General features: G+C 42.3%; 1 protein-coding gene and 1 long non-coding RNA gene across 4 annotated transcripts in view; one reads left to right on the top strand and one right to left on the bottom strand.

Annotated features, from left to right (window-relative positions):
• Positions 1 to 392, top strand: part of LOC119910633 — a 3,784-nt gene extending 3,392 nt beyond the window's left edge. The window contains exons 2-3 of the long non-coding RNA XR_005445663.1: positions 49 to 154; positions 269 to 392. This is a non-coding gene — a long non-coding RNA (uncharacterized LOC119910633). The remainder of the gene's footprint in view (positions 1 to 48; positions 155 to 268) is intronic.
• A 23,014-nt stretch (positions 393 to 23,406) lies between these two features.
• bcl11ba (BAF chromatin remodeling complex subunit BCL11B a) lies at positions 23,407 to 70,282 on the bottom strand. Of its 3 annotated transcripts, none has more exons than XM_038729440.1 (3): positions 69,359 to 70,282; positions 58,629 to 59,081; positions 23,407 to 28,828 (listed from the first exon to the last, which is right to left on the bottom strand). In XM_038729440.1, the coding sequence occupies exons 1-3, from the start codon at positions 69,411 to 69,413 to the stop codon at positions 26,826 to 26,828; spliced, it is 2,511 nt and encodes an 836-aa protein (XP_038585368.1). In that variant the 5' UTR covers positions 69,414 to 70,282; the 3' UTR covers positions 23,407 to 26,825. The 3 variants fall into 3 exon arrangements, with proteins under 3 accessions (XP_038585368.1, XP_038585369.1, XP_038585370.1); XM_038729441.1 differs by having other exon boundaries at positions 58,629 to 59,078; XM_038729442.1 differs by lacking the exon at positions 69,359 to 70,282 and adding an exon at positions 63,531 to 63,685.
• Positions 70,283 to 72,089: the final 1,807 nt, after the last annotated feature.

Genomic DNA, 72,089 nt, shown 5'->3' with positions numbered 1-72,089 from the left:
AATATCTACCTAATAACTGTTTTGTTGCCTTCATCTGTGTTGTCTCAGACTGCCATTTCCACCAGAATCAATCAACACCTCTCTGAAGTGGCAGAAAGCCACACAATAAGGTCTGCTTTGTGAGTTTGATAACTTTGTCACCATCAGCAATCCGGTGAGTAAAAGAATCTGCAAAAAACTACTGGAGATTTTAACAATGTGAAGTGCCAGGCATAGCAGTAGATAATACATTAGGGTTTAGAGTGTAAAAAAGCTGTCTTCCTTTCAGGTCAGCTTTAATGCCTCCAGAGCTGGTTGGGTTCCCTCTGCTATAAACCATTTCAGGTGTTGCCAGCTTCAAGGGGCATGGCCTATTTTGTGTGTGTGTGTGTTACAACAAAATGTTCTAAATAAGCAACAATATATACTAAATAAATAACAATGTTTGAATTCAGAAGTCTGAACTTCATCGTTCCTTTTATTGTTTATTAAGGTGAGACACTGCAGGTGAATGTGTAAACTAAATTTACAAAGTAAAAATATTATGTTTAAATATGCAAATGTGGCTGTAAAGATATTGTACAATTATACACATTTTCATTAAAATCAATATTCACAGATCCAATATCCAATCAAATTCTTAACAACATCACTATATAACATCTCAGACACATCAAAACTGATAAATGAGGAACAGCATGTCTGAACAGACACAAATGCCTGCCATTTCTCGCCTTGAGTTTATACAGTTAGGTGAACCCAGGACACTTGATTGCCTACCATTTCACTATTCTGTGCATCTTAAAGAAATCTCAGATTATACTATACAAAAAAAGTTCTCTCCTTCCACAACTCTCATGGATACACACTTGGCAGAGATCTGGGCCGGTATTTATCAAGCTTCTCAAAGTGCAATTTTAGTCTTAATGCTGAGAATTCATGAAATTTACTCCTACTTTTAAATTTAAGAATAAAAGCAAGTTATCACGTTTCTTAATGCTAAGAATCACTCTTACTCTCAAGTGGTTAGGAGCTGCCAGTAGGGCTCGTGATGGCACTGTGGAGACAGAGACATGAGCAAATCTTTCAGGAGAGGAATATTGTTTCTGAATCATTTGGCGACGCACAGTTAATAAGACGCAGGCATAATCCTTGTCAGCGAGTTGGTGAGGGACGTCATCTCACCACTGACTTTACGCAGTAATACGTTTTCAGTTAAACTGAAGGTGGTGATGACGCTTCGTTTCTTTACGTCAGGACAAACGCAGCAATGCTGATGATTTTGGCTTGTCACAACCATCAATAAGCCGAATAGTCATGGAAACAATTATAGCACTTAGGCTACAGCTCCGCACGTTGTCACGTCACATGGAGTAGTAGGTGCAATTGATGGCGCTCATATAAAGAAAATCTTTTTTATCTCTCTTAATGTGTAGGTCTATATCATAATGTATTCTCTTGAATATTCTTTATTGTTAAACGTGTGTTGAATATAAACTCCTCTCAGGAATTTCACCATTCAATGTGAATTTATCTGAGAATATTCTTAAATAAGGAAATCTATTCAGTGATTGCTCCTTGGCAACAAAGTCCTTGGCAACAAAGTCATCCAAAATCCTGTTTGCTGCACAGCAAAGTGTCGTAAATCAGCACTAAGACTGACACTTAAGATTTAGTCCTACACTTCACTCAAATTAGGACTATGATGCTTGATAACTAACTTTTAAGCACAGCTTTGAGACAAGAATTTTTTTACTCTTAACTCAGTTCTTAGCAGTGTTCTTCTGAGTAATTCTGAGAAGCTTGATAAATACGGGCCCTGCACTCTACTCTACTAATTTTGCAGCAATGCATTTTCAGCAAATAAACCTAGGTCTTATGGGGTAAGAAACATGAGTCAGTGACTGCATAATAAAGGCAATCAGAATATATTTGTCAGTTGTTTTCACTCATTACATTAGATAATTTTCAGCCCAGGGAGGAGATACTGTGGGTAGGTCGACAAAAATCTAGTAATAACTGATTGTCTGTTTGCAATTTCTTTGAAATAATAAGTTGGAGTTGGCATCCTAACTACATAAGCTTGAATTTGAACATAAAGGAAATGGAGGAAGTTATCCTTATTTAATCCATGCTATGTGACTGACAGGCGTTTTCTGGAAGTGAAATGTTTAAAGAAAACTGCAATGAGTAAGTATTAGATGGAGACTCCTGTAAATACCACATTTAGGATTACCACAATATCCCCACTCTTGCCCCTGGTAACAAGCCCCACGAGAGGCTCTTTTCATCTAATAACTTTGAACAAGAGAGTCCCTCGAAAGGACAGTTGTTCTAAGCTCTGCCGCTATCAGTGTAATCTTTTGCCAGACGAACACGATGCTTATCTTAATAATGACCATCAAAATTATATTTTAATGCTGAGATCGGCACTGGCAGTTGTACCCCGGGGAAGGACTTCTTAGAGACGAGTGCGGCTAGATTTTATCCAGTATGCCAGTTATCAGATCTGCTGCAGAGGATGCAAGGCTTCCTGGATTTGAGGGAGCCGATAGAGAAGGGAAACCATCCTGTTGCCCAGTACGTGGATGGCGGACGCACAATGCAACACACACACACACACACACACACACACACACTGACACATAGCTGCTGAATGTGGGCTCTCACCATCTTATACACGCTCTGTCTGAACACATGCATCAATATTAAAGCTTCTCTCTCTTGGTCCGTCTCTCTGGCATGCAGATAACCCTTGGGACAGGCATGGATTTTACAATGATGAATGCAAATGAAACCTCTTCTTCTGCATGTCTGACACGGTAGCTTCAACCCTCTGGGGCAATGATACTCCTCAACAACCCCCCACCTCTCCATTACACACATCTTCCAACAACAACACTGCAACAGAGATTTGGAGAGCTGATCAAACCAGTTTGCACTGGATGAAAAACTGATTCCATCAAACTGTGACAGCATCGGATAATCTCATAAAAACAGTGGAAGAGTCCAAGTTCACAAGCCGATGAAAAACGATTTAAGCAGCTGCAGCTAAGGGCCCCTTAGCCAAACTTGCAAATTGTAAGTGTAAAGTCTTCTGCTACAGCTGCAGTTGAGACACTTGGACATTTTGTATGCTAACTTAATCTCCTCTTAGACAAAGGCAAGACGAGTATTAAGTTTGGATTTCAAGGCCTCAACACTAACACTGACCCTGTGGATGATAATCTTGCTGGTTTTGACTGGTTTAGCCCATAAACCACATGAACTGAAAACAGCCATTTTGCCTTTTAATGGTCAATCAAGTATATGTGTATTGTAGCTGATGGTCTAAGATATGTAGAATCTCTTGGCTGCTCAGGTCTGATGCGGCTCACTCACCAGAAATGTGGCCCATAATAGAAAGGACCTTCCTACCACAGTCAAGGCTATTTTAAAGTAAAGTCGATGCATCAGGTGTGAAACCAACTGAACAGTTCCACCCCAGGAACTATACCCCAGAACTAGGAACCTTTGGAGTTTCCACTGCAGGGACCAGGGTCTAAATTAAGTTCCGGAGTCTTTATTTTACAGTTCAAAAAGTCTCTGCTCATGGGGTAGTACTTTCCGAAAGTACCGGTACTTTGAGGGGGGTGGGGCTTGCCTTGCATTTAATTTCTGAATGGACAAGTAGAGGCTACTGGCTGTTTTGCTACTACTGATCCTCTCTTTTCCACCGTCAAACCAATAAATCACAATCAACAGTCAGAAAGCACAAACAGGTCTCGCCAATGTCCGCCTCAGATCGTACGTCTGCATTAATGGGCCTATTGCTCAGAAATAGTACTGGGTCCAGAGTTATTGTTTTAAGTTTTCATCATTCAGAAGCTTTGTACAAGGAGCCGAAGTCGGTCTCCTTTCCAATTAAAACGGACAAGCCAATTTCAACAGGTAATAAACCTCGCTAAAAATCTTGTTGCTCGGACACTCAGGCGGACACAGAGTAAGTCCTGCAGATGAGCCGAAAATGTTTTAATGACCTTTCCAAACTGCTGGGATTTTATGTTTGTGTTTCTTTCTCTGTGCTGTACTTCTTTTAAGAACTTGATGACTTTATCCAGTTTGTTATAAAATTTGTAACAAACTTTAATCGCATGTCTCTTCATTTTACTCCCACACAAAAAAAATGCTTTTTTAAGTGGTCAAGCAAAGCCTACTTTTTCATTATATTCCAATCAAATCTGATGTGCAAATATAAATACATTTTGCTCATCAGTTGCTTTGTATGGCGTAGGCTATGTCAGCTGGTTAATTGGCCTAATCTTCGCAGGTCTTTAGACTGCGGTGGAAACGCACACAACAATGGGCTGAAGGAATGTTTTAGTTCCTTAAAAGTACACCCTGAGACTAAAACTCCATGGTACTTTTGGTGGAATCACGGCACTTGCCCATTCATACCTGTCTTCTTAAACCTTTTATCCCATACCGTGCTCTCTGCTCTCAGAATACAGGCTTTTAAGTTAAAAAGAAGTCAGCAGGCGGTAGGGCCTTTTCCTCCCGTGCCCCCTTCCTCTGGAATAAACGGACAGTCTCTCTCTCTGGTGGGGTCTTTAAATCTAAACTTAAAACTAATCTTTATGCTTTAACTTTCAATTAGTACTAATTAGTACTTTCATACTTCAGGGCTTGTAGCTGCTACCACTTTGCTTCTGGTGTGTCGGTCTCAATCTCAATGAATCTATTAACATTCGTACCTGTGGGCCATGTTTGTCCTGCCAACAAGAACCCAGTCAGACTGCAAACATTTAGATATCGAGTGCATTTCTCAAACCCTCTGCTGTTTTTGCGCCACCAAAGTTGACTTTACTTTACTACATGTACCCTTAAACCCCTGATACATGGATACAAATGGTAGAGGTATCTGTTGGTCCATCTATTCCTCCTACATCCTTGTCAAGATTAGCCTATCTCAAACAGAACCTGCCAGGTGGCCATCAAATTCACTATGGATGTTCTCCAAAGAATGATTCCTAATTATTTTGATGACTTGAAAAACATCAGGTTAAGATTTCCTCAACCAACACTTTGGTGCACATTACACCTTGAAAACAATAACAATCTTTCCATGTAATATTCTGTAGATAATAATGAGATGCACTGAATACTCCCATGGAGATTAACAATTTTGATTTTAATGACCCATTGGCCTTTTCTCTAGCACCATCCTCAAGACAAACTTCACATTATTAGACCCACATCTGGCACGGCTCTGAGAATAGCTTAATCATTAGTAGGCATACGTATGTTCCTTGATTCATCTAACTTGCCTACATTGTACAGTGATCTGCTGGTCTGTCTAAAAGTGTGGGCTGTTAGTTCAAGTAATGCGCATTAACAAAACCTGTAATGCATATCTGATGCTCTCAGGTTTACCAGGCAGCTACACGTGTCTTCAGGCGAACGACTCCGGACCTCAACGTGCTGACGACCCCAAGAAGGATCTCACTTCTTCAGAAGTGAGTGAATAAGGAAAGAAAATGTACAAGAAGAGGAAGAGAAAAGAAAGAATATGTAGAGGAAGAGAGAAAGAAGAGGAAAAAAAGATGAGAGGAGGAGGAAGAGGCCTATTTATCAGTCTAATTATATGAGACAGATCAGAGGCCCCAGTGCATAGTGGGATGGTCTGAGTCAGGGAAAAGACTCCGGCCGGTCGCGCTGAATATTAATAGAAAAGGGGGGAAGCATTTTATTAGAGAGACTAATGGTGGGTGCGAGTAAACCTCTTTTCCAATATCTGGGTTGCTCAGACCTTTCTCATCTCCGTGGCCTCTTTTGAATAGAGCAGCTCTCAGATAAGCTGGACCACTGCAGGGCGACCTTCACAGATTTCAATATCAGACACCAGATTTTAACCCACTGTGCACCAGGGAGGAGGACATGAAGAAGATGGGTGCTGGGTGCAGTTTGAAAATGATTCCTGTGGTTTCGCACTAGGATCCTTTGCTGTCCAAACATGAAACAACAACAGCCATATGTAGTAGTTTTGGTTCACTTTGCATGAAGCTACTCAATTTTATTCAAGTTCACACACTCACACTGAAACTCTGTGAATCTTTCTGCATTGCAAAAATTCTAATAAGACTGTTATAGTCATTTTAGTTAGAGCTTAGTTTGTTTTGTTGACTTTAAAAGCAGTCTCCACTCCACTCTCAGAAGGATGCCTGTGCCTTCCAAGGCTGTTACAAGTCACTGTTGAAAAGTAAATAATATTATGTTACAGTGCTGTTTTGGTTACGTTTAGGCACAAAATGACTTGGTTAGGTTCAGGAAAGATCAGGGTGTGGGTCAAAATAAGTTCTATGTCAAAGTTGGGGAAACATTGTGGTTTGAGTTAAAATGGCTAGTTTGCTAATGTTAAGGGAATTTTGACTTTGTGTTTACTATAATAAGCTACCAAATAGGTGAGAAAAAGGTGGGTCTTATGAGGTTAACCCCTTAACGGCTGAATTTTTTTACGATCAAAAAATAAAAAACATTATTTGTGTTTTCATTTGCTTTCAAGCTGATGTTAAATTAAGTGAAGATTGTTAATTTGTCTTTAGAACATAGAAAAGATATAAATTCAGGTATGTGTAGGTATGATGCAAATTAGCGACAATAGGCATAAACGAGAAACCAGGGCTTGCAAAAGCTTCCTAGGTACGTATCTAATATGCACAAACGGGCATTGGGGGAATCCATGTGCTATCTTGGCTTGCAGTCTGCAAGGAAGAGGTGTGATGCGAATTCGCGACAATCTGCGTCAACTGACGGTATGTTAAAATGTAAACTTGCCATTTTTTCATGTTCAACTGATCTACTGTGCACTGAATAACAGACTCTTAGTTAAGCTTTCTTAGTAATTCATTCGTTACTTCGTTAATAATTACAGGAAACTTCTATGAAACGTCCAGTGTATTCTTTAGGAAATTATTAGGTCCTTTTACAGAAACTGCCACTGAAAAACATTTCCTCCATCAGAGAATGACCCAATCCAACATTCAAAAACCAAAGTAGAGGAATTGTGTGTATTTTATTGGTGCATTTCAGAAAATCAGAAGATACAGTATACCCCGGCCAGTGATTTCAATGGCTGACTTTGACAAACTGCAGACACAGGCCCGGGAAGTACACAGCCATTGTGAAAATGACCATGAAAAATCATTTTATTTCCATTACAAATAATATAAAATCAGTACATAATTCAAATTTAAAAGTCAATTTCATTCTCAAGTTTAAATTGTACATTGTTCACTAATTTACACTGAAAATGATTTAGTTATCAGTTTTTAATTTGATTTTCATTTGGCCACAATTGTTAATTTCAAGCACAACATTTAATTAGATTTTTTATTTTCAAATTGCATTTTCAAGTTGATTAAACTATTTTGTTTTTATTTTGGTATCCCTGGACTTCTATATAGGATTTGTGAAACACAGAAAAAAAAAGAAGGAGATGATTCTGGCAAATTGGTCAGAGCTGTCATCAAACTATTTCTTCTTCTGAAAAAAAAAGCTGGCCTTAAATCAATTTGAGAACTGTCTGGTCTTGTTGGACTGGAATGTGGCGGTTACAACCAGACCTGATGGCATGCAGTACTCTCAGAGAGAGAGAGAGAGAGAGTAAGGGGGTCAGTATCAGAGAGAGGCATGAGGGAACTTTCCCTCTGATAGCATGTTCAACGTGAACAAGGACCACAAAGCAAAAACTGCCCTTTTTAGTCTAATCTCACTACACAGGAATATTACAATAACAGCTACATCTGATCACTTTCCTAAAGGTCAACTCATCTTCAAGTGAAGGAGAGGAGAGGGAGAGAGGTACAGGGACAGTGGAAAATATATTATGATCATTTACTGGTCAGAAAATAAAAACACAAAACATGCATACTTGTACTACACACACACACACACACACATATATACTACACTGCCAAAAGTATTGGGACGCCTTTACATCCACATGAAGGTTGATGACATCCCATTCTTAATCCGTAGGGTTTAATATGGAGTTGGCCGACAATTTGCAGCTATAACAGCTTCAACTCTGAAGGCTGTCCACAAGTTTAGGAGTGTGTTCATGGGAATTTTTGACCATTCTTCTAGAAGCGCATTTGTGAGGTCAGGCACAGATCTTGGACGAGAAGGCCTGGCTCAGAGTCTCCTCTGTAGTTCATCGCAAAGGTGTTCTGTCGGGTTGAGGTCAGTACTCTGTGCAGAAAGTTGGCAACTTCTGCTCACTTCTGTTGTTCCCGATCGCTTCCACTTTGTTATAATACCACTAACAGTTGACTGTGGAATATTTAGTTGTGAGGAAATTTCACAAATGGACTTATTGCAGAGGTGGCAACCTACCACGCTTGAATTCACTGAGCTCCTGAGAGCTCCTGAACAGAGAGCTCCGTAACTGTAGTGCATGAATATGGTTCATAAATAGCATCATAAAAAATATACTCCAAATGGACCTATGTTTTCAGGGCATTTGTGCAATTGTGCATTACAGGGTATCTGTGTGTCCTCTTGGAGTCTGAATGTCTATTCATGTTTTTTAGTAATTCAGTTCCTGGTGTCCTTATTCTTATTCTGTCCATCTACTGTCATTAGTTGTACTCACTCAGCTAAGTTGGTATCCTTTCTTTGGAAACCTCCACTGTTCCAGTGGTCTCACTGAAATGAATGATAAGGCTGCACATTTTGACACAGTGCTATTGTTATTCTGAAAACAACACCTGAGTGTGGCACAGCAGTGTTCCTCTGCACCTCCTCATGAAATAGGTGATAATAGAATCACCGTGACGTAGTGCTAGTTGGCTATTTATAACTGAAGTTAGCAAGCTAATTGATTGCGTGCTAGCCAGCCGGGAACATGCTTACGCTCTTCGGTCAAAATAACTCTCAAAGCTATCAAACTCACTAATCAGAAAATGAAGAGCTGTGTTTGGATTATCTCTCCTGTCTCCTAAAGTTGGCCGTGGTGCACTAGTGCAACACAGCTGATAGCTTCCTCAATTTTGGACTCTATGACTCTTGGTTCCCTCAAAGAACAGCTCTGTCAAAAGGGTTTGCCATAGTACACTGTGCAGCTTTGCATGTCAAAGGTTGCCAAGGTTGAACTTGACGCCAAATATTAAGACAGACTTCCTACCCAGCAAGAGTCTCTGCTGATCACAGCAATTCCATTAAGCTGATTTGATTTTGCAGCAAAATTAAAATTGTTTTAAAGACTGTTAAAAAGTATTTTTAAAGCTTTTGATGACCATATGATGGTTGGGAGTATGCTTATAGCAAAAAGCCTTATGATACTTTATCAATCTATCAAGTTTAAGTTGTTATAGTTTCTTATGTTATCAAGCCTTTGCACAATGTTTAGACAGTGGCTTTGGAATGTGCTTCCTGCTACCTGCAGGCCACTGACTGTACACCATTACATTTGTTACTATGTATTCTGGTCCTGGCTGGTTGCGAGTGAGAGGCTGTTTCGTAGCCAGATGTAGTTCTAGTTGTTACAGGATGAAGCAGCGCAGCACTGTGTGGAAGGCCTCCCTGCTTTTATACAAGCCTGTCATTTTGGTCTACCACCATGAATACAGTGCCCTAAGGAGTAAACTATTGATTGCAGTTTTCTGCGGCGGATGAGTGGGGGTTTTTTCTCTTCATATTTTGATGGAAGAGGGTTTTTTTGCACTGGAGAGTGGTAGGTGTTAGCAGGCTGGACTGGCAGGAAGATGTTTGTTGTTAGCTGTATTGTCTTGGATTTAGATTGGTTTGCATGGAGTGTTTGAGGCTTGTCAACAGCAGGCAGTCAACCTTGAAGCAATAGGAGTCATGGAGCTGGATTTCTCATGTGCATGTTCTGTCTTTCCCATCAGGCCAAGCGATCCTGTCACCTGTCTCCAACCCACGGGCCTCCTCTAGATAATTGCAACAGTTTCACCACAACATTACAAATAAATTCAAGATTACAAACAGAGACAGAGGGAGAGCTTGAAATGCAATATTTTAATTGAGGACATTTACCCTGCGCAACTGAATTTTCAACAATAAAACTCCCTCTAACCAGTGGTGTACACCTTGCAGCGTTTCTCTCTCTCCGTCTGACCTCAATTTGTGGACTTCATAAAAAGGTGGACAGATATCTGGCCCTGTGGTACGGGAGGTAATTACTAATGTTACCGCTTCTCCTTGGGGAGGGAAGATGCGATGCCTCGGCCGGCACTCCTGTTTGGAACCGGGCCAGCTATTTCCTGTGGAATCAGGCAGCATTAACCTCCTGGATGCAGATCCATTCGGTTGTAAATTAGTAACTAATTAGAAGGCGCTCGTCATCTTCCAGAGACACTGCAGATGAAAAACACATCAACGAATGACAGTGAGGAGAAAGAGCCACAATGGAGGTACAATATGTGTTTGTATGTGTAATATGTGGTTGTGTTGTTGTGTTGCATTGTAGCATTAAAAAATATATAATTCTTTTTTCTGTTTTTTTTATTAAATCCTTCTTAGGTGAGACACTAAGTAAACGGTCATCACCTTGCAAATGAAATAAGCTCAAACTAAGCATCAGAATGGGGAAGAAAGGGGATATAAGCGACTTTGAAAGTGGCACGGTTGTTGGTGCCAGACGAGCTGGTCTGAGTATTTCAGAAACCACTGATCAACTGGGATTTACATGCACAACCATGTCTAGGGTTTAGAAAAAGTGAAAATATCCTGCGAGCGGCAGTTGTGTGGATGAAAATGCCTCGTTGATGTCAGAGGTCAGAGGAGAATCAGCAGACTGGTTCCAGATGACAGAAAGGCAAAAGTAACTCTAATAACCACTCGTTACGACCAAGGTATGCAGAATACCATCTCTGAACGCACAACACGTGGAACCTTGAAGCAGATGGGCTACAGCAGCAGAAGACCACACCGGGGGCCACTGCGGTCAGCTAAGAACAGGAAGCTGAGGCTACAATTCACACAGGCTCACCAAAACTGGACAATAGATGACTGAAAAGTGTTGCCTGGTCTGATGAGTCTCGATTTCAGCTGCGACGTTCAGATGGTGGGGTCAGAATTTGGTGTACTCAAGATGAAAGCATGGATCCATCCTGCCTGGTATCAACGGCTCAGGCTGCTGGTGGTGGTGTAATGGTGTGGGGGATATTTTCACTTGAGCATCGTTTAAATGTGACAGCCTACCTGAGTATTGTTGCTGATCATGTCCATCCCTTCATGACCGCAGTGTACCATCTTCTGATGGCTACTTCCACCAGGATAATGCACCATGTCAAGGCTCAAATAATCTCAAACTGGTTTCTTGAACATGACAATGAGTTCACTGTACTCCAGCGGCCTCCACAGTCACCAGATCTCAATCCAATAGAGCACCTTTGGGATGTGGTGGAACGGGAGAATCTCATCATGGATGTGCAGCCGACAAATCTGCAGCAACTGCGTGACACTGTCATGTCAATATGGACCAAAGTCTCTGAGGAATGTTTCCAATAGCTCGTTGAAAGTATGCCACGAAGAATTAAGGCAATTCTGAAGGCAAAAGGGGGTCCAACCCAGTACTATCAAGGTGTACCTAATAAAGTGGCCAGTGAGTGTGTGTGTATATATACCCATATATAGATTTTGTTTTTACACAGGCTGTAAAACCCTGATGAAGGTCGTGTGTTCAAATGTGTTGGTTGACTTTTAAATAATGAGAAATATTAAAGTTCTCCTTCTCCCTGAGAAAGACTTTAAAGATTTATAGTGAGACTATGTTACTTTGGAAAGAAGAAATAACAGATTTCTCCTCTCACAAATGAAAAGGTAAATTCATAGGCAGCAAAACACATCGTTACTGAAATAACTCAGAGGTTTCGCTGATACAGTCTTACTTGACTGATGTAGGATGTATGAACAGTAGCTAATTGTGACTTTTGTTATCAAACTTTGGATTGTTATTGTTGCATGACAGAGTGACTGACTTTAATACTATCTTCTACTTCTACTACATTTGAGCATTTACCATTCCGTGGTAATTGTCACATGTTGCCGCAGTGGCAAAAGCTACATACTGCTACCACTAATGCTTACCAGCTGATATTATGGAATCACAAAACAGATCATATAACATATCAGTGGTAAAATGAACATACAGAGATGAGTGTTTATAGAAGCTAATGCAATGAGGGCCTTCAGAATGGCTGCTTATGGTGTGATAACTCACATGAAAGTCTGAATTTGGTGCTTACATCTGAGTGTTTAGTCCACCTGGTGGACTGTAGTAATCAGTTGATCAGACCATTTGCTTTCACATTCCCTAATGTTTGAGTTCAAGTCAAGTCCCAATACATGACATACTTCACATGATTTCTATTCATATCATCTATCTTCATGCGTGTACATTAGGTAGGATGCAAAGACAGGAACTTCTCACACTCTCTCAGCCAAGTGAGATGCAATGGATATCTGCTTTTAGGGATTACCCAGTGATAGTGGTACTGAAAACCTCTCTGCAGTGTGTGTGTGTGTGTGTGTGTGTGTGTGTGTGTGTGTGTGTGTGTGTGTGTGTGTGTGTGTGTGTGTGTGTGTGTGTGTTTGTGGACAAGCAGGTGAAGTGGATTATGAACAGGTTGTGTAATCCACAGGTTCTCTTATCTCTCCAAGGGAATAACCATCACTCTGTGCCTTGTAGGTCAACAGTGCTGTGTTCCTGTAGTGTCGTGAAGTTAGTGGGATTTTACTGCTGCTTTGCACAAAATGACCAAAGGACAGACATTTTCTAGAGAGGTGCATCACTGTAAAATTAAATTACTTGTCATTAGAATGTTGAATGCTTTGTGAAAATGACTAAGTACATTGACAATGCCTGGTATTAAACACCTTTATTTATTATAATTTGTATTAAAGTTTGTATACTTTGGAAGCACCCATTAGGGTATATCCGGAGTTTAAAGACCCTCATTTCCCCAGATGATGCAGGCACCCCCGTGTGACAATCAAGATGTGTCAAGTTTCTACAAATCGGACTGGTGGCATAGCATTTCTTGTTTTACAGAAGTTTGAAATTTTGACCTTTCAATTAAGGCACCTCCTGCCAGGCCAATCAGCGGAATGTTTGAAACGTCAGAGCCCTGCGCCAATATATACCATCAGTCCTGGTTCTGTCAATATCTAAGCAGCAGCCTGAGATGACTTTTATGTAAAAAATTGTGACATTTAATCAGAGCGCCCTCATTAGGTCAATCAGTGCAGCTTTAAAGTAGGAGAGTACAGCCAGTTTTATGTCTACCGCTCATTAGACTAATGAGTGTTTTTATTCATTGATTGTTTGACATCTGAAACAAAAAGGTAAAGACACATAAAAAACATATCTAAAGTCAGTGGTCCAAACATGCATATATGTTTTTGATAAGTATTTATAATATTGAAAATATATATACTTTGTATAGACATGGGCATTTAAGTTTATTCATTTTAACACATTTCTTTACAAAAATAGGAATGTTACAGAAGAAAACAAAACAATACACAGCAATACAATAAAAAAAAAACCTTCAAACTTCAAAAGCAGCCACAAGAATCCACCCTGGCACCCCGAATTCTTTGTATGTGTAAGCCTACAAGGAAATTAAGCTGAATATGATTCTGTAATTCCCACCTATACACACGCATATCTATGGATATACACACATATAGATATATATCTTGTGCATTATACATATAAAGTACATAGGAAAAGTCACAAGTTCATGAAAATGTAAAAGGTTCATCCTCTTAATTAATTCATAATTATCCTCAGTAAATTTCACTGAAGTCACCCTGTTAGCTTTACTTTGTATGCAAGTGAAGGTTTTGGCCTGATGGTGTCACTAGGAATCAAGAGGTCATCAAAAAATAACATTCGTCTTCTGGGGATCATGAATATTCACAGCAAAGTTCCTAAAAATCTGGCCAGTAGTTGTGGAAGTATTGGACCAAAGTGGTAGGGGGACAGACAGACTCTGTCTGAAAAATATGTTGTTGGTGAATGCCTTCCAAAATGACCAAATACCTGCAAAACAAATGACAGTCTCAGCTGTACTATGCTGCTAGTTAGAAACTGTTTGCATGCTAATAGGCTAAGCTGGTGGTAAACATGGTAAACATTACCTGATAATCAGCACTTTTGCATGATGATGTCAGACTTGTAGTCCTGTAGGCACTGTATTTGAACAAATGACTGATGCTGTTTTTCTTGGGAGGACAGCGTCAACTGACAGGACAATCAATAACACCATCAGGAGTAGGGGTTAAAGAAAAAAAAAAACATGACAGGCTACAGTAGACAAGTTGCTGCCTTAACAAGACAGTAGAGATGTGAGGCAACGTCCAGAGTTTAGAAAGATATCACAAGTCAGACTGAAGATGGGGAAATCCATCCATCATCCGTCCATTAAAATTATGCACAAAACTGTCTGCCTGCCTGTCTGTCTGTACTGAATACAAAACACAATGTCAACAAGGGCACAATAATCCATTCACCGTAAACACAGAACATACGCACGCACATTGTGCACGTCTGTGATGTATGTGTGTGTGTGTGTCTGTTTTGCCACGGGGGCTTGGCTGACACTAAAGATGGGAATTGGGTAGACAGCAGCATGTATTGTGTGTGTGTGTGTGTGTGTGTGTGTGTGTGCGCATATTGTATGTGTCCAGCTGGCGGGCTAAGGCCTTTGTGCAGCCTTTCATATTGTCTTATCAGTTCACAAATAAACATGGCTGCAGATGAAGCCCACGAGGAAAAAATGATGTCTGCGTCTACTGGGCTGCCTGCACCAATTGCTTTCACTTTGCACATTCATATCTATAGACATACATAAAATGTGATACTTAGACCCAATCGGACACGCAAACACATTCTAAAATGCTTTACTTTGATTGATTGACTATAATTCTGTTCTATAAATATCTGTTAGACCAGCATAAGAAACCACTTTCTACACTCCCTCTGCTGCTTCTGTATTAACCTGGTGTGTGTGTGTGTGTGTGTGTGTGTGTGTGTGTGTGTGTGTGTGTGTGTGTGTGTGTGAGATGAACATGGTGTTTTCTGCAAAGCTCAGCTCTAGTAGCTCAAAGGTCTAGACCCTGAGAAAAAACATGGCAAAAGAACTTCTGAAACCCTTGCTCTCATTTTTGAAGTGATCCATACACTATGTTCTTTTTCTCTAGCTTTCTCACTCCACCTTTGTCTTCCCAACACAGACTCATACACACACATTTTTCCGGTCTAAAGCACCACAAAGGAGTGTGTTTAGGATTTCCAGCCAAATATTCAAAATGACCATTACCATTCCAAATTGAAAATGTAGATTATTTCTGGTGTGATGGCGAAGTAAAGTGAAATGTGTCCCTGGGTGGAAGATGAATCACATTTGTGAGACTCTTCTCCCTCCGTGTGTTGTGTGTTTTATTGTTGAGAGGAGCACCATGGGTAAATCCCTCCTGGGTGAAGCTAGGAGCTACTTTGTCTTAATTAATGGAGGAGAAACAAGTTGCCCTGAAAGCAATCATCTCTGTAGTGGACATGTTACAGTTCCATGGCCTTTAGTTAGATGAGAGGAGATGAAAGCAAATGAAAGGAAAGGAAAGAAGAAGAGGTGATGGAAACCCCCCACCCCTGATGTAAATAACCTATCCTCTGGTTCAAGGTGGGACGTCAGTCCAACTCCATTAGTTTATTTTATTACTGCAGAAAGGCTGGAGCAGAGTGAATGTAGAGGGGGTGTGGGGCTCCAAGAGGGGGGAGAAGATGTCTCTTTTAGTGGGACGGAGGCAGGAAGGATGGAGATGGGTGAGAGAGATTAGCCGAGGCAGAGCAAGAGCGAGAGAGGAATGGTGCAGAATGATAGAAAGAAGCAATCTAAAAGAGACAGACAAGTCTGAAAAAAGAAAGGAGGGTGACCGTTGTTGGCATGAGAAGGTGTGTGTATGTCTGTATGTGCTGTTGGTGTGGGCTTGATATACCTGCACTACATATAAACACCAAAGATTCATTCGGACTGTCAAAGACTGGCTGCAGACACAGAGAGCAGAGCTGATAAATGAAGAGAGAGGCCTGTATTCAATTTAATGTCAAATTTAAAACGTGCACTTATTGAATTTACAGAATTTAGCCAGTTGCAAGAATATGTGATACAATGTTCAAAACTAAACGTTCACTTACTATCTTTGTACAGACCTTCAGACTATATCCCACTTCTTCAGTGAATAGAGCTTTCTCAGGTGTGACCTAAGTAAGTAGCAAGTGGTCGTATGTGTTTTTTTTCCGATGCAGTGGTCGCGCCAACACATTCTAACTCCCAAATCGTCACATATGGCCGCTTAGTCAAGACCGCTTGGTGTTGCTTTTTATCTCCCTGGGTAGCCCTTTAGTGTAGTTTTTGCAGGTGTAGGGCGCTGTAGTCAAGATAGCAATAATATGCAACATCCAGTTACACTCAAAATAAAACTGATGGTTAAAGTTGTGAAACGTCAGTTTGGTTGGATTTAGGAAAATATGGTTTGGGTTAAAAAACTACGCTAATACTACATAATGAGCCGTTATATTTGTATTACCTTAGAATGAGCCATTTCAATCTCTTACATAGAAGTTGCCGTGTTGCACCGCCATAATTCTACAGTAGCCCAAACGGACTAACTGCCTTTATTTGGGACAGGCATCCATATGGGACAGGCCTTTAATTCCCTTTGCACAAAACTGAAATAGGCTACTATGAAATAGTTTATTTATTTCAAACAGAATATAACTTGTATAAAAATTATCCAATAATATCAAATACACGTCATTCTTTGATCTAGCTCTGACAGATGGCTAATGCGCTTTTATTTTGAAGGCAGCAACGTAACGAAAACAACAACAGGGTTCAGGATATGAGAAGCGTGGCAGAAGTTAGTAGACAGAGTGATGGACTTCACATGACAGGATTCACAACTTGGATTAATTTTTATGAAAAGCTGTTTTGATTCTTTTGAGGTTTTATACATGCAAAGAACTTTTATAAAAACCAGACCAGGCGTTTAATCGAGACCTGTGTTTTATTTGTCAAAAGGTGTTCCCACACCAGGCCAGTAAATGGAGTAGGCGGCTATTTGGGACTCTGCCATTAACTGAAGTTTTATGGTAGTAGTTGTCTGGTTTGTTGGAAGTAAGAAGAGAAGTGAAATTAATGGATAAATGAAGGACCACACGTACTGTGGTCAGCAGAGCGTGTCGGCCACCACAGTTTCTCCGACTCACATGCAAAGGGAGGGGTGAGCGGTGACTGAGCCATTAGTTACTATTCGCAGCCCTCCCCACTAGATGCAACTAAAACTTACAAACTGAACCTTTAAGTAATGTAACTTACTAAATCGTGATTTACTTCGAAGTACGGAGCACTTCCTGTCAGCTTGGAGTTATGGCGAGGCTACCCAGCTGACAAGGTACAGTGCTTACGGTCTGCGTTGCCCTGACGTGTAGTTACATTTCTGAGGAGGTGCACATCAGGCTACAGCGTAGGGTACTGGGCTACCCATAGGCTACGCCGTCGATTCACACTTTAGGAGGGTGATGGGAGACTGGGGTTCGATTCCCACAGCAACACATCCACCAATGTGTCCCTGAGAAAGACACTTAACCCCTAGTTGCTCCAGAGTTGTGCAACCTCTGACATATAGCAATGGTGAGCCGCTTTGAATAAAAAAGTGTTACTTACATAGTATAACTACAAAACTATCAATGGTGAGTTAACACCGGTCTCCAGGGTGAAAGTCCAGTTTTTGACCCATCCACCCACCCAACCACCTCCTTACTCATACTTGTCTGTTGTTTATATACTCCACCTACTTTTAGCATTGAAAAGGTACGCTAAAGGGCTTCTCAGCGCGTTAAAAACTGACGGCAAGGGGTCTTGACCATGCGTCCATATGTGACGACTTGCATGTGAGGACGGGTTGCGCAGATGTGATGTGAGACACCACTCCATGGGCACTGGTTTTGTGGGTTTTCGGGAGCTTGAGGAGCACTGGGCAAACCATGACCAACAGTGACCATATCGGGAAAACAGAAGTGTTTTCATTTAACATAAAATATAGGGTCATTTTAGCCTCTAAAAGATTAAGGGAACATGTCAGATAGTTTGTTAAGAGAGGAAAGGGACCCCCAAGACGGGTCACAGGCCACAGAGGTGGGGAACCACTCTGTGTTTCATCTTTAACAAAGATGAACTTGCTTTATGGGCTAATCACATGTCTTCTATTGTCAGATCTTGGTAGCATAAATTGGAAATAAGTACAATTTTAAGGGTTACTTGGTAAAATGTGTCTAACAACTGAAACGATTATTATGTGATCATTATTATTATTAGATATCTGATGTTTAGGTTCTGTGTTACTTTCAATCAGACACAGGGACATATGACGTCATGGTTTGACGCCATGCTTGCTCTTTGCTGGAAGGCTTCATCTCTAGAATCGTGGCCAGTGTGTGAAATACAGGCTGGGGCAGAGTGATACTGGCGCTGATAGTGTCACTCACGCCTCACCTCTCCCTCACTGTCTCTCTTGGCCTATAATCTCCTTTCCTCCCCTGTAACCTCCTTTCTATTTCAAAGCAAAAAAAAATCGCCTTCAGTGGTCAGATCTATCTGATGCTATCTTTCCTCTCGCTGCCTTTAATGTAAGCAGATTCCCAATCAGCCTGGATGAATCCAATCAAGGCGAAGGGGGAGGCGCAACAATCTAGGGCACTTTCCCAATGACTGCTGCAGGCCAGGAGATTAGAGGACAGAGAGGGAGAGAAGGGGGGGGCGGGGGGTAGAAAGCCAGAGTTTGTATGATGAAGACGAAGCCTTTCATTCAACACTAAATCACACATGCATTCATCACCTTCACCTCCATTTGTCTAACCCCCCGCCCTTCAGCACAACTCCTGTTAGATACAGAAATGCAAATTTTTCCTCCTCCTTCCCTATTCACCTGTTTTTTTTAATTATTTCTACCATATGGATGCCAGCAAGGACGGGAGGGGGCACAGTGTCTCTTCAAATCAGCATGACTACTGGTTGATTTATCCTCAAACTTTTCTCTCTCCCCCTTCCATCTCTTCATCCCTCCGCCACCAACGCCCGGTGACGGCTCTCCTTCCTCTCTTCTCTCTCCTATTTCCAAAGCTTAACTTCATTGTCTCAAGCCCCACTCCGCTTTCATCTTAAGACAAAGATTTATGTAAATCTTTGGGCCGGGCGTTAATGCGGAGCGCCGTGTGAGAAATAGCATCCCTAAATCGTGGCATTGTTGTTGAAAATGACAAGGCAGGCCCGTTAATCCTACAATGCGATCATCCAAATGTGTCATAATGCCGTGTGTAGGCAGGCGAATCTGAATATCAAAAAGACGCCACGCACCTCTTATACGGCGCCTTCAGTACTTCCACCACTAACGCACTACTTCCTTCTATCTCCTCCTATTTCTCTTTCTCTCTGTCTCCTTTTAAAGAACTCACCCTGCTTGTCACTTTGCTCACATTAAAAAAGGGAATAAGATGCCAGAATCTCAAGTTTGTTGCAGAGCAGAAATCACTGTCGCATTTAGCTTTCTCTTTATTGTTTTGCTTGTTTTCTCCCACATATGAAAGCTTTGATTCATTCAGATAATAACAAACTACATCTGTGTAATTGTCTAAATGGCTGCGATTGTGAAATAAATCGATGGCTTCTGCTTTGTCGCCGAGATGTTTTTATTTGAGGAACGGCAATACGAGGCTTTGTGGGGGGAACAATGTGCAGATCCAAAGGGAAACAAAGGGTTGAGTCAAGTCACTACATGTATGGAGCATTTAGCTAACAATCATCTACCTTGTATTCCTTTATTTAGGATCTGAAGAGGAGGCAGTGTCAGTTCTTCCTCTTGTTTGTGTGCAGCGCTGCACTCGGGGATCAAATTGAGCCCAGTAAAAGTCTGATGAGGATTCATTTGCTGGGGGAAATTGACAAGTGAGGCAGAGACCGAGGAGCGTGATAGCTGCGTTTTTGGAAAGAGCCATGAAACAGGCATGCCAATCAATTGGACAGGGACGAGGCTGGTGAATGATAATGTTAATAATTACCAGCCACGTCGAGGGACTCCTCCCGGATTGGCCGTGAAACCTCTGCCATAATTAAATGCCCAGCCCTTCTGTCCCTCCCCTCCTAGCTTTACCTCCTGACATTGTGACACCTCCTCATCTGACCCCTTCTCTCTTTCTCCTCCAAACCCCCTCCGCCTCCCTCCTTCATTCCTCTGCCATGCAGTCGGGGAGGAGCCCCGCAGGGGGATTTTGTCAGTGAGAATAGCTGCGTTGATCTTGAAGGCTTAAGACCCTACTGTACCTGTCAACAGTGTGGCTTTGGCGCTGACGACCAGCGGCTTAAGTCATTTGAAGTTGCTTCTTTTTTTAATGAGGAGGGGAGGAGGCGCAGCGAGCGCTGACAGCCAGTCAGGGTCTTGAAATAATTCCATACCTCTGAATAACCAGAGGTGTCTGTCTGACTTAATCCAACCCACACGCGCGCACACACACACACCACACGTTTAAGGTAGTGGAAAGAAACCCAGGTTGCAGGGCTAATAATGAGGAAGCGGTGGCAGGGAGGAGGACACTGTCGTCCTTGTCACGATGCAGTCTGCAGTTCTGCTGCAGCAGTGTGGAGTGACTCTAGGAATCAAATGAACAAAGACGCATCCTTAATTAAAATTAAATGATTGCAACTCTGTCATCACAAAGGGTGATCTTTTATGATAACATAATACTGAGCATTAGTGCGATCCAAAGGAAATGAACTGGGGCTGCACCCAACCAATACTTTTGTCATTAATTAATTTGCTGATTATTATCTTGATTAATCGTTCAGTCTAAAAAATTTTAGAAAATAGTAAAGAAATGTCCATCTCAGCGTCCAAGGTGACATCTTCTAATGTCCTGTTTTGTCCGACCAACAGCCCAAAAACCCAAAGAGATGTATTATTATGGAAGACTAAGAAAACCAGCAAACACTGGAACCAAATCTGAAGCTGTTCGCAGGGAATTTTTGGGAAAAATAAATGACTTCATCAATACATTATCAAAATAGTGTTTGTCAATTGACTAATATTAACATCTCTGCTTTATTATGTATTTCAAACCTCTGAGATTTGTTTTGGGGTGTTGTTTTACCCTCCATACACATCTGTACATGATTCATCATTTTAGCTATTTTAAATCTCTTTAAAATCTATCTCTTATTTTTTTTGCAGCGAGCCTTCACTCCTTGCTTTCTCTCTTATTGGGTCTCATTACTTTGCTCTCACTTTCTTTCTCTTGGCTGGGATAATCCCCCCTGTAGGGGACTTCAAAGTGCAGGCCGGCCGGGGAAAAGCCTTAATTACCCATTTGCCTTGAAACTCGAGCCAAATCACAACTCGCCCCGGTCCGTCCTACTCCGCACTCCTGCCTCCCTCGGACTAATTGTGGGTCTGGATTTCTTTTTTTCCCCCTCCTCCACTGTGGAAATGGAAAGATGAAATTAAATCAAAATGAGAGAGAAAAATGTGAGATGTTGAAGCAGGTGATGAGAGAGGTAGTGACCTCATTTTAGCCGTTTTGCCTCAGTGTGTCTTAGAAGAAGACAGTGAAATTCAATGATGCGAAGAATCATTATCTAAGAGACTGAGCTGCCTTCAGTGTTGATTTTTGTATTTTCACTGTAAATGCTGTGAGTCAAAGTCATAGAACCGCAGAGCTTGTGAGATAATTTGATATCTTCTTGTCTGTGTTGTCTTGCTTTTACATTACATTTACTCATTTAGCTGACGCTTTTATGCAAAGCGACTTACAATTGCTGTATATGTCGGAGGTCGCAAGCCTCCGGAGCAACTATAGGGGTCTAAGTGAGTATAGGGGAAAGTGTCTTGCTCAGTGGTGGATGTGTCACAGTGGGGAATTGAACCCGGATCTCTCACATCAAAGGCATGTGCCACTGCCCCATCACCACCCCTTTTAATTGAAAAGTCATACGATGGCTGAATATGGCAAAATAATCGTGATAACTATGTAGTTATTACTAGTTACCGATTCATTGTTGTCATTGAAAAATATTAATCCCCTCTGATTGAGGGAGAGATTCAACATTTTACACTGGTCAAGATAAACTGGAAGATAACACGACTGTCAGTGAGGTTTCAGATTTAATTATAGAGGCTCAAATGGAATTAAAATATACTGATAGTGATACAAATATGTAAACAAAAGTATCTTGTTAAAGAGGCTAACAGTAAGTTGTGATGTGTTGAAGAACACTTTGCCTGGTTTAAACAAGTCAAAAGCATCTGGCAAATGAGCTGGAGTGTAAGGGTTTCCTTATGAGACTTATAGAGGAATTCAGTCACTTTTTGTGTTTTTTTTTCTCAGTGATGGCTAAAAATTATTATTAATTGTTATTAACAGGATAATGGTAACTTGTGATGTGTTGAGTTATTCAGTGGACTCTTTTGCTGTGGACTTCAGTGTTTATTTCATATGTGCTTTCCATGTGCTGCTACTGCACCATCATTTTGTCACAAAAAAAAAAAAACTAGACAGCAGGAGTCTGAATGCCATGTTTACTGTAACCAGCCAATGGCGCCCACTGGCCACATCTCAGTGACATCACAGAGAACACAAGCCACAGCCTAGATGATTCAGGCCATATATGTAAATATAATGACATAACAAACAGCATCACATCCCTACTCCAAAAAAAGCCCCGCTCCCAGCGCCAGCCCCGGCCCCTACCCTCTGCATTACATTATGACATATAAAATATGACATTATCTCCATGTCATCCCAAAGCTGATTTTGATTTTGATTTTGATTTTTGAATACAAACTGCTGTCAATATGGAAGATAGAATTTATTACTTTTGAGTGGAAGAACCTGTTAGGACAGCCAATGAAAATAGAAAAGTATCAGGAAGTGGCTGACCATAAATAAATAAAAGTCTGTTGTCATACGAAAATGATGAAATGCAACTTCAGACGTTCAGAGAGGTGCAGCTGATGGGAAACTTTCATGGTTTAATCTAAGCACCAACCATTTGCTGTAGGTTTTAAAAAGCATTGATGGAATGCCATTTAGAGTACTGCTGGGTAAAAGTCAGGTTGTTTTCTTCTTCCTCATCTCAGCACTTCTTTGATTGGTTTTGATATGGTTGTGGGTTGTGTGTTCAGTGTCAGCAGCAGTAAGTGTGTGTGTAGTCAATATGTAGCCAATGTCTGCAGGACTCCGAAACCCTTAGCAGAATTTAAGATAGGATAAGATAATATCTTTATGGTTTATGTTGATCAGTGTGTTTCCGGGGTCTCTATCTGTCAGACCAGCTCAAAGAACAAAATGAGACAAACAAGCAGAGGATGTAGAATTGTAACAGCTTGTATTTGTGCTCTGTTCTCATGCCGAGAAATATCAACGGGGGAGGCATGTGCCTGAAAACTGACATGGAGGTCACAAAGGTCAAACAAAATAACCCCCCAACCCCACCCCCAGACACAGGAAGTCACTGCCAGTGCCAGTTAGAAATCACAGACAAATAAAAGGAAAAAACAAAGTCAAAGAAAATGAAAACAGCGTAGTCATAGAAAACTATGTACAACCAATAGAGCGATAAACAAAGCATCGACTTGTGTTTTTGTCACTAAAAGGCCGTCATACAACCTTTTGATCACCTTCTGTACAGCATGGTTCATTACAACAGTACAAATTCATCAGGTTAGTTATCCTGCCTCATGAGAGGAAAAATAGATTGTGGCAGCCTGTGAGTTGTGTCTTGTCATTGGATATGAAGTCACCCTCCCCCTGCACCCGATGTAAGAGCAAGACGTCCCGAGGTACTCAGAGTACCCTATTCACAAAAGGATGCACATAGCCTACAAGTTAAAAAAGACAAGCTCCTTAGGAAAGACAGCAAGTGCCTACACATGTATTTCACACCATCCATGAAGAATAATCCATTCCAGAAGAAGAAAAATAGATACAAGTCAGGATTCTCAGTGTGTTTTTCCTGAAAAGCAGTACCAATGTTCCGTCATTTCTAAGGGAGAAAACCTCCATCTGCTAATGGAGCACCCATTCACCTACCCCCACCCCAGCAGCCACCCCACCACCAAATCCAAGTTTGTTACAGCTCAGTCATTTTTTAATTTGTTTATTTTTTATTTCATTACACCCAAGGCAGAATAAAAGTTACTAAAACTTAAGACTTTTACAGTTACAGTGACAAAAACAGTTTAAGAGACCCACAATTTAAATTGGACTGCAAAATAAAAAATAAAAAACAACCTTTTTTCTATTTTTGTAAAATGCCCAGGCATTCTCCAATATTACAAATACTGGTATACTTTTACAGTAAACAAGAAAAATGTAATATATTCATATGTATTTATATATATTAAAACCCCGTCACCAAAAATAAGAAAAAAGAAAAAGAAAAGAAACAATATACACATCGCCACTACGGCATTCAGAGAAACTTTAGAAGCAAACCTGGAAAAGAAAATACTTGTTTAAAACACACATACACACAAATTATTATTATTTTACCCTTGTACTTGTTTCAATACTGTAAACTTGTTTTAAGACAGAGTGCACTAAATTCTTTTTTTAGTTTCTGCATTTCCTGATTTTTGTCGAGTCTCTTCCTTGACTTTTTGTGTGGCTTTTGTCCACTCCTGGAATTTTCTGTTGAGGGACAGACTCTTGTCCTTATGGGTGAGGAATTTGATATATATCTATATATATGTTCGTGCCTTTATATGTACATATGCATACATATATACACACACAGACACACTGATATTGTGCTGGGTACTCCTAAACCTAAACTCAGCATTGGTTCATTTGTATTAATTTAAATTATTCTGTTGAAATGTCAAATTACACGTTCATTTTAACACAATTTTACTTATTTTTTTCTTGTTCAATTCGATGCTTCATAAAAAGTGTTGCATTTTTCTGAGACAATAAACAGGAAGATCATTATTCAAGGCACACTCATGTCAAATTGTATGGCAGTACAAAAACTGTCCCAAATAAATTATATGTTTGTTTTTTTTGTTTTTTTTTATTTTATAGTGCCAGCATTGTGAAAGTCTCGCTTAACAAGCCTGGGCACTTCAGCGTCAGGAGATCCCAAGCTCTAGACCCTTCAGTACTTTTTCTGTCCAGCTCTATGTGTGTATTTAAAAATAACAAAGTGCTACAATGAAGGTGGATGAGGACTAACAAAAGCTGGGGTTATGATATTTAAAAAAACAAAGGGGCATGGAGCAAACTGATGCTGCTTCTCTTACTATTAGTCTGACTATTTCAACACACACTCATATATTTTTCCTCTCCTACAAAAAACACACAGTGAAACTTGATTCCTATTCCTGGAAAGGTGCCTTCATTGATCAGATTATACAATTATAGAATCACTCTAACAATACAAGCCAAAATTCACTATACATTTTGTAAGATAATTTAGCACAAAAAAATGCATAGGGATGTTGGTTTTTATAAATTTCGACAATAAGATCAGAGAATTTAATTTTTCTGAAGAAATCTAGTTAAAGTAGTGGCATCTGCCATGTATGCACATACATGTAACCCGCTCTAAACTAATTAATTGGAAGCAGTGACAGATGTAAATGTGAATAATCACTTTGAAATAAGGATAACGTTTTGACATTAGCCTGGTAGAGGGGCAGTGAGTGGACACAAGTGTCCCTAAGTATTTCAACATAGGAATGAATGGGTAAATAAAGAAAAGTAGTATAGCTCACCCTGAGATGTCCCTGTGCTCACTCTCTTGTCTTCGTTCTTCTGTGTATCTCTATGCATACTCATCTTGCATGGCTTCATGCTCACTTTACTGCTAATAAATAATATAGCCTAGATCATATGGTGTCATGCAAAATATAATACGTGGATGCACTAACGTAGGAAAGATGGTAGTAAGTGATGCTGGGGGTGGGGTGGGGGGGCAGAAGGAATGAGGGGTGGTTGTCATAGCGTTGTCAGGGCTTGGTACTATGTACCGGTCAGCAGCTGCCTTATCTAGAATCTGTTTCTTCTGGCTGGTAAAGATGTTCTCAGGAGGAGACAGGGTTTATGAACCTTGGGATCCTCTTTGATTTTAGATTTACTGTCAAATATGACACTCAGTGCTACATATCCAATTATATTGACATGTTTTAGAGTCCGTTCATGCTACAATGCCAAAGGATTGTTGTCCGCGTATCGTCATCACACAAAATAGACTAATTCTAGCATTCTCAGTTAACGCCACTTTCAAATAGAAGATTTAGCTTCTCTTCAAGAAATCACACTTTTAGCTTAATATACAATTTCCTATAAGCAGCGGCCAAAAAAGATTACTTAAAATGGACATTTGCCTTCTAAAAAACTCTCAGGATATCATGTGGGTTTTTAAAGAACAGAGTAACGCAAAATCAAAACAAAACAAGTTTTCTTTTAAATGCCTAAATAAAAATGTACCTGCACATGCCAAAATACAAAATCCAATAAATACAGAAATTATTGCACAGTTAAAGGCTCCACATATGTTATAACTGAACTGACTGATTGTTTAAAAAGGAACCCCAAATGAGGCAGTTTAGACAGCTTCAATTGGTGGTAAGATCTCTGTTTTCACCTTTTTTCTCAGTTTGGCAGTTTCTTACAAACATAAAATTAACCAAAAATTAAAATTTCAGAAAAAGAGTATCCAGCTACCCCCTTTTGTTTATTTTTTAAGTCAAAGTGTGGCAAAGAGTATGGAAACAGAGAACCTGGTTTAGGTTCTCTCTGCTTGTTCAATTTTGACCTCATTGGTCATCAAATGTTCTCCATGCCACTTTTTCATATGTTTCTCCAGAGTGCTGTACACGCTGAAGGGCATTTGGCAAATGTCACAGCGGTAGACCTCCTTACCCAGCTGGCCATGTGTCTTCATGTGGCGTGTGAGCTTGGAGCTCTGGGCGCAGGCATAGTTGCACAGCTCACACTTGTAGGGCCTCTCCCCAGTGTGACTGCGCCGGTGCACCGTCAGGTTGCTACAGTTTTTAAACACCTTGCCGCAGAATTCACAGGTGTCGCACCTCCTGCTGTCCTTGGAGCTGGGTCGGCCTGGACCTGGGCCTCCACCCAGATGAGGTGTGCTGCCTCCACTAGCGGTGCCACTGCGGCCTGACAGGCCGCCATCCAGCAGGTCACCCGGAGGCGTTGAGAACCGCAGGCTGCCATTCTCAGACGAGTGCTCAGAAGAGGTGGCGAAGGGCGATTGTCTGGAGTCAGTGAAGCCTAGGAAAGGGTCTTTGATGAAGTGGCGTGAGGCAGCATAGCCCACCAACCACTGGGAGTAGACATTCTCAGAAGGGATGTGGGGTGCTGGGGGAATGTCCAAGTCCTTCTCAATCTTGATCCTCTTATTTGATGAGTTGGACAGGGTGGGGCTGGTGATGGGGGTGGGTTTACGGGGAAACAGGCCTGAGAAAGAGTCACCGGAGCCACAATTCCGGCCATTAATGGTTGTTCTCTCTTCCTGCTGGTGGTGGTCCATCTCCCCAGCCACTGAGTCCTCATCCCCAGTGTCCCGCTGGCCATCCGAGCACCTCTTGGAGAAGGGCATCCTTTTACGATTGTCAACTATCAAATTATTGTACTGCTGTATAGAGTTGAGCCCCCCACCTTCTACCATCTTCTCAAGGGCGAATGATGACTTCTCCTCTGAAGGAGGTTTAGAGCCATTCTCCCTGTTCCGGTAGAACTCAGACTCCATGCTGAAATTGGATTCTGGTCGACTCTCATTCTCAAGTTCTTCTTCTTCCTCCTCCTCTTCTTCCTCCTCATTGCCTTCCCCTTGGAAGTCGCCATCACGATTCTTCATGCCCTCACCTGTCACATCACTAGTGCCAGGCTCTGGGGAGCTAGTGGTGGACAGTCCATCATCTGAGCGCCCCGTCAGGGATCCAGCCTTGTGCATGTGGGTCTTCATGTGGCGCTTCAGCTTGCTCGCCTGAGAGCAGGCGTGGTCACACAGCTGGCACTTGTATGGTTTTTCTCCAGTATGGCTGCGCCGATGCACTACCAAGTTGCTCTGGAACTTGAAGGTCTTACCGCAGAACTCACAGGACTTGATCTTGTTCTGTGTCTGGGGAGGGGTGGTACTGTTTGGGGGCATCGGCGGTAAAGGTGGGGTGCTCAGAAAGGGTGATTTTGGCCCAGGCTGGAAGGGGTTTGGGTTTAGTAGTCGGTGCATAGGGTTGGCCCTGCTGGGTGACAATGGTGGGGTGGTGCTGTTGGTATTCCCTGCCAACTCACGTAACCGCCGGGAAAAGTCCATGGACTGGGACTCCATGGCCATGGGCGTTAGCCGCATCACCCTCTCAAAGGCACTGGGGTGCTGGGAGATGAGGCCCATTTCCTCTGCGCTAAGGCGTTCCAGACGATGGGGGTCCAGGTGGTGCCGGGGAGGTGGACTGATGAATGGAGGTGTGTTGGGGAGGCGGTTCTCCCCAAAACCCGGGGGAGGCTCCCGGAGCAGGGGGCCCGTCATCCTCAGGAGGTGGAAGGGGTTGTTGTCCCCGAGAAAGTTGGTGAGGGGGGACTGGGGGATGGAGTCGTTGCCCATGGGTGGAGGCATAGTGAGGCGTGGGGTGAGGGCTGTGCTGGATGGATTGGACTCCAGGTATATGCGAATGCCATGGGTGTTCTGGACATGCTGCAGCAGGAACCAGGCGCTGGGGAAGGGCTGCTTACATGTGGTACATATGTAGCTGGAAGGCTCATCCCTGCCACCTGCAACACAGAGAAAAAAATACATTCAATATTTCAGCTGAGAACCAACTCATTTATACTACATTCCTTTTTAAGACCTTATTAGGTCGAAGTAAAATTTACTTCATCAATGATTAAAATTGTCGGAAACAATTTTTTTTTGGCAGACATTGAGATGTGATAAGTGTGTATGCTTTATATCCTGCCTAATATTCCCACTAGCTGGAAAGACCTTGGCTCATCATGTTGTCACATAAATGCTACATACTTATCTCTTTTGACAAGTGCATTTTCACAGTCACACTGGACTGGTCCACACTGGATGCATGTTTTAATAGGTGCTCAATCTCTCACTTGGTACAGAGGGAAGCTTCCAATACAAAGTGGTGAATTATTACAGCATGTGACTGGGCGTCTGCATCTGGGTTTACGTGTACATTAAGCATGATAGTAGAAACAGAGAGACTCTGTTGTTCACAGAGTTAGAGATGCCAAACTCATATTGGTAAAGATGGGAGATGTACAAGGAAGACAAATCACACGCCAGCATATAAAGGTCTCAGCTCTTCTGGGGAGTCATTTTTTTTCTTTAAATCAGGCAGGAGGAGACAAATTAATGTTGATTGCATATATGATTTTTATGAAGTTAATAGAAATCAAAAAAGAAATATATCTGTGTTATGGCCTAGTCTGACTAAACATGTCACAGACTTCAATACTTCATAATGTTGGTTAGAAAACAGAATAATCCCTTTTTTATATAATACACATGCACATATACACTGATTCCCGCAATTCTAAGGGGACTTTTTAGCACAGTCAAACCAGATCCACGACTAAAGGACACTAAACAGGCTGAGGGGCACTCCTCCGGGGATTACACACAGACACCCCTGCACCCACACACGCAGATAATAGTAATTGTGCTCTTGTTCTCGCTCTTGTATTTATTAAATGAAAGCTGGCTGTCTTGACCTAGTACACTACTTTCAGATGCTAGTGGAAACACATGCTGCTGTAATTGTTTCACCTATGTGTGTGTGTGTGTGTGTGTGTGTGTGTGTGGTTGTGTGTCCTGACTGTTTATGGCAAATACACACACACACATATATATATATAAATCTAGACATGTATGCTATATACTAATATCGTTTTAATTGTTGTATTTATAGATTTTGTGAATGCACTACTATAGGGAGAAAATTGTATTTAATTTCTTTGTCTTAAGTTTTTTTAGTTCATGCACACATCTAAGTATTCATTTTTCTTAAAATAAATGTCTATGTAGCAATGCAAATCCTAAAAAAATACAATGAATGCATTCATGATGCACCCCCCCCCCCCCCCCCCCAAATCAATAAATTGTATATTTATTAAGGATATATGTAGAATATTTAAATCCCATGAATTTTGCCACACCCTTCAATGATGTTTGTTACAAAATAATTCTGTTAAAATGCATGTTAAAAGCCCAATGATTTACCTGTGACAAATACAACAACGATCGGTGATATTGCACGTATTTTTTTAAATCTGCAGAAAAAATGTATTAACAATTTTTCATTTTTAATTAAATAATTATTTAATTTCTCACTATCTGACATGAAACTTAAACACATAACCTCTTCTCATGGAAACGCCTCTCTCCTTCTCTAGCTTGCTCATGCGAGTGTGTGTGAGTGTGTGTGTGTGTGTGTGTGTGTGTGTGTGTGTGTGTGTGTTAAGGAGGACAGGCGAGAGGCGGAACAGCTGTTAACCTCCACAGTCCTGTAAAGCCTTTTGACTTAATTATAGTGGACAGCACATTCACACACACACACACACACAAACACACACTCACACACATACACATACAATGAAACAGCTCCCCATGCCTCAGCTTTTGTGTCCACCGTTCTCTCTCTAAGCTCTCACACACACAAACTGTTTTACTGCTGTATCTTAAGACCCTGAGCACTCCAAACACTCCTCTCTCTCCCGTTGATCCGTGAGTAAAAACTGGAGAGAGAAAGAGAGACAGACACACAGACAGACAGAGAGAGAAAGAGCAGATCCTCCCTCTATCTTCTGTCTTTCAGCCTAACTTCTTGACTGCCGACAGAAGTCGTGGTTGGGGGGGGGGGTGGCCGATGCTCATTTCTGCCCAACCATTAAGAGCAGAGGGGGGTGTGTGGTGTGTGTGAATGTGAAAGGAAGAGTGAGCTACTGTGTGTTTCTGCACTGAAACGCCATTTCTCTTCGGCCGCAGTGGAAGGAGTGGGTCGTGGTTTTTGTTTGGTGTGTGTGTGTGTGTGTGTGTGTGTGTGTGTGTGTGTGCGTGCGCCCTCCCAGGGGAAGGGAGTCCAACGCAGATGGCAAATAAAGTATGCAGCCCGAGGCGAGAGCACATTATGCTAATTCTAATGTCAGCTGTACTTTAATATACGACTCTATTTAATCACCCCATTATTTCCTATTTCCATATGAAAAACCAGAGAGAGAGAGGGAGCTGCTCATCACTTGATTTGGTAGAATGCGGAGACCCATGTTTTATGGAGTGTGTGTGTGTGTGTGAGTGTGTGTGGACTGAATGAGAAGACACACTCCCTCCTTGGCATCTGCATAGATACTTTCTTCCTTTCTTCCCTCTCTCCCTGTGTTTCTTAGTTACACGCACACACAGACACACACACACACAGTTTGAATTGGGAATTTACTGTATGTTTATTTACAGTAACTGCTAGCAGTGCGTGTGTGGGAGTGTGAGAGGGGGGAAGGGGCTCTCAACAAATCTGTAAAGGTTATATCACTTCACTTTCTGTTTCTGACATCCAGCTTTCTCTCTGTAGAAATATTAATTCTCTCCCTTACGCCGGGGTCACACAGGAGGCACAACGCCACAAACAGCCGCCATAGGTCAATTCTTGCATGAGCCGTAGCCTGGCTGTTCACAATAGAAGCACCGGTCAAGAGGCGATTATGCTCCTCTGTTATATGCAGAATAAGTACGTCATCTAAAAAACACAACAACAAGCAGCAGTTATACTGTTTCTAATAATTATAGTGGATGGGCAGATTTTGATCAGTGGGGAGAGGGAAAGAGAAATCAAAAGGATTGGCAAGCATGGGATGCAAAATGTATCATTTATCAGTATCAGATAATTTCTTTCATATATATCATTTATATTGTTTATTGTAGATTATCAGTATATTAATCAGACATGAACTGGCCGCACACTGTCCAAATAGCCCAACTGGTTTAAATGGGAAGCAGGTAGCCGGCGTGTTCCTGGCATTACAGATATACTATAGTTTTAATGAGTGTAATCAAATGACTACATAGAATTTAGTACTTCCATGTAAAATGTCCTTTGCTTACTGTATATTGCATTAGGTTCCTTTATTTACCATGTTGTCACTGGCTTTATGTTAGCTGCCTTACCAAAGCATAGGTCCATCTGTAAAATTAATGCTACCATGCTAACTAGCAAACATTTCGACCTGCTAGCGGGAAAAGTTTTTTGTGTCCTGTTCATGAGATCTTCTCTGAATTGTCAAAATCCCCTCTTCATGCAACGCGCTCAGTCAAATGCAACATGCATGAGACTAATTCATGTTTACCAAATTGATTACATTTAGCATTGTATTCTGTCTTCCATGGCACTGTGTAGACCGTTTTCACAGCAGACATTTTGACTTTTCATAGACGATAAAGCACTAATGATATCTGTGGGTTTTTTTGAAATGCCCCGGTACACCTTGCCAGTATGGTGTTACATTTAAGGTGCTGCTAACTCCTAAGCTCTACTGAGAATGCGAGTGGATGATTTGGATATGAAGCAGAAAGGATACACAAGCAAAAAAGAAACGTTGCGTCATATTTCAGGCTTTATGGACAAATAGGAAGACAGCACACAAAGAAGAACAGGAAGGAAGCAATGCTAATGCAACACACATCTGCCAGTTAGCTAGCACAGCTAAACATTACAGTTTTGAAAAGCTTCCACTGCTTAAATATTTCAAAACATTTTTGGCATAATGTAGACTATAGAGCTGACGTGAAATAGGTTGTAACTTCTGCCAAAAGTGTGAAAATAAACCTGTAAGTTTTTACTCTAAGGGTATTGAGATAAAATTAGCTACAATGTTGCTACAATCTTTAGTCAGATACATTGGTTTATATTCTTCTGTATCATATAGACTTAAAACATTGTTGATACAGTTTTTGTTAAAACACAGACCAACTAGTGTGTTTTCTGTGCTAGAGCTAATTTTATTTATTTATTTTTATTTATTCAAAAGGGACAGTGCATATTAATGGACATCTAAGCTTTTCAGCAATGTAAATATCCCAGAATTAGGCCAAAGGCTATTTTACATCTGTAGTCCCCCGTCAGGTCATCACAGTACAATGTGCTCACACACATCACAGCTAAACATTGAAATTAGATACGATACAACACAATTTAAGAGATGCCACAATTTTCAACAACATATTATAAAAGACACCACAGTTAGCAGACAGGGATTATGTAATTTAAGGTGCTGTTTATGCAGTAAAGTGCCATTCTATGAAATTATGTTCAATTTAAAATTGTTTGCTATTTATTGCTATCTGGTGCTGACATGGGAATCTAATATTCAGTCCAGAGTTTAGCCTGTGGCCTCAATGATTAGTGGAAACAAAGCACATTTGTGAGCAGCTGTGAGCATTATTTTGATATGGTAATGGAATTGAATATGCCTCTACTCATTAATATATTTTTAATTTATTACCATGTGTTAAGTTTTTAAATTTCAGCACTATAACACAATATAGTAGGCTAACTTTTTCCTAGCATCTTATTTTAATGGAAATACTACAAATATCAGAACGTTCATTTTTACAGTTTTACAATTTATATAAATCACACAAATCCATTGTAGAACTGCACAATTTGAGATGACACACAGAACCGTGCTCACAAGGTTTGGATTTTCATCCAAGCAACAAAATCATCAGGAAAAGAACAAAAATAGACAAAATAAAGTGGCTTAAGATCATTATTCTACATATAGTTCTCTCTCTGTCTCTGGTGCTTAAAAAGCCTTTCTCTCTCTATCAGTTGAAGTGCAGTCTGGCCCCATGCCTGTGTTTTGTTTGGCTCGGGTTCACACACACACACACACACACACACACACACACACACACACTTAAACACTCTGGCAGCACAACCTGTTTGGTCAAGTCTGAGAGAAGATGAAAATGTGTACTGTCGTGTATAAGAAAAGTTGTATTCTTTTTTCCACATTTCTTAAGAAGGGCTGATCCATTTATTAACACACACATTCAGAAATTGTGTCATAACTAAACAGAAAATGTGATAATGTGTGTGTAACTGTAACTGTATGACTGATTTGTGTGTGTGAGGGGGGGGCTTCATGCAGACATTCATCTCTGGATGTTTTCTATTGAGACACGTTATAGTGTGTGTGTATCCTCCGGGAACTGCCATATGGGGGAGAAACTATATGCAGTGACGAATACACTGGCTTCCAACCCTCTATCCATCTCTCCATCCTTCAGTAGCACTTGCTTCCAGGTATTCTGTCCTGTGCATTCCTCCTTCCTGGTTCGGTTTCACACAGTATAAAACTCTCATTACTGACTGATTCCAGTTTTCACTATGATTCAATTTGCCATAATTACTGTGGCTGTGGCTAATAAAAAAGGGAAGAGAGGGAACGGCTAGAAATCGGTGCGAAGGTCAACTGGCAGTTAGCGGCGTTCATTTTCATCTCAGTGTATTCATCTGGGGCGGCTAATGGCCCAATTTTCTCCCCCTCGCTCCTCAATAAATATTGCTGGAATTACAGGTTAAATAGCTAAATTAAATCACAGCTATTACAGATGAGGGAGGGAGGAAGAGAGAGACAGAGAGAGGAGGAGAGGGGGAGTCAAATCTGTACAATTACGGAGGAAGCCCAGAACGACGCAGAGTGTGCGATTAATGTAGCGAGTGTCGGAAGAGCACTGTCAGATTATTACATAATTTTTCTCTGTGGCCGGCGGGGAGAAGACAAACACTGAGAGAGTGGACTGTGACGAGCCAGAGCAGGGTTAAACATCTTTAACTCCACTTACATGGATGCTTTTACATTCAATTTACAAATCCACTCTTCTTTATGTTTTGGATCTTCTTAAACTCTGCTCTTCCTGTTTGAATTCACTTTTTTTAATCATACAGACAAACTTTAATGTGAACGTCATGGAAGATGATTACACTGATGTGTAATTGAGTAAAACTCAAAACCTACGAATACATTCAAGTGACTTTTTTCACTTCACGTTAAAGCACAGTGAGAAACTTGGACCTAACTTCAAGGGTTGAGATACCTTCTTGTCCGTATATCTATGAGATAATAAACTTAACTCAAGGTTCATTTACAGAGCCAATTCAGGCCAGGTAGTGTTCTACCTAAGAAAAAAGAGAAAGGATATGGGGCTAAACAGGAGGCTAAACTCTTCATTCATAAAACTTTTCAAAAACTATTCAGTTAATTACAACTGGCTCGAAATCTTCAATTTAGACAACAGAAAGGTGTACAACAACAATATAAAAACACAAGATGATATCACCATGATTTAATTTTGCTGAAAGCCAATAAATGATAAGTGAATTATGACCCTGCATATGGTGCACAAACACCCTTGACAACAAAACACTAGGGTGAAAGTTAAGCAACTATTAAAAGCTCCTCCACTCAACAAATATCCTGGCTGCTTTTCTGTTTCTCTTTTCTGAGCATCTCTATGTAAGTGTAGGATTTCATTAGCCTCGCTGTCACGTACAGTCACTGTTAACACACAAGCTTTAGCCTCATATAGAAATGATTACAAACCACTCAGTAAAGTGGAAACCAGGCCCGGGTTGGACCCCCCAAGGTGTTGCAAGATAGAGTTGAAGTAAGAAGAAAGGAAAGAAGAGTAAAAATATATATTTCTGAATGACAAAATTACATTCTTCTTTAGCTAACTTTTCTCAAATCCTTGCTTTTTTGTGTAAAATACAAGAGTTTAACCTCCTCGGGACATACAGAGAGGTGTCCAGGTTCCCAGTTTGACTGGTAACCTTGAGACTATAAAGTTATTTTCCCCAGTAAGCATTTCATTTCCTCCTTCTGGTTAGTGTAGTACTGTACTCTCCTCCTCCTGTGTCCCTCCACCTTGATCTCTCAATCAAGAGGGCTTAAGAACACCGTGCTGTACAGTAGCCCCCGCTCCCTCGGTCCAATCAAAAGTGGATTAGGTCTGGTTTGCATACAGGAAGTGCAGCAGAGGAGCGGGTCTTGATGTAAGGGGGCCAATGTCAGAGCTGAGGCATTTACATACAGAACAAAGCTGACATGAGCCAAGGGTACAGTGGCTGTGTGTGTGTTCCCCTCTTGGCCTTTCGTCGTGCTTGTAAAAAGTTTCCTGACAATTTTTTTTTTTTTTTTTTTTTTGCATTATTAAGACAGCAGCATCATTAACATGTGTATGATCTCCCCCTCCACCCCCTCCAAGATACACACACATACACACATGCACCCAGGCACGATTCCTCACCTTGCATGGCTAATGCGTTGTTTATCACTATCACATAGCGCGGCAACAATTACATGCAAATCAGATGTGTGTGTGCCTGTGTGTGTTTCCATCTCTGCAGACACAGACACACATTCCCTGTGTCTACACTGTACATATATCCTTGCTGTAGTAGGAACTAGAGCCGTGTTTTTCTTTCTTGCTTGTGGAGAGTTTCGAAGTGTTCATTGGGTGCGTGTGTCTCCTCCTAATGAGATCATTTCAAAAAGCAGAGCTCATTTGGCGCCGACTTCCCAGTATTCTTTAAGTAGTCTGTTAGTTTTGAATGAAGTGGTTTGAGAGCAGGGTTTTAACGTCATCCAACAGACTTTTTAAATTGGCTTTAATAGCTTGCGACTAAAATCACTACAGGACCACACAGCGGCAGCTTTAATTAAATCGCCCTAACTGTACGGAAATGAAATCTCGCACTTTTCCTCTGACAGCAGAGTCAGGATAGGCTTTATCTGCTGCGTCTGTGATTCACTACAGCTACTTCACAGCTCCCGAAGCTCCGGTCGGCCAGACTAAAACCTCCTTCTGGGGAAACTGAGTCATCTCTGAGCTCAGCTCGCCGCAGATGCTGTTGGACAAAGACAAGAGGCAAACCCCAAACTCTTGCTGCTATACAGGCTGTTGCTGTCAGTCTACATGCCATGAGCCGGGTTCCCATCCAAGGTTAGGGTTTTTTGTGTATGTGTGAGTTATGTTGTCGAAAGTGAAAATCTGAATGGAAAATTCAATATTTGGTTTTGAAAATCTTTTAAAAATTTAAAGCAGGGATTGTTTTGTGGAAAATACACAATCTGAGAAAAGGAAAAGTGGCATGTGGTCTTTACACCACTGAACTGAAAAGTACAAGTCTCCCTCATATTCACACTAATTGTGAATTGCCAAAGTGAACCCAAAACTTCATTGTTCTTAAGGTAAGAGCATTTACATTTTTCATTTGTAAAAGTATAAATTACAAAACTTTCAGTTTAACATAACTTGTGACATAATCATGTCAAAAAAAAAAGACCAAATGTCAGTATTTAAGCTCATTCAAGCTCGACGGGGGAGGCTAGTCGAGTTGCCTCAGCTGATCCAAACATTAGCTGTAACAACAGCAGGATGAAAAGGGTCAAACAGTGTAGACATTAGACGGAAGAGATTAAAGCTCAGAGGGAAAAAATTTAACGAAAAATTGCACCGGCCTACACAAGCTAATATAAAGATAAATAGTAGTGACTGTCGTATCCGATAAACTGCGGGAGTGGTTGCTTGCAGCACCTGAGCCATCTTTCAGTCATCATCTTTCCAACTCTGGAACAGGACGATAACATGCTCATTCTTAATCTCACCTAGACCTTGTTGCCTCTGTTGGTTTTCCAACCAGAAAATGAGTCGTCAATGAGCCAGACCTACTCAATCCACTAAAAGGAATGTGAGCGTCAGTTCACAGGTCTGCAGCAAGGCCAGAAATATCTGTCCATAGGTACAATCCCTGCTCGTCCCTGCAGGACGACTCTGAGACATTTTTTTTCCCAGAATTCCTTTCGGTGCAGCTGAAGCGGACACCAGCTAAACTCCCATTTTCATTTTAGCAGCCCCACAAAAGTTTTCGTGAAACTGACTTGACAGTTGTGTGGAAACAAAGTGAGTGTTGGTATCCTGCAGAGCCGGTTGATCTCAACAGGACTAACCCAGATAAAAAAAAGTTAACAGCTAGCATCTAAAGAATCAACATGAGCTGCATTTATTTTTATTTTCCCTCTCTCTGTAACTCTCTGTCCTTTACTCTTTCTCTTTCAGAGTCTACGCAACCTTCTTTCATCCCAGCATGAACTGAACTTTAGCATTACCCCATCTTCTCTGCATGTTATCCAGCCAACAAAGGATTATCATTGTGCAAGGTGTGTGTGTGTGTGTGTGTGTGGTAGTGTGTGTGTGTACATACAAGCCCTGACAGCCATGGCAAGACAAGGAGGGGAGGGAGGTAGGAAGGGAGGGGGCTTTGGCATTCTTGTGTTGTGAATTTTAAAGGAAAGCTTAGCTGATCATAGCCAAATTAGAATGAATTTAGCTCATTAGGGGACTGGAGGAGCAGCAGGAAGAGGAGGAGGAGGGGGAAGAGGAAGAGAGGAACTCCGTCTCTCACACGACATGACAAGAAACAAGTAGTCCTTAATGCTGTAGTCGAAAGTAGGAGTTGAGATGCAATCCAAAACAAACTGCAGCAGTAAGTGTGTGTGTGTGTGTGTGTGTGTGTGTGTGTGTGTGTGTGCCCTGTTAACAAATTAGAGGGATTACCAGAAGAGAGTGCCAGAGCACACCAGCTAATCCCATACACTGGCCCGCACCACTGCACCTGGGGAGTGTGTGTGTATACATCCATGCGAATGTGTGTCTTTGTGTGTGTGAGAGGGGTGTGGTAGCAGGAAGGGGCTCTGTAGGGGTAACGTCCTCCCCCATACACACCCTCTGGTGCCTGTGGTCCCCCTAATCCTGGATATACACAAAGACACACACCATGCAGGATGCACAGGACATGTCACTCTTACTGTGCGTGTGGATGATGAGGCAGTGAAGCTCAGGTGTAGGGGGCTTTAATTGTGGCTTCAGGGGTCTCTTGCAAAATAAGGAAACATTTAACTGTATTACACTCTAGCTATTCAGCGAGTGCTTATAAGGTGTAATCAAATCAAGTATGCAAAGGAGTTGTGCAACTCTGTTTATTCCAGCCTGTCATCGCCTGAAAGCGGTCTGCTTATTACAACTCATATTTACGTTTGTTGTTAGGCCGTGACCTCTAATGGCAGAAGAAGTCGGGTGACGTAGTATAAAGAGCACCAAAGTCCATGTAAGAAGGGTGGTGGGGTGGATGTATGAGTCAAGTAAACTCAGGAGATCAAGGCCGAGTCCCGTGTGAAAGAAAGTCAAAGCTGACGTATTACAAGTTAAAAAATATGCCGTTTTGGGACACTTGACAATCAGCCCAACCACATCACACACTTGCAATCTGATGCCAGAGTTCAGTGCCAATGCAGGAAGTGGTGTCTTATTTAGTGGATGGAGGTTGGAGAGTCAACGTACAGTGTATACAAAGAATGTATGCAGCTCCTTGAACTGTGTTGTCGATGAACTATGCACAGGTCCCTGTCTATCCATGGCTAGTTTGATGAACATGAATATACTTCTTTGTATTTCAAAAAAAGGGCAAAGGAAAAAACAGGGAATGAAGTGTATTAGTATATTCTTACAAAAGTATATTGCATTATTTAATGCATATAACCCCAACCCTAATGCTAGCAGTGTCATATGTAATTGTCTAATAAATGTAATAGTGGGAAGTCACATGATTTATTTAAAGAAACCACAACTTATCACAGATTCTGACCATTTCATAGATACAGCATAGCATATAGAAGAAGACCTGTGCAACCTGATCGTGATTTATTTCAATGGCAGAATGTATAAGATAAGATCACTCCCTTATTGGGTGTGTTAAGGCAAATCGTCAGTGTTCAGTATCTTGCAAGGACGGCTCCTCTGTGGAGCCTCCAAGTGTTTTTGTCTTCTGAGGTTTAGTCATTGACATCTTGTCAGGTGAAGAGTTGGCTTGGTCTCAGGAGCCACAATAGAGAAATTCTGCCATGAGCCTGATTTGACCGGGACGGCGCTCCAACACATTTTTGGATCCTCCTCTCTCTCTGTCTCTCTCTTTCTCTCTGTCCCTGTCACCTGTCCCATCCAAATCCTTTCCCTCCTTCCCTCCCCTTATATAAACCTCGTCCAAAATGCACATTGCCAAGTGGGAGTCTCCTGGAACACACACACACACACATGCCAGAGCCCCATCCCAGACTATGATGTAGCAGTGCCCCTCCTGTCTGAATAAGACATATTACAGCGCTGGCTGACACTGGTGTCAAGAAGAAAAGATGTCTCTCTTTCTCTTTCTCTCTCTGCTGCTCCTGCACCTCTCTCTCTCACTCCACCGGTGAACCAGGCGGAGTTGAGTGTAATCCCAGATTTATGAATTCCACATTATGCCCTCTGATCAGCTTCACCTTTTCAACTTTCCGAGCAAAGCGGAGATCTTTACTTGTAAATGTAACCTTTAGCAGCTATTTAAATATCTCCCTCCTTACAACACGACTGGATAAAAGGAGACATATTTGAGTTGACTAACTTCACCTGTGAAGACAGAAGTAGAAAGAAACGGCTGGCTGAGGTGGAAAAAGAGATGAAGCAGGGAAGGGAGAGGGGCTGAAAATGAAGGAGTGTAGCCTGTGGTCTGAGTGTTATGGTCAGACTCCACTTGTTTATAGAGAAATGGCAGCGAGAAGCAGGAGCGGGGAGGCAGCGGGGGGTGGGGGGGGGGGGGGCAGGTCGAGGACGAGAGCAGATCCAGACCAGATGGAGGTTAGAGGAGGGCGTGGATGAAGGGGTGGAGGGAGGGATGAGGGGACAGGTCTCTTGCTGGAGGCCCTTATAAGGCCTGGATGACTGCAGAGCTCTGGAAAGGCAGCAGAGCCACTGCAGAGATATATACCTGCAGGCAGAGACACAGTGCAGGGGCAGCCCACCTAAAGTCAGTTCAACCAGCACCTTATTTACATCGTATAATTAAAGTAATTCTTGAGATCAGGAAAGTCAGTCGCATATCTACAACAAAGTCTGGTGTTGCAAGAAACACAAATAGTAAGATGATCAGACAGGTTGTAAACGATATCCAGGTCATCTTAACCAAAGTGCACCCAAAATCTCACTCTCTCTGTACAGGAAAGCTGTGTGATTTGGTTGTTATTACCAATAGGGATAATGACCCAAACTACAAAAAATTAAACCCAAGTTGGATTAAACGGGAATTATTTTTTGTGGCCATAACTATGATTTTAAAAATACTCAACCCTAATGAAATTACTGAGCAGTCACCAAAAGAAGTCTTCACATGTTTATTCAGATATAAATTTTGTTTATGTCATTACCTTGCATGATGGTTTTACATGTGCTGTCTGACAGAGAAATTCCTTCACTTGAGAAAACAATCTCACCACATTTAGTAGCTTTTGATTTGCCCAGCAATTTTTCCCAAGCACAAGTTTGCCTACTCACATTTAAAGATAGTTATTATTATTATTTTTATTTTTTCTGAAAGAAAAAAAAACCCTTGCAGTGTTCAAACCCAGAAAAAAACAGTGAGGAGACTGTCTTAGTGATCAGTACCATATCACTGATCGACATCCTTCCTTTCTCCTACCTTCCTTTATATGTGTCATGTGAACATTCCAACAGAATGACCCGTTTCAGTCTGCCTTTTGAGTCCATGCAGGAGTAGGGTTGTTGTCTGTTTTCCACCACCTATCCTGAGTAAGATTAAACAGGCATTTTCCCACCTACAACTTTATATCGTCAGTCAGTCAGACAGACAGACAGACAGCTCGAACACTTTTCTACCCAGCTGTCTGCAAATCGGCCTTGTAGAGAAGCAAACATGAGTGAGAGTTAACAGCTGCATGTTCCATCAACACTGGCTGACAGCTAAAGTACAGTAGCATGTTGGCTATAGTGTTCTTCTACCTCACTGACTTAACTGACCTACAGCCAAACCACATCCATATTTTTCAGGTTTCTAACTTTGCAGTCTATTGTGATACATTTGTATTCGTTTGTGTCCAGTTTATTCTCCTTTTGCTCCCGTTCAGTCTCAGTCATGATATTTTATTTGTAGAGGAGAGCAGAGGAGAAAGGAAAGGAAAGAAGCTCCTTGGTACTCCTGCTGTCTCCACACTAACTGGAAGCAGGCCTGCTTCCATAACCACTCCAATCTGTTTTCATTTGCTGAGCCTCATACCATCACACACACACACACACACACACACACACACACACACACACACACACAGTCTGAAGTATAGTCTCGCAAGGCTGCCACATCTCTTAAAGGAGAAATGCACTGGTTTTATTTCTATTCCAAACAACAGCTCCATTGTCACACAGTCAGTAAACAAGTAATACATACTGTACATTAAGTCAGTAAAACATCTTCTATATCACACATATCAAAATCTAAGGAAGGCTACAGAAACAGTTTACAGGTAAGGCGTGCCCACTGTAACACACGCCACATCCTGCAACAGTAACTCACGGCAACATGCAGCCACATCCTGCGACTCGCTGGAACATGTTGCAACATGATGCGAGATGGGCCAAATCTGCAGCACATGCAAGTCCGAGCATGCTGCATGCTTCGTGTAACACACAGCAACACCCCACACCATGCTGTGCCACACTAGCATTCTAGTTTTCTCTGCAAGTCTGAACAATAAGGCAGCATAATGAGCAAAAACGTGAAGGCTCCAAAAGAAGTGAAGAGTAAAGAAAAGTTGGACAATGAGGATCTAGAAAAACTGGATGAACCTCTTTGTCATGTGAGAACACAACTCTCTGAGAGGCCTGGGAGGAGAGAGCGCGGCACAGCCTCCTAGTCATAGCTCAGCGGTCATGCAGCAGCCAAAGACAACAACGACGTGAACAGAAAGTGGGGTAAGACATGATGATGAGTGAGAGTGGGAAAGAATGCTTTTAACTCATCTCTTAGACCTAAGTTCAAAACAGAGTGTTTTGGCTCCAAAAGAAAGCCTGACTGGTCTGTGGGTTCACCTCTCACAGCCCTTTTTCACTGCAAGAACTTTTTTTAGGAACTCAGGAACTTTGCCTGTATTTCAACCCAAGAAACCTAGACCCAGTTTTGGTTCGTGAGCCCTAGTTTCTGCCCAAGAATGCTATATGAAAGCACCCGCACGTTGGAGCTCATCCTATCAGCTAGGGCTACCGACAGGGGTCCCTGGGGACCCCACGAATAAACAACCATTGTAGCAAAATGTTAATTTATTTCTTCAGTAATCAGTTGTGCAATTAAAGTCATCTGACAAAAAACTGATTATTATTATTTCAGGAACGTCACAGTTAATTTGCATATTGTGTAAAATGAAAACATGCTTTTCATGTACAAAGCTTTTTCAATACAAATTGCAGTTTTCATCCCAAGTACAGTATACATTAGTACTTAAACATTTATTTTTCCATCTTTTGATTCTGGTATAATTTATTTTCTATAGAGAGTACTTCTCTACAGTATTCATCTCAGTTTTCTGGTATCCATCATCTATTCTAGCCATGTAGTGAATGTTGCTGAGTGATCAGCTACAGTACCACTGGTATTCTGCTATCATTCAGCCTGCAGGCAGGCGTGGCACGTGTGGATATTAAGAGTAGGGATGACAACTCTCATGGTTACTGATGTGTGAACAACAGGCGTTCCTTCCTGAATAGTCTAAAAATGAGTAAGATAAAAAGAAACAAAAATTTCACCAAGCCTTATTTGCTAATTGATTTGATGAGGCTATGTAGGCCACCAAAGCAGGAAAAATAAACCGAAATGACTCAGCACATCATCACTGCTATGGAAACAGGCATCTTTCCTTTCCAGCATCTCCGGTGCCTTTCCACGCATACCATTAATCCAAACTGAAACACACCTGCTGCTGTGAGAGAGGCGACGCTATTTAAAGAAACACACAAGAAACGACCCCGCAGTTCTGTTGTCATCTCATCGTGTACCAAAGTTACGTCTTAATGAAGTCGCTTTAAATTCATCCATCCATCCTATTTGCCTAAAATCTCTGGTTCCTCCGGAATACAAACACAATGTAGTGAAGGAATTTTGGTTTAGTTCCTAGCTATTTGTTAGAGATGTATTTGAGGTGTTTGCATGTGTGTGACAGATAGAGAGGGAATGACAATCATAGCAGCGTTTTAAACCCCTTACAGTAGGGAAGGTGGTCTAAATGTGCTTGCTAGATCCACCTCTCTCTTACTTTCTGTCTCTTTACAGACCTTAAACGTAACACACACACACACACACACACACACACACACACACACACAGTAGTGTGCCTAGTGCCAGTGTTGGTCAGAGCTGAATTCCCAGCTCACTCCACTGCTCATTAGACTCAAGTACTGACCATTTAGGTCAAGGTGTCCACCGCTGGGTCTGCTCTACTCGTCAGAGAGTTTGTGTGTGTGTGTGTGTGTGTGAGTGTGAGTGCTTGCGTGTCTAGCTGTTGTAGTCAAGCTCACATCAAGCTACTCTGGATGCACTGATCTGATTTCCCTTCCTAGCGAGACTCCTCACCGCAGCCAGGCAGATGGCGATGCTGTGCTGGCAGCCATGACGGGAGGCCCGCCAAGGGCCAAGGCTTGCTGGCGGCCGGTCACACTTTATCCACTGACCAATCACAGCTGGGCAGAGGAATAAAACGTTTCAGATCCCGCGGCTGTTATGAATGCCTGCATGGGTGGTTGTACAGTACTTCAGTGTACCTAAGCATCTTGATGACATAATAATGTGCTGTGGGGCAGGGGGAGAAAAGACAATGGAGAAACCCTCTGGTGATTAAGCAGCCTTAGACATGGAGAGAGAAAACACTGCGCCCGCCAACCTGCAATTTCCTCCCAGGTACGCTTTTTATCGGTAAGCCTTCAAGTGGTGCCAAAGGGGCAGTTCAGGGATCCTGTGGTTGGCCGAGTGTGTCGCTAAATGGGCCAAACATTTATCTGTGTGTCATGCACATGCAAAAAAATGTGTGTGCAGACACTTTGACATAGCACACAAGCATTCGTATGGGAGAGCCTGTGAAGATGTTTCTGGAATGAACAATCACTGTTACTCAACACTCCGTGTGTTATCAGTCATGCACACATGACGTGAACAGGTTATGAGCTTTTATTTTGAAACTCTTGCTCCATCGCTCCAGTGGATAAAGGAGAGAAAAAAAGAAGAGCGAGGATCTGCCTGTTTCCAATCAGTGGGGTTGTGCTGCCAGTTGTTGGCCCTCAGCCAGCATTGTTTACTTGGCCAACCCCCAACCTCGCTCCGAATGGCAAATTACCCCAGCGATGGGCAATTTTAGCCTAACCAACAGGTAGAAAAGACTGTTCCCACATGGCAAGGCCCCCGATCCACAGACAGATGCTCTAACTACCTAAATAACAAAGTAGATATAATTTAAATGCATTATTTGCCTTCCTGGGAAACAAGACACGGGTTGCTTTCTCAGGAGAAAAAGTACGCATGTTATTGATTTATTTACAGATGGAAAAAAGAAAGACGGCAGCAGCCCAGCTTCTCTCCTCCGGCCCTCTTTTTGTTATCTGTGATGTTGCCCAGAGAAATCAATAGAACAACTGTAGCTAGCAAGCTTTGTTTATCTTTTCCTCTAAGTGAATAATTCAGGGGTGTCAGCGGGGGTGAGGCAAAGCTTTGATACAAACGAAAGGGTTTGGTGTTCAGGGGGGAAATCTAACCCCCTCCTTATCCCGCACTTCTTCCCACAAAAGTCTCGAGGAGATGAGAGATGCTGAAAGCAGCTACAAATCAGGTTCTGGGTGAAAGGCGGAGAGGGACTGCTGCTCTGGTTTCGCACCGCCACCATGAACGTCCCTCACACAAAATAAATAGATGAATCTGAGCGCTGAAGGCAGCAACATCTGCTAAATATTGAGTGAAGGGAAGAGCCAGTAAAAGTTGGTCGGGCTGCAGTGGTGGAACGGGTGGTGCTAAATGGTTTTAAGAGGTGGCAAAGGGCTTTGAGCAGTGCTACAGGGAGCTACAGGATTTCTATTGGGTGCTAAGACTTTGCTTTGATGGTGCTAAAGAAGAACAATAGCCATATTCAAAACCTGCCGTCATTGAGAAGGGCAAGACGCAATAATTATTCAACTGGGCATAACAGCGTACATTTTTAAACAGTCTCTTCCCATAGGCACTCAGGTGTGTCAATTACCCATCTGTACATACACGCCATGATGTGATGGAAGAAGCTGTGCGAAGAATTAAATGAAGGGGACCAATTGCTATGTGAAGTGGGTGCACTTGTTTTGAAAAGTTGCAAAGGCACTCGCAACATCAGAAAGGTTAATAAAAGGTCTTTAATGGGTTTTTAAGGGACGGGAGCTACAGCAGCCAGCCAATGTAATACCAAACCATCTGCTTTTTCCATGACATGACACAAACAGGAAAGGGTTAAATTGCTGTTGTTTCATAAGCTTTGATTGTGAGCCGTCTCTCCTCGTGTGTAGCCCAACTAGTGTTAGTATGTGAAACTGGGGAGACTTAAACCCTCCTAAACAAGGGGATCAACATGTATTTGTCAGGCTATGCCACCCTCGGCTGCATGCGCGTACATAAACACACACACCCACGACAAGGAAGCAAACATTTCCTGCGACGTCGCTAAACCTCAGTGTCCCACCTTCGCCACGGACACACAAAAGCCCTCAGTCCCTTGTAATTGAGGTTTAAATCCTTTCCTAACGTTCCTCCATCCCTCACTCTTCACCAAACATGGATTGCGCCGACACAGGGCCCCTAATCCTTCCCAGTTTAACCAAGTGAGAAATTAGCTTTTGTTAAGTGGTGATTTGGCCGGTGCTAAACGCCAACAGCCCATTGTAGAGGAGAGGGGCAGTCATGAGTCCCCCCAAAGCAGCAAAATACTGTGGTAATCCCATCCTGTCCGTGCGGCCGGCCTGGAGCTGCTGTGACAATATTGTCAAGTTATTACATTATTTTAGTCAAGAGCTCTCTCTGTCTCTCGCTGTTTCGTCCAAAGAGGTTTTGAAGCATCAACATGTCAGCTTGGCTAGGAAGGCTTGCCGAATGTATTACCTATTTCTGAGGTGTTATGTGTCTTTTTTAACATAACCCCCCCCCCCCCCCCCCCCCCCCGACACAAACACACAGACACAAGCCCCGCTCTCTCGCCGACAACTCCGACTTTACAAAATCAAATCTTGTATGCAGAGCTGTAGTGGAAGCCACCAGTGTCAGGTTGATAGACGACACAAGGAACGGCTGCAGATTCAGATCCTCAAAGCCGGCGAGAAAGAGCAGGCTGTTCTGGCAGGAGGAGACAAGACAAAGCACGGCGTCGTCTCTGAGACTCAGCGGGGAGAAATCCGCCTCAGAAAATCCCCGTGACTTGGTCTCAGTACGAGCAAAAATCAGGAGTTCATTCAGAGAAGTCTGCAATGGAAGGGTGTTTCGCTGGAAGCGGGAGGTATTTTCAGGCATTAAAAAAAGAAGAAGACCAAAGAGCTGCTAGAGAGAGAGCTGACGATGACCAGTGTGCCAAATATTTTTTATGGCCAGTCAACTGTCATGTTTATTCCCCCACTGTGGTAGGAAGATTACACAGTTCTACTGAGCATGGACTTTGATGTCTTTATGTGGAAGACTGTAACTCTTTGCACCCTTCTTCTCACAGTAATCAAGTAGTCCGCTTAGTGTTTTTTCATACATGACTACATGACAAGATATGGGAAAAAATTACACTGTTGTATCCTATTACTGCAAGCTCTTTAGTCTCTCTTCTAACTTATTTGTACGAGGTTTTGGTACTGCGCCTGCTCCCCCGAGTGTAAGTGTGTGCGCTTGCTACGCGCACTCACACACCATGCGACATCTTCCTCTTCTCTACTCGTATTGCCCTGGCTCAGTGAGGTATTTTGTTCCTGCTCTGCTGGCAATTTGGGGCTTTTACAGTGCGTAATTATCGTCCCCGCTCTCACAGCAGCAGGTGTGTTACCTGAGCGGAGTGTCATGCTTTCACCCTGACCATTCAGAAAGGTCTTGGAGCATGAGAGGACATTTAAATCAGTAAATGTAAGAGCTATGGATGTGGACACCCACTTCATTCTGTTTCTAAGTATAGGCAAGTTCACTGGGTAAATGTGTGGAGTTACTATAAGAACTGATCATCTGGAGCTCAGACAGGGGGTCCGTCTTGTGCAGAAACATTGCATCAGTCTGCATCAACACAACGCTAGATCTGCCTCAAATGACACCACATCTTACAGGAAAAACCCTACACAATTTCACATTCATGCATTGCAATGTAAACACACACACACATTTACCTAGAAACGGCGTAAACATGCACATTACAAATTTGCTTAGAGACAAACTGCAGCGTAAACACAGACATACACATGTTCCAAATTCACATAACAATAAAGGTGTATACACACACACACACACACACACACACACACACACACACAGGAAACTGGAAGCAGCAGGCCCAGTTTCTCTGTAAACAGACTCACTGCAGCCTACATTGCATACAATGGCATTCAGAATGAGTGCAGCCTTTCCTGGAGGGCCTGCGTCCTGAAATATCAACGGCAGTGAGTCCTGATGAATGCAGAGGGAAGTCTAGCTTTGCATCCAGCCATTGTCACCTCCACAAAGCTTCCCAATCAGCCTCCTTCAGCCTTTCTCCTCTCTCTATTCACTTTCACATACTACCTGTCTGACAACAGCTCCTCGCTCAGGGACACAATTGGAAACAAACTACACCTAGCGCTTTATCACCTGATCTGATCGCTCAGAGTCACAAAAGCCAAGGCGCTATATGGGAGCCTCTCCCATCGACAGAGGGATTATTCACCAAGGAACCTATATTTTATTCAGAGATTACATTTCCCTCTGAGCGATCATACACCTCTGATGACACTCAAAGTGAATGTTGTTGATATTCCCATATGAAAACACACGAGGTTTTGTGATGGAACTTTGATTCAGTAATGTTTTACATTTTCTTTTCAGGTAAGTCTTTCGTTTTCTAGTTTAATTAAAAATTACACTTTTAATGGAATGTCTGCAGATTCACCTCTGCTTTGAAAAATGACACTTCAGTAAGTCAACACAGCTCAAGTCTTAACGTGCAAATGGTTTCGATGAGCTAGCTCGTGTTCATCAGCAGAGTGATTTTTAGGTGTTGACACTTCCTAAGCCCCTATAGAGAGCAAAGTAAAAGTGAAATAAAAAAAGTAGAGAGTGAACTTTGGGGTTCTGTTTCATAAAAGCACACTGACATTTGTAATAATGCAAAACTAGAAATCTAGCTTTGGAGCACACTTAACAATATGACATTCGGTTCACTCAATATGTCATACATAATGTGGTAGTTAAATAAAAACTATCTAATATCATTATTTTAATATTCCTGTTACAACAAGCCCAGGACCTTCACAGGTAAAACATGAGCTTGACAGACGAGGCCAACAGTTTGAAATGTGACATTAGAAGTGAGTGTGGGTGGGTGGATATCATGACTGCATGAGAAATCACGTATTGCTACCACACCGTGAAGATTTATGGAAGCTCAATTTTTTTTGTATTCTGAAGAATTAACCATTATGTGTCAGCCACAAAGAGTTCAAATTCTACTAGCAAGTTCTGTCGTGTATACTCATAGAATGTGGATTGTTACCCCAAGAACATGTTTCATTTCTTCAGAAAGACTCGAAGACTTTGGCTCGCTATACTTCCAGGTGAAACAGAGGAAATAGCGCATGCCAGTTCAGAACCTGATATTTTTTATACTATTTCTGCATATATTTTACCAACTGCACCCTGCACGCTGCTAATAGCTTCTGGCTTTAATTCTGCTGTCGCGTCGAATGAATCAGACCACCAACAAAAACACACATTTTCTCTGCTTTTCACCAAAGCTTTCCGTTTCGCCAGATTTTTTGCACGTCTAAGAAAAACACACATGACACATACATTCAAAGCCCTGTGCCAAAACCACAAGCAAAAGGCCAAAAAAAAATCCATGAATAAATGCCTGAACTCTGGAGAGACCATGAAGAAACTCTCTAACTGGGTTTAGCAGGAGGTCTGTTAAACCTGATCGTCCCTGTGGGGAATTCAAATGAGCTAGTCCGCAAGGGAAAAGCTTTAAATAAATGGAAAGCTTCTGAAATCAACCTTACTTAGATGCCATTTTCATCAAAGAAAAGCTGATTTTCCAAAGCTATTAAAAGCCAAACAGCAAAGCAGACGTCATGTCTCAGTAGCTGCTAAACCAAGTGGCTCTCAAAGTGGGGTCCAGGGACCTGTAAGGGTCCTCCAGAGGTACAATAAATACAATGCGAATCATATGGCAATAAATCTGAACACATGTGGCTCTATTTTGGAGGGTGTTGTATCACAAATGTCAAAAAAGGAAACATGTTCTTATAAGAACCAAAAATCATTTGTAAAATGCTGAGAATATTATCCAGTCTTGATCAAACCCGGCACAGTTTGAGAAGCTGAGAGTGTCTGCTGTTTGAAATGAAGAACTGAGAGTAAACAATAGATTCACAAATGGCTGCCAGCCAGCCTCTGTGAGAATGTGTGTGTGCGTGTGTGTGTGTGTGTGTGTGTGTGTGTGTGTGTTGTACAACAAAATTAGGAAGGGATTTCACTGAAAAGCCTCTCCTTTTACGCTCAACAATTAAAGGAGATTTCATAAAAGTTATGGACCGACATAGAAAGAGAGACGCTGCCTGAAAAACAAACCACAGCAATTTGCCATCAACCCCCCCCCCCCCTACTCACACACACACACACACCCTGTCTTCATCATTTCTGCCCTGACTTCATTCTCACACACACAAAAACGGAGCCTCTTCCACCAATCTCATCCCTGACGCCAGGACATCAATTTTCGCAAGTCGCCGAAAATTACCATGCATGAATGCAAAAAAGGCTGATCAGGAGTAATTAACACGGCTTCATATGCAAATTTTATTAATGCAGAACTACAAAGTCATTATGCAAATGAGGGTTTCATCGAGCCTCTTGACAAATACTCCCAGCTCCAGCCATCCAGCAGCCGGGATAGATGACAAGTCTGTTCGCTCAGTTTAGACTGGAGGGATGCCTGTGTGTTTTTAGTCTAGTTAGCGGATTAGCACTGGTTAGCGCTGGTGGCTAGCTGTGTGTGTGTGTGTGTGTGTGTTTTGTGTGCGTGTGTGTGTGTGCATTCATGGGTTAGTCTGTGTGTTTAAACTGTGTGATTAGGGAAGTGGCTAATGGCTGTGCAGCAGAGTAATGAACCTGAGATCCAGGGGATGGAGGAGAGGGAAGGGGAGGGGGGGGGGTAAGATGAAATGAATATGCATGATGCTCACTGGCTTTGATGATTAAAGAAAATTTTAATATTTAAATGAGTGCATGCAAAGTGATTAACGCGGCAGTGAGAGGCGACGAGGCGAAAATCGCAAAAAGGGATTTTGAAAATGCTAAGAAGCACATGAGATGCCGATTTGCCTTTTTATGCTCTATTAATGGCAAAAACTCTCTCTCTCTCTCTCCTTGTGTCTCTGTATGTCTCTCAATCCAGCTCTTTCTGTGTCTTTCCCAGCCTTCATGTCTCGGTTGTTTTGCTCTCTGCGTCTGGTTTGTGTCCAGGATGCTGGATTTACAGAGGAAAGGTAGGAGAAGCGGGTGGAAGGGAAGGAGAGCACGCACGCACACACACACACACACACACACACACACACACACACACACACACGGCGGGTCTGACTTTCAGAAGGGAAGATTAGCTGTAGCCAAACATCATCAAGACCGGTGCTGGGCAGTAACGTGTTACAGTCATGTGATGATGGTTAAAGCAGGTTTTGCCTCCCTGTGTTTGTGGTGGGGTGTACGTTAGCTTGACGCAGGAGCTCTCGGTTAGGGAAGCAGCTCGCCTCCACCAAAAGAGAAGGAGTAGACGTTTCAAGTTACTCCAAATGTGTCTAATGTAAATGTTCTGTCTTGTTGGCTGGCTGGCTAGCTAGTGGTAGGCGTACGTTCGTTGTTCTGTGAACTGTATGGCGTCACAGTGCGCGTGCTGTCACCAGAGGTCATTAAACGCCTCCAAACCGTTAGACCAGCTGCTTGTTTAACTAAGTCTTTAATTTCTACAGCTAGAGCCAGTAGCGTTTGACATTTTTTGAAACTAGTCACTACAATACCTGCATTTCTGTACAGACCCCAAAAATATACTCTTTCTTCGATAAAATGAATGTTTTCTCGTTTAACAGAAGTCAAATATCTCAAATGTTAAATATTATATCAGCTATCTAATCACAGTATAAGGAAACAAGATGTTCGATGTTAGCTTTCAGTACTTGATAGCTTTCGATCCTCTGTGCTGAAAGGTTTTGAGGTTTGATAGCACATTACATATAGAAGGTTTAACATGCAGGCACATTTGAAGGAACAGGACTGTGTCATAGAATGTAATGTAACAAGTAATGTAATTAACTGTGCTGCCTGGCAATTAGTAAAATCATGTAATTACTTCTTCATGAGTAATAAGTAATAAGAGTTAATTACACTGTTGAAGACTAAAACAGCCAGTGTAGTTTCCTCACTGCTCGCTGCTCGTGTCCGTCAACATCCTTTCAGGCCGATTAAAAATGCATCAGGACTGTAACTGCACACACACACACACACACACACACACACACGCCTAAACCGAAACTAGCCAAAAGCTCACAGGATACAGCGGGCGAGAGAGTCAGGGGGGAAACAGAGGGAGAAGAGCGCGAGCGGCAATACAAACCAGAGTAATTACCACTTCAAAAAGGCCGACGCTCCATCCGAGAGGCCGCCCAGCTTTATTGAAACAACGCAACAAAAAAAAAAAACAAGAGCAGCGGGCGTCCTAATGCCTCTAAAGTACAGGCTGTTATATCAAACACACACACTTTCACACACTCACACAGACACTGTACCGAAGCTCTTTGTTAAGTCTTTGTGCAGTTTCATTTGGAAGATAAATAAGCATATGGTAAATATTTTAGGGACACGCCACTGTGCTCAGTCATTATTTATTGAAGAGGTGTGTGTGTGTGTGTGTGTGTGTGTGTGTGTGTGTGCATACTGTTTACATAAGATTCAAACATGTGCCCTCTTAAAAATGCTTTTTTTTAAACGATGTGTGTTTTTTTTCTCTGGAGTCTCACTCTGCATATTGCACGTTGTCTGAAATAATGGGTATTACTTATTCTCTTTTCTGTCTGATAATCAAGTTAAAGTTGTGTGTGTGTGTGTGTGTGTGTGTGTGTGAGTGAGAGAGAGAGAGACTAGAGAGATCTCCTCATCTCGGTGTGTACATGTAACCATCTGCGTGTGAAAGACAGAGAGACAAAGACAATGAACTGGAACAAACAGAGAGAAAGAAGTCGGCTGGGGGAAAACGACAGAAAAAGGGTGTGTGAAAGCAGAGGTAGAGCGAGACAGCTGGCACACACACACAGCCTGTCAAATGGCTCTGTCAGATTAAAAAGGTGTCATCATATTTGAGTTTGTCAAAACTACACACACCTTAATGAATGTGTGTGTGTGTGTGTGTGTGTGTGTTCCTCTCCACTCCAACTGGACTTATTAAATGTCTGAATTAAACCCTAGTTGACAAGGCTTTCAGGGCTGCTCAGCGCTGTGTCAGGTGGTGTTAAAGACTCCTCAGTGATACGCGTGCGCTACATGGATGTTTGTGTGTGCCTTAAAGTAAAAATGACACGTTTCCTTCTCTTTTCTCTAATCCAAACTGTCAGGATTCCACCTCCGTGGAGTTTCTCGCTAACCTGACTGACAGTCACCTGGGCGTCTGGAGGGTGTAGGACCAGAAGGTTGCCTGTTCAAATCCCCAGACCCAGAGACAAGGTGCACCAGAGCAAGGGGAACTTGACCCTGTTAGCTGTGGTTGACCTGGTTAATGTGAGCGTGTTGTTTCTGTGTGAATGTTTAACACTTTTGCTGGAAAAGAACATCAAGCTCTGGTATCTAAAATCCTTGACAGTTAGCTACATTCTGCTCTGGACCAGACTTTCTAGCACTGACTAGAATCCACTGTCCTCCCGCTAGATTTACATGTATGTTCGATGTAATGTTTAATATTGCTAGATTTAGCGCTGACAGCTCTGACATCGTCACCACTTCACAATTAGCCTATAAACTCTGGCTTAGCAGTCTGTAGTGTTTTATCTGCAGTGATTTCCCCAGTAATTCAGCGACTGGTGTTTCGATAACATCAATATGTTGGGCTAACCTCCCCATACCAGCTAACAATTAGCCTACACGTTGTTAACTTAGTTAGCATACAAGAAAATCTAACAAGCTTATTAGTAGGCCTACACATGTATGCAATATTAGCTAACAGCAAGCTATAATAGTAGGCTTTAACTGGGCAGACTCAAGCTACAACCCAGAGTAGAAACACAGGGTTTAGACAACTGAAAGGGATGAACTGACTTCTGCTTAACATGAACTAAATGTGGCAAGTGGAGGATGATAACATCTGCGCTAGTGGGGGCTGAATGGATGTCCAGGTGGAGGAGGCTTTTTGCTAACTCTTTGCTACAGATATGGATTTGTGAGATCAAAGCTTCTGCGGGTGGGGGGGCTACGATTAGCCTAAAGGGAGTGTGTGCTTGTGTCATAAGATGGTGCTTTCAGATATTCCCCATGTTTTGTTCCCTCCCGTTGTTATTTACATACTTACAAACACACAGATCATTAATGTCCAGAAGGTGGGTATTAGAAGTATATATATATATATATATATTAATCTTGCTCTTTTAACAGAAGAAAGAAAAAAGGTCTATAGTGCCTAACAATTGCAGTTGAGAATATGTTGCTACAAGTCCAGACAATAGAAACGTGAAAAAAACACACTGTCTTCAGTTCTCTTACAACTATAGTTTCAAATTACTTATTTAAATAATATTAAAACATGTATACAAGTGTACTGATATTGATGCTTTTACACAAATCTGAAATATTCGGTCTGATTTCCTCTAAATCAAAATGACTCCTTTCTTAAAATGTGAATGAGTGTGTGTGTGTGTGTGGGGGGGGGGGGTTCACATGGAGAACAAATGGAAGAGAAAAGGCTTGAGAATAAAGGAGTCGTTTGACCTGCTGGGAGCCTATTACGAAGCATCTTCATCAGTCGTGTTCTGAGCCGACATTCAAACTCCCTGATCACTTTTCCCCTCGCTCTCCCTCCCTGCTCTCTTCCCGCCTCACCTATGTCTCTCACCCTTTTTTTCCCCCTTTCACCAGGTAATGAAAGGTGTAAAAATCTACTGGAGGAAAAGCTCGCTCTGAGTTGCAAAGAGAAAATTCCACCTGCCATATTTCAATCCCCCGGTGATTATGAGCAGGGCTGTGCGTGTTCTCTCCAAATTAAACTTCAGCTCGATTAATAAACCCCTCTGTCCTCTCCTCGTGTTAATAAGGTGCTAGTTGGACATATTTCACGTGGAAATTGTGAAATACAGAGGGTAATTTTGAAACATAAAATGTTATTGCAGCAATATAGTTTACAGTTGCCGCAGTGCACGTCCAATTGAGCCGCTAATATGTTTTTGCTTTTAATGTGAAAATTATTGCACGATGTGTTATGAAGACATATTGTGCAATTACAATTTCCAGCCTTCCAACGCTGCACATGTGGAGTTGATTTCACAGGAGGACTATAGTTAGATATATTGCAAGCATTTAAACGCAGGGGGAAAAATATACTTATGCACATAAATATGAATAATGCCAACCTAATAATGTGCCCAACGTCAATCAATTAGCGCACACACTCTAATGCAGCTCCGCACACACTGTGGGATTGCATCAGAGCTATTTGCCCCTTCCTACTGCTCAGATTGTTATGTGTTAAATGTTACTGACCTAAGTGCCGTGCTTTCAGAGGTTCAGGTGGCTGCACTGTTTACAGCAGCGCTGTGCGGCTTACTTAGCAGAGTTGTAACAGCCTGGTAAAATATTGATGAGGTTCAGGCCCAAACACAGGGTTTTCCAGCGCAGGCCAAACCGCAGACTGACACGTTCAGAGGAGCTCTGTTGTGCTAAAAGAGTCAGGAGTGTTACCTGTGAGTGCATCGCTCACGTGGCTTTGGGCCAACATTTTCCTCTAAGCTTACTCTGGTGCTGCTGATGACTTTAACTGTCTGTCCAAATTCTTTCTTGAAATAGTGCTGCCAATAGAGCAAACCAGGAGTGTTTCTATCCCAAGAATGGAAATAAACCGGCTTCCAGAGAAAACACTTCCAGCAGACAAATAGCCCTGATTAGCGTATTGATCGGTACTGGCCGAGCTGTAATGCTGAAGATATTTCATGCATATGTTTGCAGACGAAATGCAAATTGTGATTTCTTTTGTATTAATAAATGTATTGATGCCCTGCACTTGGAGACAGGTCGTGTCACATCATGTAGGACTTAAATTCTTTATCACCAGCGCTTATAGGATTCAGTAGGATTCATGAGCCACTGGATATCTGTGTATCAAAACACTGACTGTAAAATACTAGTCTACTTGTATTAGAATTCATGAAACACTTCTGTCGAGTCACCTGGGACTGCTCTAATTATTGGTTCAGAGGGTTAAAATAGAACACAGATCACATATCTGGAACAAAATGCACAAAATGAAGCCTGCACCAAAGCAAAAGCAAAACATTCCTATTTCTGTCTAACATTTGTGGCTGTTTACTCAATTTGCACTGTAACTGCACTGAAACTTGGTTTATTAGTGTTTTGTGTATTTTTATTTCATTTAAGCTGTCATGTTAAGTTCTCTATATGCCATCATCTTTGAGCAGTTCTTATTCAGCTGTGGATATTTGGACCTGCTGGTTGTTGGTGAGCACCTTCCCCCCAGCCCTGAGCTGAGTTCTAGTTCTACAAACAGTGACCTGTAGGACGCAGGACAGCTGAGAGGAGTTCTTGTCGCAGACTGGAATATTCTGCTCTTCCCCTCTGGCTTTCTTTGAGCGTCTTGACTGGTTTGAGAGATAACCCCCCCCCCCCCACACACACACACACACACACACACACACACACAAACCCTGCAGCTGCTCTCCTGCTAAACTGCTTCTTTACCCCTCTGAATGGGGGAGAAACTAGCCTCTTTATAATCCCTCTTTCTCTGTCTTTTTTTCCCCTCCTTCTCCTCTCATCGTGTTTTTTTCTCCCTTCTTTGCTTGTTTGAATTTTAATGAGCTTTTCACCTTTTTAAGCAGATGGCTTAGGCTGGATTTCTCCATGAAAGTCGGGGTGAGTCTCTCTGTCACGTTTTGCACAGTTTGTTTCAACTAGCCGAGTCCTTGAGGGGGTTTAGGGCTTTGAGTGGGTAATGTGCCTGTCTCACCCCGCTTTCTTTTTCCTCCCTCTATCTGTTGCCCTCTCCCTTTAATGAAATGAACATCTCTCTCTCTCTCTCTTGCTGGAGAGGATGGGCTTAGTTTAACAAAATGCCTTCACAAAAGCTGAAAAGGTACATTTATGTTTGTGTACGTGCAGTTGCATATGTGGTCAAAAACTGTCCCCAACAGCGGGAAATGTACTTATTGGCTTTTTTCTGAAAGTGAAACTATGGATGTGGAGACGAGATGTGGCTAGCTTAACTAAGCAGAAAGACTGGAAGCAGAGGGGAACAGCTAGCCTGGCTCTCACCTAAAAGAAGAAGATAAAGTAAGCCTGGCCACACCTCCTAAGCTCACTGATTGACGCAAAGAGAAATGTAAAAACTACAACTTGTGGTTATGGGCGGAGTTTAGCTGAAACTATTTCTTTGGTAAATAACAGGCGTGTTCAGTGACTGTGCGAAACATCCTGAAGTCTAATCATCACAGAGAGGCTGCAAAATCTGGTCTAGTGTGCCTGGCAAACTACACTATATCTGGCAATGTTGCACAAAAGTACAGGGAATAAAGGTCAGTGCTGTAATATTGCATAAAAATATCACAAATGAAACAAGATGTGGCCACACTAAACTTCCTAAAATCAGAGGGAAACTGGCCACTCCCTCTTGAGTAAACACACCTTTAACATTTTAAGACGTCAGATTGGAACACTTAGGATGTTTTCAGATTATTGCAGTAAAACAAGGCACTGCTTTGCTTGCCCCAAGCATTTCCATTGCAGAACTCTCTGTGGTGGTATACAAACTTTTGTGCTTCTCTTCTATAATATTTCACCTTCTTTTTCACAATAATTGTTAGCCTAATCCGTTAGCTCATGATTACGGGCCGAGTGGATAAACTTCCCCTGAAACCCATTTTCCTTTTCACATTTCTGTTCATGTAACAAGATCCAACTTAATAAGACAACTTTAGATGTGTTGCTAGGTGTATTTCTGAACTTGGACAGAGTGAAGCTAACTGTTTCTGCCTCCAGTTTATTTGCTAAGCCATATTCCTTACGGACAGGCATGAGATTTGTATCAATCCTCTCATCTAACTCTTGGAAAGATGACAAGTAAGTGTAGTTCCCAAAATGTTATTTCTTTGAAGTGTGTGTGTGTGTGTGTGTGTGTGTGTGCGCGTGTTCATCATGCCTACCTGCCGGTGTGTTCTCCTGTTTGGGGCAAATTCCTTTGATGGGCGTCCTCCCTCCCCGCTCACCTCCTCCCACCTCCTCCTCCTCTGGTGTCACCTGGATGCCGATCTCCACCGGCTCCACCACTTTCCTCAGTTCTCCCCGCTGCGTGGGGAGATGAAGGCTCTGCAGAGTCGGACTCCCTCCTCCGCCTCCCCGGTCGGTCATCTTGTCGTAGCAGCCATTGGCCAGCAGCGGCGTTTGGCACTGCTTCTTCTTGTGCTCAATGAAGAGGAGGATGTCACCCAGCGGGAGAGTCATCTGACACTGGCCGCAGGTCAACAGGTCATGGTCGGCGTGGAGGCCGGGTGGCAGGGTGTGGGCCAGACTAGGGTCCAACGGGTGGGGCGGCAGGCCGAGAGGGTGGGGGGGTAGGGAGTCGGAGAGCAGGCCGCCATCTGGATGCTCAACCTCTGCTGTCCAAAAGAAAAACAGAAAAGACATGTCAGGAGGGGTTGGTACCGAAAATTAAGTTGGCCCCGGGGCTAAACTCTTAAAATTCTTTATCTGTAATGGTATGTTTTGTTGTGATGTATTATCACGCTGCAAGCTCTTCTCTCTGTGTCGGGGCTGAGCTCCTCCACACACACACACACAGAGTGAAGTGAACCAGGTGAAGTCAAGATCTCTCTGTACTATAAGTGCAATTAAACCTTTGCGAGTAAAAAGCCAGTACTTCATCAATGAACCAGTTCAACATAAATATCTAGAAAGCGATATTTTAACCTGCACTGTTGTTGCAAACAAGCTGAAATTAAAGCTGTCTGTCTGTAGTCTAACTGTTTAGCTAAGTTTGCCATGTATCTTAAAATCTGGCAAATTCTTGTAAACTTAGCTGCTGGCTGCCACCAGCCACTCCTCTCTCTACCAGTTAACATTACCCGTAGGCATCACAGCAGCAGAGGGAGGAGGCCAGGAGCTGATGCTGACTGATCTGTCAGTTTTTCATTCTTTCTCTCAGCTTCACTCAGAATGTTGATGTCAGGTGTATGTTTTATTTTACTTACATTTTGGATTTGTTTCCACTGAGATATTATTGTGTTGTTGCTCCTCTAGAAAGAACATTAAGTTAGATTTAAAAACATTCACTTCTAACCTATTTTTTAAAATATATATTTTTTTAAAAGCAATTATTTAGTAATGAGAAAAAGAACAGATAAGAGTATCGATAAGGAACCAAAGTAGTACTGATAAATCCTACTGATACTCATCCCTACATGTCAGATGATTTGACACCTGGGCATTTGAAAACTTGACTTGTATTTAATCTCACATTGTTTAGTTGTTGATGGTTTTTAAAAAAGGTTTGAATTCCTTAGGTGGCCAAAAGTATGAGAGGGAGACTACACTGACCTGAGCCCTTCAGCAACACACTGAAATAGCTGCCTTTGCGGTTCATTTCACCTGGAAAACTGTATGACATCATGTTGCTTCCAAAGCTAAATGTGAAAAAACCCAACCACCAACAAAGCAATGCCCACTGAGAACCTCTTGTCACAGGTTGAACATGCCAGTTCAGCCAAAGAGTGAAAATGTGCTTTATTTGAATAATCAAGTTTATCAATAAAGGAAAAAAAAGAAAACTTTTATGTAACAGAAATCACGCCAAAAAATTTGGAACCACTAAATTGTTAGAGCTACATGCTAATTCATTAGCAAAAACAACTGTGTGTTGGGTGACAGCACCATGACACAGTGTCTTTGTCTTACTGTCCTGTCAACATATCAATATTGTTTTTGCACTACATTCTTTGTGTCTTGCACTATTATGGACAGATTTGTTCAGTTTATTACGTTTTATATCTTGCACTGTTTCGTACCTACTTGTTTAACTGCTGTACCATAGGCTCCTGGGAAATGGCATTTCATCCCATATGTATATTTGTATAGGGATGGGTTGAAAATAAATACAGTCTCAGTACATGTAAGTTATACATTGTGAAGTTGATTTGAGTGAGACTGGTAAAAATTCCAAGCAAATATTTATACAGCGTTGGTGAAAAAAGTATTCCCACTATGAATAATGTTGGACCAAATGCTGCTGTCATAAAGGTACTACGCCTTGCTTCCTGTGCAGCGGAGAATGTTTGCTGGGAAAGAGCAGTCAGACAGTTGATGAGTGGTAGAATAATAAATGTAAAAGCTTTTACAAACAGACTATAATGAGGGATGGGTTTAGATTATCACTTCAAAGAACCAAAGTGAAGGAGTGAGGAGGTCTGCAGAAGGAGGGAGAAAAGAAGTGACCCCAGAGGTAAACAGAAAAACAGAGAAATTGTCGTCGTCATCATCAATATCATCATCTCTCTCTCTCTCTCTCTCTCTCTCTCTCTAATACAAGATGATGGATTAGCAGCAGGTTGGCCATTTGTCTCAGCCTCCACATTAGAAAAGCAAACAGATTTGGGATGTCAAAAGCAGTTGAGGGCTCCAGATGGAGCAGCCCACCTCAATGTATACCTGCTTTAGGTCTGCTTTTAAATACAACACTGTTAAACCCGCTGCTTTTCACCCTGGAGACACGTATATGAACCATTCTATGCATTCCAAGCATATAATGTCGGTGGTTCCTGAACTTGTTGGCTTGTGACTCTTAAACTGAAGCTACGTCTACTTGGGATTATTCCCATTGAAAGAAAGGGAATAAAAATGTAAACATCTATTTATTTAAAAAAAAACATAAAAAATGTATAAATGATTTCCTATCATCTTTCTTTTTTTTTATCATCTTGTGACCCCTCAGATGTATCATGGCACCCCATGGAGGATTCCAAACCCTGGTTTGGGAACCATTGTTGTATGTAATAGACAATTATTACTTAGTAACAGCAATAAAAATAGTGATATGTGCAACTATTACACAATTAAAATATTGATTTAAAAAAAGATACATCAAAACAATTATATATTTACACGTGCACATAAACACCTACATGCATTTACATACAAACTCTAAATCTACAGTATGTAAAGAATTGGGGTGTCAACATGACAGATAAATTAACTCTGGTGTGTTAGCCATCTACAAATCACAAACATTAAAATAAATGATACAGTAATTTACTTAGTGATAAGAATATTAAAGAAAATTAAAATCTAATGAATAATAAAATGTTTTTTTTTTGGGGGGGGGGGTTCCTCATCTGAATCGAGGGTCTTAGGACAGAGGGGGTTGTGTGCTGATTGTAAAGCCCCCTGAGGCAAACTGTGATGTGTGATACTGGGCTCTAGCTATAAATATAATTGACTTGACTTAACAATAAATTGCAATCTTTCCTGTACACATCTTAGTCATTCTCATCACAAACCAAGTGTAAAAAATTTTATTTTGTTGCTACGGCTACAGGAAGCATGTGCGTGTGTGAGCAGGTGTAACCCACATCTCCACAAACCGGCTGCACCGCGCCCTCTGCAAGTGTGTGCGTGTCGCATGTTTCTTCTGCATGCATCGTGTGTTGTATCATTTTGGTGTGTGCATGCGTGTGTGTGCGTGTGTGTGTGTGTGTGTGGCCTGCAGGCTCCAGCCATCTGTCCTCCGCTACTGAAATGAACGGCCACGTACAGTAGACTGTATTCCTCCAGTAATAAACAATAGAGAGAATAAAGCCAGTGAGCTGACCTGAAACAAACACACTCCGCAGCTACACCGACCCCTGCAAACTTGACTTCATCACAGAGATGAATACGTTATTGTAATATGATCAAAAATGGCTGCCTAACCTCAAATACAAAGCTGGCTTCCTGCATGTGTGAAGACACACATGCAGCGCGAACATAGAGACATTATAAAAATGTACATGCGAATGCAGATACGTATGTATGAATACCGGAAAAACCTTTACAGGGTGTTTACAGCAACAACGCCAGTTTTGAGAGATGTTCAAAAAAAAACAACTGAATGTGCACTTGGTGAAGTGTACAGCGTGTATGCAAATGACAGATGCAAAGGAAGAAGCGTCACTTTGCCCTGATTTACCTAATAAGGCTCGGGTGAGTCAGGCAAGAGCGCTAATAGGATTTCAGTTAACCGGGGCTGATGAAGAACAAAAAAACATCGAAGGAAAGGGAACGTCTAAAAATGATCGGCTCAAAAATAACACCCCACCCTTGACAAACCATCTCCAGCATCTGCAGCAAGGGTAGCAACAGGTTTTTGGAGAGCTAAAATATGGCGCTTGGCTCGGGTCGAGGACAAAAAGGCACAGCTTTGAATTCCCGTCGTCAGGGGAGAAGTTCTCTCTGAGCAGGTTACCATCTCTGAGGTTTGGCTTCCTCTATTTAGCGCCTATCACTGTAAATGTGCTGTTAATCCATCTAGACCCTTCACGCTCTCCACACAGCCGTCAGATAATATTCACAGACACAAATGGGATAGCATATTAGTGGCAAGCTGCTTCTCAGACATCCACTCCCCCCTTCAACAATTTTTGTTAAATGATTTTAGTTTTATTTTTTTACTGGCATTCTAACTTTCCCCAGTTTGACTGTATGACCGCCTGCCTTGCTCCCAGTACAAGCAAGGTGCTGCCAGTTAAGACCAATGACAACGACGCGTGTGGAATAAAAGACTTGATCAAAACTGTCAAAACTAGACTTTGCTGCTACACTTGTTACTGTTTCCTCAGCTACACACAGACACACACGCAAAGTCTAGAATCAAGATCAAATGTTTGCGGGCGAAACTGCACAGTACACTCAACACACTCTCAGCATGCACACACACACACACACACACCTGCAATGCCCGCTAAGCTTTTGCCACACCTCAAGATTTCTCCAACCCTGAAGAAAGTGACAGTTACTACATACGAATACGTCCACACACACACACACACACACACACACGCTGGGTCACTGCAGCTCACCTGAAAACGACTTTCCTTTAGCCAATATGACTTGATGGTTTTTAGAACTGGAATACTGTTCCTATACTGAATTCCTGTTTTCCAGTTAGCTACTAAAATCATCCAAACGCTCACCTCCAGTATGACACCGTACATCAGCGATGGTGGCGAAATAAGAGGTGTGAAGGAAAAACTGTTGAAGTCAAGACACTTTCAATAATGTCTAAACAGGAAGTGGCTTTTCATCAAAAGTCAGTGTTTAAAATCTTGGGGTAAGGAGTTGAATAATTACACAAGATCTAGCATTTGTACTGAGCAGTGTATTTTTGGTGTATTTATGTATTTATGCAGAGTTTTTGAAGTCACTTTATTTTTGAACTTTTTGCAAGTTTGTTAGAAACACAAGAATTTTTTGTAAGCTTTACCGTGAGATTGCAAATATGTCACTTTCATAATTTTGTATATGAGTTCAGTGTGGGGTGATTAAGGTGCTTTGTTGCACGTCGAAAAATGCCTGGAATAAGTACTTTAGTGTCACTACTACTACAGTAACAGTGAACATAACATTTGGTGGTGCTCTAGCATTGAAAAACACGCCTTCGTTTCCAAGCTGAAAATGAGGAAAGGCGGTGAAACGATCCCAGCGTTATGAGATTGGATCTGATTTCAAATGAAAAGCCATTTACCTCAAAGCTAATTCAAGTTCATCACACGGTAAATCCCCCGTTCTGGTCGAAGTCATGTTCACCGTGTCAGGCCAATCAGACGTGGATCAGAGGCACGTGTGCAAATAACTCCAAACATTTGTGTCAGTCTGATCGTGGTATTAGTTGGACTCACATGTGACGATGCAGGGAGTGGCAAGAGGAAGGAATGTGTGAGTGAGCGCAGAGCCTGGGAGGTGCTGTGATGGGTATGAAGCGCTCCTCAGAAACAGCAGAGCAACCCTGATAGCTTTAGTGCTTCATCCCCAAAATAACAAACCTACAAATCCTTTCAGATTAGTAGGAAATGAGTGGTTAATTGCATCTAGCATAAGTGCATTTTTAAGTTATTTTTTAATCAGGACTATGATTTGAGTTAATAAATAACCACTGACAAATTAATAGATTAATTTATCTTGAGATTATTTACAGAGTTTGCTCTCATTGCTCTTTATCACAGACAGTATTGTCAAAGCACTTAGTATTGAAAAAAGACTTGGTTTCAAACCAAATTGATTTGATTAGGAACCAAATAACGCAGTACAAAAATCAAGCAAAACATGCAACACAGCAAGGAAACAAAAAGGTTGTAGGTTCAATTAAAATGAATGGAGTTCAATGAGTTCTAATAGTTCTAGCTGATCCAGCTACTTCACAATATCAATACACTGCAGAGTGTACACACACACACTCACACACTCTTACTGAATGCTACAGATGTCATTCGGCCACTGACGTGAATTTACAGTGCATGGTGTAAATAAAAAGTGCGACAGAGACACAGACAGCGAAGCACAGAGCGTGCAGGTGTCGACAGTTAAGAGGTGAATGTGGTCTGTGAGCACTGATGTCATCTGATTAACACACACGCACGCACACGCACACACACTCACTCAGTCTGCTGCCCTGCTCGCTGGCAGAGTGCAGCACTGACAGCCTGAGAGCTCCCCCTAGCAGGAAGAGAGAGAGAGAGAGAGAGAGAGAGAGAGAGAGAGACTTACAGAAAGAGAAAGGGGGAGACGTGAGGTGTTGAAGGGCGAGCGACGGCAGACACACAGCTGAGCAAACCAACACTCTGTGGCAGGGTCTGTGTGTGTGTGTGTGTGTGTGTGTGTGTGTGTACTGTAGTAGTATCAGTGGTGGGAGAGTGTGTACAGCGTGCTGATCAACAAAATGAGTTTAGGCATGCTCTTTGGGAACTGGAAACCCTCGTAACTGTGAACACATGCATGCAGACATACACACACACACACATACACATGTAGGCTGCATCTTTATACAATTTCCAACAGGAACAGATGTTTGTGTTCTCCTCGAAAACCAGAAATATCAACAACTGGCACTGAAAGGATATTTTCTCCAAAATCTAGAAATAACATATTTTCTCGCTTATTGTGGTGAACAGCAATGTGTCTTTCCCGAGACAGTGTTTCGCAGAACACTGTCCACAATAAGAAAATATATTTTGTTAATTTGAGTGAAGCGACCCTTTAAGTCGTCACTGCTGAAGTCTCTTTAACTATACAGAACATTTGTTTCAAACCATGAATGATTCGACTATTAGGAATATCATTTTGTATTCATTACAATCAGCTGTGACACTTAAGACACATTGGAAGACTGCATTTTAATTTATGGCATTTTAAAAACACCTCATCTACAGAATGCTTGACTGCATATAAAAGAAGTTACCAGGCTCTCTCTCTAACAAAGACTTAGCCCCAGCAGGGTGCACGGCTATTTGACAAGCCAAAGGGAAACATGCATCTCAAGTGGGCGACTGCAATTTACACGCATCTCTCTCCCTCTCTCTCCTGGTGTGTGTGTGTGTGTGTGTGTGTGTGTGTGTGTGTGTGTGTGTGTGTGTGTGTGTGTGTGTTTGCAGCTACAATGAGAGCTGTCGTCCTGTTTGCGTCCCTTCACACTAAATCAGCCTCTCAGAGGAAAGCCGAGGTTATTTGCAGTGAATGAGAAGCAGAAGGCACGTCTGCACCTTCGGGTGTAAACTGTCTCGGCGTGGCAACGCCAAAACACAAGCAAAAAATAATAATATATATATATATATATATATATTTATATATTTCCACAGATTAATCTTTCACACGTGTCTCTGAGGGAGAAACCGCAGCACATTCTTGTGAAGAGTTCCCACTCAGGACGGGTTGTTTCATTTAAATGTTGCAGGAAATGAATGTGAATTATGTGAGATGCCGGATTTATTTTATGCAGAAGAGGACAATAAACATGCTAAATGTTTTTAAATATTCATGGAGTACATTGAATAGTTGATTCCTGGTCAAAAGTGCAATCCCTCATTGATTTCTCTTTTTAAATCTGTTCTAATCCCACAAAAAAAGACGAAAACAAAGGAAAGCAGAAGTCGAATTAGAGAAGGATTTTAAGCTCTGAGACGGCTGGGGAGTGTGCAAAATGGAGCTCAACTCATCAGGATGTCCCTAATAATTTGAGCACTGAGTGTAAGAATGTTGCTTTATGACTGCAGCTGAGGCTTTTCCAAACTGTTTTTTTTTTTATCTATATATATAACCTCCAGAAAACCTGTCTCACCTTTCCTAACACTTCCTCTCGCTCAGGAAAAAATAACGAAAGACAAAAGAGGCGGACCTGCTCTTGGTCTTCTTCCTCTGAAATCTAGAAATCACGCACAAATTAAAAATGCTCCGGTGAAAACACAGGTCAGATAGATTTTATGACCTGACAGCACGAGAAGAATTATGCGAATTTTGGTGAGGGGGATTCACGCATGTGCATTTGCATATGTGTGTGTTGATGTCCATTCAAGCCTATACATTTTATGTATAAGTGTGTGTGTGCACATGCGTGTGTCTGTGCATACTCAAGCATACTAAATCGGCGAGCATCTCTTACACATAAATTATGGAATGTACAGCACCGTGCTGCAGCCTGAATGGCGATAAATCAGACAGACAGACAGGTCAGAGCTGCTCTGTGGACACAACTGCATTTTACACTTTACACACAAACACTTGTGTGCACACACACATTGAGCTTGAAGCCACTTTGTTCCATTGCAAACAGGAAGCTCGTATATTAGCCTCCATCTTCATGATCTCTGGTCTTTGCACATCTCATGACTGTCTGTCCACCTGTCTGTCTACCTGTCTGTTTATCTGTAAGAATATACACTGGCCTCTTTGCTGATGTCACAGCAAAGCGTGCACAACGTGACCCATTTCAAAAGGTAACCGAGTGTACACTGCAGGCCTGCATACGAGCCGCCACACACAAGTTGGAGCTCTGTTATGCAATCAAATATCTACTTGTCAGGAGCACATTTGACATCCAGGCCACATGCAGTGTTTTTAGGTGTGTGTGTGTGTGTGTGTGTGTGTCTCTGTGGGTTGGCGGTGCCACACTGTAAAGCCAGGCCTCACAGCAGAGGAGGAAGTTAAAGAAAGCCAGGCAGTGTGGCCCAGTACCTGTGCACAGACGCTCAGCGTACATGCGAGCTGAGTCTCTGCTGTAAATATGGTGTAACCTCATACACAGCAAGCCACTCAGGTGCACACTGATACTCTGTAGTGTAAGTGACCTAATCTCACAAGTCTCCACAAATAATCTGAAGCTGCAGGAAAGACAGTGGTAATATTCACCCAATGTAACATCTTGATAGGAGCAGTGTCTACACTCCCTCCTTTGTGATTCACACTCACTCATCTGTAAATCAGCTGCTTTTAGCAAAATTGCAAAAGCAGTTTTTTACATGGTGGATCCTTCTCACCACGGAGTGCCCCTTACTGAGATTTTGTGCCTCCAGTAGTTACAGCCCTGCATGAAAGTCTGCTGCTCCTGTCAGGAGGCCAGAAAAAAAAAAATCATCTCACTGCTGAGAAGTTAGCGCCAAAAGTGAAAATTGTTTGCATTAAATAAGAAGGCAGAGCAATGTGTTTCCTCTTTCAAACATGTGTCTTAATTTGCTTCGACGTTGTGTCAAGTTTACTTTCTCTTTCAAAAATCTCACATTTCTTTGTCCTTTCCATATTCGCATTAATCACACACAAATACTTCATGTTTTATATTTTGCCCTTAAATGCCTCACTTACTACAGGCTACTCTGCATAAAAGTGCCGTGGGGGCAAACTGGAAATTTTCGCTGTCAAAGCGTGCAGGGTATTAAATAATCCAAACCTATTATTAATATTACAACCGGGGGAAGTATAGGCAGCATGGTGAACGGTACGAACTAATTAAAGCGAATACAGAGAGGCTGGCACGAGGCAGTAACGTGCCTGTTATAAGATTCAATAAGCTGCAGAAAAAGAAAATAAACTGCGTGTTAAACCTGAGGCGCTCCGTGGCTGCTTCAAAGAGCGGACAGAAGAAAATCATCTGCTCGATTTCTTGTATCATCATTTTTTAACGGCAGCTGGTAAAATAATAATAAGGTCAATAGTTGTGTTAAAATAAAGTAGCCTATCGGCCCTTTTCTTGAAGTGAACGGTGAAAAGAATTGTGCTCGAATTAAATTCATAAGTGACTTATTATTTTTGCGTGCGTTCATTTAAAATGAATATACCTGCTGGTGTTTAATATGTTCATCGGGAAGGAATAAAATCTGCGTCTAAAAGTGTGTAAAAAAGTAATAACTGATTTTAATTGATGGAATTGCAATTGTGCTTTTATTGTCCTTTGTAAATTGAGTGTAATTGTCTCTCTAATAACAGCGCTGGTTCTCATTTCAGTAAAACAAAAAGCGGAATAATAACGAAGTCATGTCTCAATAAACTACCAGGACGGATCTCCGACTTCTCCGTGAGGAAAGTCAGACTCGCAGCCAAAGACTTTTCCACTCTCTCTGCTCGGTGTGTACATTTGGTCTAATAATAGCGGGCTATTTATAGATCGTAATAATCAGATACATAAATAAGGCCCTTTATCTAATGTTATCAGTAAAAAGAAAGAAAGGAAAATATTGGCCTTCAGGAGGCACCTCGACAAACTTTCTGCTGCAAGTCTGAAAATGTTTTTTTTTTTTTTTTTCATTTTTACGCACCGATCATCCAGGAAACAAAATCCTCTCAACTTCTCAGAATGACAGCGGAGAGGGGAAAAGAGAAGATAATCCTATGCTGTGATGATGTGACTTTTTGCAGGTATACTTACGTGTAATTTCTCTCTGGGACAGGTGCTGCGGGTTCCCCTGCTTGCGTCGGGACATCGCCCTGGCATTTACACTGGCATCGCCCGGAGAGCGGCGCTGGAAGGGTCGGCTCTCCTCCTCCTCCTGCTTCTCCTGTATACCGGCCGCAAACTGGCCCCAAAACCGGCCGCTCGCTGACCACCCCAAACTGACCGCTCAGCACTGGCCCCAAATGTGGCCCTCGAACTGACCCCTGCGCGACGGATCTCCCTCCAGCGGGCAGCGGCTCCTGCGCTCTGCGGTGACCGGCCGTAGCGCAGCGCTGGGTGGCCGGGCGCTCGGTCGGAGTTCGGTGCCAAAGTGGTTGCGCGCCTTCCTTCTTCAGTCGAAGTGGTGGTGAAGCAGGGGGGTAGTCCGGCTCTGCCTTACGCCGCTTTTACACCATCTGTCAGAGGACACCGGAGAAAGGAGCGGAGTGGAGGGGAGGAGAGACGCGGCAAGACGCGGGAGGTTGGCGGTCACCTCCTGATGGTCAGTCACTACCTGTGTCCATTCTCCGGCCACCCTGGACACCGCGCGTCCCTGTCCGGACAAAGCAGGTGAAAGGACGCCAATTAAGGTCTGAAAGTGTGTAAAATAGGAATCCAAATTTTCTTCTCGGCACTTCTCGAGGTGTCGCCAAGTGGTGGGCACTTCTTCTGCTGCACTGGCAGTGCCAGCCAGGCGGGCGGGTTAGACTTTAACTCTTTAAGTCGAAGCCCAGTGCTGGTGTGAGGACAGACTGCCACCCTCTATTCTCTTTGTGCTAGCTGCAGAGTCCCGCATCCCCGGGCTGTGTGCGGCTGTGTGCGGCTCTGTGCGGCTCTCTGGCTTCTACAATGGGAGAAAACTCAAGTTCAAGTGCGGACGTGACGTTCAGTCTGCGGTGAGAAGGGAGAGTGGAGACTGAAGAGCACTGGGGGCGACTAGTGGTGGCTTTCACACACACTGACACACACACACACACACACACACACACACACACACACACACACCACTCTCACACACTCGGGCGTGCGGCGCGCACGGCAGAGGTGGTCAAAGTCGCTCAAGTCATCTCAGCCGGTGTCCCATCACTATTGGAATGGGATTTATTTCTGTTAAATTGTGACCTGAGGGCTTCCGTATCTCGTCCACAGGATGCTGGACACTTTGCACCAGCCTGCATTCATATTTAAAATGCGTGCAGGTTCTTTGTGCCGTTTGTTACGCACTTCCCCCTTTGCTGGATGCCTAAATAATATCTAATTATTTAATATTGTTTTTACTCAACATTTGCTGACAGTTGACCCCTTTTAAACCAGTTTACACGTGCGCGTGCAGACGCCGTTACAACAATAAAGGCCTGTGAGTACACTACACTTCTTAATAATTCATTTAAATGACTTTTTAAATGTGCACAAATTGACATAGTCACATATTGTTTTGTGATTTTGACTGACCAACTGATACATACAGCCGGCTGTATTTTTATTTGTATTTTTATTTGTACAGATTCACACTGACGCGTCGTCCTGGCCTAGTAACGCGCACAGCTGGATGCTTCACACTCGCATTTCACTCTTATTCCTCCACATTCAAATCATTTAATATTAGCGTGTGTGTGTGTGTGTGTGTGCGCGTGTGTGGACCGTGTAGCTTCTGAATATACGTCAGTGTATCTGAATTGTTTCATCGTATTAATTAGCGACTGATATGAATATGAGAGAATTAAGAATCAAGTTAGGCAATCAAGGAAAGGATGTTGTGTGCGTTTTGTGTTTTTAATAGGGCGGGTTTGCGGCCACATGGTGACCCTATGAGTGCCGAACTGAATTTAGCTCAAGTGGAAGATGAAAATTGGAAGGGTTTAAGGTGAACAGTGATATCCAGTTAGGAAGATTTGACATCCTAGTGATCAAGGGGAATTTTAAAATACAGTTAAAATGAGAACAGAACACATGAGAAAACTGTGCTGCGCATCTCCATCAACACCACCACATGAAGGGCTATGGTGTCCTGGTTGGGAGCGTGTGTGCGTGCTTGTACAGTAAGTGTGTGTGTGTGTTTGGTGGCAGAAAGCAGCATCTCTGCATGCTGGCAGCCCACTGCCTTTGCAGCAGCACTGTTTGAAAGAGAGGTAGGTGCAGAGGGAGGGGGGGGGGGGGGGGGGCATCAGATTTTCATCCTCACAAGTCCCTGTGGAAGAGGGGAAGGAGATTCAAAAGCAAAAGTAAAATTTGGTGACTTGGAGAACATGCATGAGCGTGCAAAGTGGGTGAGAGTGAATGTCTTTGCGGCAGCTGAGCGGTGGCATATGTGTGATGAAACCCCACCTAGCTCAGATTAGATTAGAGGAACATCAGTGTTTTTTTAAAGCAGAGGTTTGCACTAGTGGCCAGTCAGCCTTGACTAGAAACTACAGCTGCCAACCCCTTCATCCCTACAGTGCCGCATCTGAGCTGGATTAGCTGCTATCACATTCCAAAAACACTCCTTCTGATTTTTTCTTCTTCTTCATCTGCATGTCTGCGTCTCTACTTCGTCGCTCCGTCTCTATCCTCAACCCTGTGGCTCGCAGAAAAAAGAGGGGGGTGCAGGCCTCAGGGTTTCTTTTATCCCTCCCTACCTCGCATCTAGACAAGCCTCTAGTTTGTTTGTGGGCCAGGTGTTGTCAGAGCGGCAGATCATCTGGTGAGAACGTCTTTCCCCATCCCTCATCCACCCGGCTTTGTG

The sequence above is a fragment of the Micropterus salmoides genome, unplaced genomic scaffold, assembly GCF_014851395.1.
Source record: "Micropterus salmoides isolate LMB-PRFRI ecotype aquatic unplaced genomic scaffold, ASM1485139v1 Ms_hic_scaffold_19, whole genome shotgun sequence".
NCBI lineage: Eukaryota > Metazoa > Chordata > Actinopteri > Centrarchiformes > Centrarchidae > Micropterus > Micropterus salmoides.
The sequence above is the reverse complement of the archived record's forward strand: the minus strand, read 5'-3'. Positions and strand labels throughout refer to the sequence as shown.

Excerpts from the sequence above, each read along its gene's own strand:
- bcl11ba (XM_038729440.1), bottom strand. The coding sequence starts at position 69,413 with ATGTCCCGACGCAAGCAGGGGAACCCGCAGCACCTGTCCCAGAGAGAA. Across the intron at positions 59,082-69,358 it reads GTCCCAGAGAGAAATTACAC|CAGAGGTTGAGCATCCAGAT; the intron begins GTAAGTATACCT and ends TCTTTTGGACAG. Across the intron at positions 28,829-58,628 it reads ACAGGAGAACACACCGGCAG|GTGGCAGGGATGAGCCTTCC; the intron begins GTAGGCATGATG and ends TCTGTGTTGCAG.